We start from the raw sequence: 72,089 nt of genomic DNA, 5'->3' as shown, positions 1-72,089 counted from the left end.
GATGAAGAAGGATATAGTTGGGTTTGTGGCCAAGTATCTCAACTGTCAGCAGGTCATATATGAGCATGAGAGGCCGAGTGGATTAATTCAGAGGTTAGAGATCCCAGAGTGGAAGCTAGAGCGGATCACCATGGACTTTGTAGTTGGACTTCCACTAACTTTGAGAAAGTTCGATGTCATTTGGGTGATCGTGGATCGGTTGACCAAGTTAGCTCATTTTATTCCAGTGTTGACCACTTATTCTTCCAAGAGGTTGACTGAGATTTATATCAGAGAGATTGTCCGCCTTCATGGTGTTCCAGTATCCATCATTCCAGACAGAGGTACACAATTCACATCACGGTTTTGGAGAGCCGTACATCAGGAGTTGGGTACTAGGGTGGAGCTGAGCATAACCTTTCACCCTCAGACAGACGGGCAGTCTGAGCGCACGATTCAGATTCTTGAGGATATGCTCCGTGCTTGTGTGATGGAGTTCGAAGGGTAATGGGACCAATACTTTCCACTTGTAGAGTTTGCCTACAACAACAGTTACCCGTCCAGCATTCAGACGACACCGTATAAGGCTTTGTATGGTAGACGGTGCCGGTCCCCAGCGGGATGGTTTGAGCCGGGCGAGGCCCGATTATTGGGTACAGATTTGGTCTAGGATGCCCTGGATAAGGTAAAGGTGATTCAGTAGAGACTTCGCACAGCCCAGTCCAGGAAGAAGAGTTATGCGGACCGGAAGGTTTGTGATTTGGCATTTATGGTTAGTGAGCGAGTCTTGCTTTGGATATCGCTTATGAAGGGCGTCATGAGATTCGGGAAGAAGGGAAAGCTGAGCCTGAGGTTCATTGGTCCTTTTGAGATATTGCGGAGAGTTGGGGAGGTTGCTTATGAGCTTGCCTTGCCTCCCAGCCTAGCAGGAGTTCACCCGGTATTGCACGTGTCTATGCTCCAGAAGTATCACGGTGATCCGACTCATGTATTGGATTTCATCTCAGTCCAGCTGGACAAGGATCTATATTATGTTGAGAAACCACTAGCCATTTTGGACAGATAGGTCAGAAAGCTCAGGTCAAAGAATATTGCTTCAATAAAGGTCCAGTGGAGGGGTCAGCCGGTCGAGGAGGCGACTTGGGAGACCGAGCAGGATATGCGCAACCAGTACCCTCATCTATTCACAGTTTCAGGTATGTCTTTATACTCGTTCGAGGACGAACGATTGTTTTTAGATGGGGAGGATGTAACAACCAGGCCGATCATTTTGAGAATTAGAGCCACGATCCCCTAATAACTATTTTTTCCACGTTTTTTTCTGCTATTGGGACTTGCCAGAGTGATTGGTTATGGAATTCTGAGATTTTTGGGACACTTGGTCTCTAGTTGTGAGTTTAAGCCTTAGAGTTTGGACCGTAGTCGGAACTGTGTGAAGATGGGTCCGGAATAGAATTCCGTAGACTCCGTTAGCTCCGTTGAGTTATTTTGGGGTTAGGATCGCGTCCGAAATGTGTTTTGGAGGTGTGTAGTAGATTTAGGCTTGTATTGGCAAAAGTTAGTTTTTTGGCGATTTCGGTCGATAGTGAAAATTTTGATATTGAACTCGGAATGGAATTCTGAAAGTGGCTGTAGGTTCGTAGTGTCATTTGTGACCTGTGTGTAAAATTTCAGGTCATTCGGACTAGATTTGATGTGGTTCGGCGTCATTTGTAGAATTTGGAAAATTCTAAATTCTTAGGCTTGAATCTGTACTTAATTCATGATTTTGGTGTTGTTCTATGTGGTTTGAAGGATCGACTAAGTTTGTATGGTATTTTAGGATTGGTTGGTATGTTTGGTTGAGGTACCGGGGGCCTCGAGTGTGTTTCAGATGCTTAACGGAATGAAATTGGACTTAGAAAAAATCTGGTGCCTTTGCTTGTTCTGGTGGTTCGCACCTGCGGGAGGGAGGCCGCAGGTCCGAGAGTTGCAGGTGCGGAGGGAGTGCACAGATGCGAAACTGGTGGGGCTGGTGATAGAGCGCAGGTGAGCAATTTTGACCGCACCTGCGAGCCCGTATATGTGAAGCGTGGGCGCAAGTGCGGAGCCTGGCTGCTTTAATGAAATGCGCAAATACACCGTTTGGACCGCATGTGCGGTATCTGCTGGTGCGAGAAATGCCTGCAGATGTGGTCGCAGCCCGGATAAGTGACCTTCACACCTGCGATGATTTTACGCGGGTGCGGGACCGCAGATGTGGCCCCATGAGCACAGATGCGGATATCGCTGGCAGAAAAGAGAATTTCGAGGGTTTGAAATTTCATAACACAAAATTCGATTTAGTGCTCGGTGGGAGACGATTTCTCGAGGGATTTTGAAGGAGAACTGTTGGATAACTAATTCTAACTCTATTTTATTCATAATACATTAATCTATTATTGTTTTCCTCGTCTAATTAAGGAATTTGAGGGTAGAAGTTTGAAAATGGGGGGAAAGGTTCCTCGATTGAAAATCTGAGATTTGAATGGGAATTTGACGTCAGATTTAGATGATTTTTGTTCGAGTGAACTCGTGAGTGAATGGGTGTTCATAATTTATAATTTTTACCCGATTCTGAGACGTGGGCCCGGAGAGACGTTTTGGGCGTTTTCCCTAATTTCACGCTTTAGCTTCGAATTAATTAGCTAAATTAGTTACTTGTAGTTATATTTACATTATGCAATTAATTTGAATAGATTCAGGCCATTTGGAGTCGGATACTCGTGGCAAGAGCGTGATATCGAGTTGATTTGAGAGGTTCGAGTCAAGTGTCCTGCCTAACCTTGTGTTGGGGACTTTCCTCTTAGGATGTTTGATATTAATTGATGTGTGGGCGCCCTGTACGTGAGGTGACGAATACGTACACGGGCTATTATTGCAAAAATTCTGTTTTTCCTTTCTAATTCATAAATTGTTTTTCCTTATTAAATTACACTAATACGTTTAATTGTTTAGCTTAGATTAGAGAAGCATGCTTAAGTCCCTACTTTCCTTATCTGTGTTCAGTATAAACTGTATAACTCGATGGCATACCTGCCATCTCATCTTGCGTTGCATATTTAAATTGGGACTACGGACGCATTCTGGGAGATCCCCCTGTATTGCATATTTATTTTAGGACTACGGACGTATTCCGGGAGATTCTCCAGCACTGCATATTTACTTTGGGACTATGGACGTATTTCGGAAGATCCCTCAATACTGCATATTTACTTTGGGAGTACGGACGTATTCCGAGAGATTTTCCTGTAATGCATAATTATTCGGGACTACGAGACGGTATCCCGGGAGATTTCCCATTTTGTTTACCTTGTTCTGAGCCGAGGGCTCCCTTAACTATTAAAATTTCGAGAATTTCTTTAACTGTGTTACCGTAAATTTACTTATATCTTTCACTGTTTGATTTATTATATTTATTCCGGTAGGACCTTGACCTGACCTCGTCACTACTCGACCGAGGTTAGGCTTGGTACTTACTGGGTACCATTGTGGTGTACTCATGTCCTTTCCTGCACATGTTTTTGGTGCAGATCCAGATGCGAGCTATCAACCTCGGGGTTAGAGCTATCAACCGCAGATCTTCGGAGTCCCCTTCTACTTCCTCGTCTAGAGATTTTCTTTATTATCTTCAGACTTTTGTATAGAGCTACATAGATTATAACAGCTTGTGACTTAGTGATATTCCGGGTCTTGGAAAATTATTTTGTATATGCCGAGTGGTACTACTTTTGGCTATTCACAATATGCTGTTTATCTTTAAAATATTATATTTTCTTTACATTTTTCGTAATATTAGGCTTACCTAGTCGTAAAGACTAGGTGCCATCACGACACCTTACGAATGGTTAATTTGGGTCGTGATAGTTATAGGAATATACCATATTACTTAGGAGTATAATTTATTATATAGATTACGGATGAATACTTATTAGATATCACGATTACCTTTTAAACGATTTGTTTATATAAATATTTTCTACATTACGGTTATAGTACGTTGACTCATAATATTAATTGAGAATTAACCTAAATAACCGTCCACCTAACCGCTTGAACTAAAAATAGACGACGAATATTTATTTTACGGAAATGTCAAAAATAAGTCTAAACCTACCAACCTTTAGGCATTAATCACATACTTACCAAAACTAGCCAAGAGCATACAAGAATTAAAAACTCAGATAAATAAGGATTCTTTCTCTCCAAGAATCACATGCAAAGATCTCCTTTCATATTTTTAAGCGTGATTAACAATATTAGATACAAGACGGAAAGAAAATTTCATGGATGAGGTAGCAAAGATGAAACACAGAGAAAAAAAAATACAAGATTCTAAAAACGTAAGCAAAAAGAGACCTTTTTCAATGGGTATATTTTGAAAATATATATATGAGTCAATATACGAAATTTTAAGGAAGATTAGAGGTGATTTGGACAAGTTTTGAATCAAAATTCGTAGTTAAAATCGAGTTTAAAATTTTCTCCACGACATATGAATCTAACATGTATCTCACATACAGTTATACATGGATATACAGGAGATACACAAGTAATATATATTTGATACACAAATGATACACAGAAGATACACGAAGATACACGGTGAGATATCCATATCTTCTTCTTCTTCTTCTTCTATGTTCATCTTGTGTATTTCGAATTTCACTCAAATTTCAATTCAACACCTAAAATCTACACCAAATCGTCCAAACATTTAGATTCACACTTCTTAAGATAACCCAATCTATTCCACTAACATTCACTCGAAATAAATTCTAATTTTGAAAACCCAAATTTTTGATTTCAAGCTTAAACAAGCTTCAATGATTGTCCATTACATTTTCAATTTAATCCTTCGAGCCAATCCAACAAGCTAACATTTAATAGTGATTTCTAAATCGAATTAAGGTGCTAGATTCTCTTAAACTCACTTTACCTCACAGTATGCTTAAAAACTAACATTAATTGAAAATTATTTGGATTAAAATTATATTTGAGCCGTCTTTGGTAAATATTTTATTTTTTTACCCCTATAATAATGGTAGAGTCAGGGGTGGTGCGCTAGTTTTGGTTGAAATTATTTATGGACTGGCAGTTTGAGTAGTTTTTGTTAGAACCAAAACTTTAAAGATGAAGACTTTCATCTTTTACCCAATACCTGTCATGTCAAATCATCAAAAACAAATAATAGATATGGAAGCATACCTGAATCCATGAGTGCTACAGAGATTACTGGATCTTTTGATCTACAGTCTTCCAAACCAAGAAGCAAGCCGTTCTACTCTTTCCAGTGATGTAATGTTAGAAAGAAAACCCTACGTCTGATTTGGGGACCATAACCGATTTAATAGGTGCACAAATTTATGTATTTCTAATTTAGTCAATCATTAAATTAGAAATAATATCCTGGTATCTATATTTAAGACCCCATACTTTATAAGGTATCTTTTTGTCCCATTTAACTTCAAACCTTAGTATCACTTTAATTTAGGCCAAGCTTATTGTGATAGTAACCGACACACAATTATTCTTAATACATTATATGTGCGGTCCATAACTTCTAACAATCTCCCACTTGGACTATACATATATATGTATATATTACTTTATAATTGTATGTCACTTTATGAGTTCAAAATATTTGCTATCACAATATGAAATATCTCAAAACAATGTCGTCCATCAATCATGTCAATATTGGACCAAAGCAGCTTTTGTTATATTTATCGCAACTAAGCCTTCCTTGATCATGAATACTAACATAACCAAATGACATAGATCAAGTATGGATGTGTAGTGAATATAATTAATATTGTATAATCTATGTATGTATACTGATTTTAAAAAGTAAATAGTGAATGTATTCATCTATTCGAAGGGACCACAGAGAGTGAGAAGCTATATACGTTGGTGTAGTAATGGAACACCATAAACAGCGCATGTGTAACATGTTGCTTTCTATGTGCTCATGCATTAACTCATACCACAATTTTCTCCAGTCAAATAGTCCTTTTGGATTGACAACTCTTCTAATGGTGACAGGACTATTCAACTATCCTAGAGCTTTTGGTTTTTTCCCTTTTAGAATCTTTGCATCATTTGACGAGGTGTAGAATGGACATTTTATACCTTCGATAAGGAAACAAAGATAAACTGTATGTGTTGGGATAAAACATATACTACTGTTACAGTTTAAGTTGACATATAAGTGACTTGTGCCATTGTTACAAGTTTGGGCTGGGGTCTGCAAGTTCGTTTTAGTCAATTCACAAGGAGTAACTACTTGCGTTTAACTCGAGTAAAAAACAGTCAATACAACTGAACTTTGTACTAAGCATTTGCCTCTGCTCGGTACCATACCGTGCGGAGGCGGATCTAGAATTTTGAGTTTATAGATTCAAAATTTAAAAAATACAATTTATTAGGTTCTGTTATATTATTACATATTACGCGAATTTTTAATACAAATATAGAATTCGGGTCAAACCTACTATTATGCCGAACCAATAAGCAAAAGTGCATAACTGCAGTTCCGTCCTGATATTGTTGCACGTAATCTTTTGAAGTGATCTTCTTGAAGTGAAATGATGTACATAAATCATCATCAATCATGTAACCTTGGTTCGTTGATTTTATTGATATAATAACAAGACGTTTACGGTAACATGTGAAGCCATATCTTTAGTGGAAAAGGTAGCAAACAGGAAGAGAGTTTCTTTGTTATCAAGACAATGGTCAGAGATTTGAGAAGTAGGGTACTAATCCGACCAATTAAGCAGAATGGGTCTCATGATTCGATGTCTGCGGAATTTGTACTACGTAATTACAATAAACAATAACAACAATAATAATAATAATAATAATAATATATGTGGTAAGCTTGATGCTTGGTCCAGTTTCACATTCCAACAACTTGGACACTACTGTTTAATTTAGAACCATGTAATATTCTGATCTAGGAAAAAGTTATTAGCATTCTTATGGTTTGCTAAAGGATGGTATGGCATGGTGAGGACAAGTGATCTACTAAACTAATTAAATGATTTGAAGTCATTGGTAATTTCAACAGTCCTCATATGAATTTAAATGGAAAAACAAGATTAGTGAGGATTCATGTAATAACTGACCTCAACTTATTTGGCTCATATTAATTTAAATGGAAAAACAACGGTTCGCTTCTTAGTTGAGTTTCCACGCAGATCTTACCCTTACCCTGAGGTAGAGAGACTGTTTCCGATAGACCCTCGACTCCCTCCCTCCAAGAACTCCCCACCTTGCTCTTGAGGTGACTTGAACTCACAACCTCTTGGTTGAAAGTGGAGGGTGCTCACCACTAGAGCAACCCACTCTTAGAATCATACTTGTGTTGACAATATACTTGTGTTGATTCAAGAACTTTGAATCATTCTCTTGAAGCTCATCCTCTTCATCATAACTGATATGCTTGTCCCGAAATAACTTGGACCAATAGGAAAATCTCAATTCATTGGGCTTTTCGATACAAATTAGGTATTTTTTGAAGAAGTGTGTTCTCCAACCTATGTATGTTGACCCAATTTGAGATATTTTAAGCCCATTACACATTGTAAGGGAGCCTATATTTAATTTTAGAACTTCATAAATCTGTGTAAAATGTTCAGGTTTAGATATTCATTACTTGAGCATTTTATATAAACATTTTTTCATGATGAAGATATTTTGTTACTGAAAAGTGTTATTACTAAATACAGTAGCTGTTCCATTTTTATTTTTTCCTTTTGCTGATGGTTTAATGACTGAATGATGTCATGATGCTAATAAGAATTCATCTATATATTTGGGAAAATGTCCAAATTTACCCCTTTACTTTCGAATATTATTTACATCTAACCTTCATTATATTACTCGGCCAAATTTAGCTTTACCGTTATATTAACCGGTCAAATTTGTCCCTACCATCAGCAAACTTTTAAAAATTACCTCCCAATCAGTCAGGTGATCCAGAATTTCCCAAATTATTTTAGTTAAGTCACTTATTCTTTTTCTTGATCCACTATTTTTAAAATAGTGCGCATTTACCTGCTTTCTTAATTGAAAAAAAAGAATAAGATAAAGAGATACTAAAATAATATAGCGGTTAGTAAACAAAATATAGTAAATTGAAGAATCTAAATTAGGTAGCTTATCTAAATCCCAAATGTATTTACAACATCCCAACTTTAATGAATTCGTTATACCAAAGTTATGGAGACTTTGCAAGTATTAGTGATAGAAGTTGAAGTTCCTTGGAAACTTTGTATTCTCGAATTCAAATTTGCTTTAATCAAATGCCTACGCATTATGCACTCTTAAGCTAGTCGACCGAGCTCTATACTAATCGGATAATTACAAACTATATTCGAAAATACATATACATACATGATGGGCAGCCGCATACAATATACAACAAATACACCCATTGAATTTTGCGGTGTGAATATAGTTGAAAAATTATAAATTTTTTAAACCAATTCTAAACTCATTATCACAAGAAGAGATGTGGGTGCAATGGTAAGTAAAAATAACCATGAATAATTTATATTGTGTAGTGTCTTTAGCATTTACATCAATAGTAATTTCTGAAAATAGTGGATTAAGAAGAAGAAGAACAAATGGTTTAAATAAAGGAATTTGGGAGATTCCGAGTTATCTAACGGACTGAGATGATAGGGGTAATTTTAGCCGGATAGTATAATACTATGAAAAGATTTGGGCAAATATTATAATAGAGGTTAAATTTGGCCCCTTTCCCTTATATTTTGGAATACCAAATAAATAGGTTGTCAGATATTAAAAAAACAAAAACGAGCAAATTCAAGCTGTTCTAGAGACAACAGTACTGATGAATTAGGAGTAATATTATCACTCTTAATACCAAAGAAAACATAAAGGAGCACTTTTATTCTCACTATTACCAACTCCCCATGCAATTGTAAGAGCAAATGAAAAAAATAAACTACAATAAATATGGAGTTAATTAAGGTAAGCAGATGGATTGAGTTGTCCATTGGCATTAGCAACTCAATTCAGAATTACTTAAGTGTAGGATTGTACTTCCCTCTACCCAATATTAACAATCGACCCAGCCCAACAAATATTAATATGATACAATTCTAACACCTAAATTCCTCTGTGCAAAGTCGACAAGGCTGTTGAATTCATTCTCATCAATATATCCATTGCCGTTAGCATCTGCAGTTTTTATGCCACGGCTTCCCTTTAGCCTGCTAAACCAACCACCGTTGGTTCGGACGGCGTCTCGGAGTTCTTCTTTGCTTATTTTTCCATCATTATTTGTGTCAAATCTCTTTAGCCATCTCTTGAACTCCTGCAAACTCATTTCAAGTTTTCCATCACTTGCAACATTTCTTCTATAAGTATTCTTCAATGCCATTTCTGATTGAATAATAAGTTGCGTTTTCTTGTCCTTATTGGATCTCACAGAACACCAAAGAATTGTGTGGTATGTTTTGGTTTGTTTAACATTCTCAAGAGACATTCTAATTTATAGTAGTATGCTACTTGTGATTTCTTGGAAAGTACGCACTATAATAAAATAAGCGGACATAATTAAAACCGAAAGCTATGTAATTCGAATAAGAATCAACAATTATGGGTCCAAAACGTGTAAAGGCGAGAAGAAAGCCATTAAGGGGTCATCTTTTTCATTAAAAAACCGACGGTTCTCGGATCTAAGAAATTGCCTCTTTAAAGATTAAAAAATGTGTCGGTAAGCCAGCTCAAAGATACTTTTAACATGCTTTGTTTTAGATCGAGCTCGCTTTTTTTTTAAAAGACCTCACACTATTGAGAGCATCACTACACCATATTTGTATTTTTTTTTCCATCTTTTCAACTACCAATGCACAAGACTTAGTTCGCACACCTAGTACAATTGTACACATACTTTCATTATCTATATAACGACCTGGCCTTTCGTTTTGAGAATTAGCGTCTCGTTGGGTGGCTTAAGGTCTCAAGTAGCTTCGCGTTATGTATTATGACGTGCGTGTGTGGTCGAGTTCGATTTTCGAATGATTCGGGATTGATTTAGAAGGATGATTCTTGTTTTAGAAGCTTAAGTGGTAACGATTTTGTGAATTTTGTGGTTTCGAGGTGAATGTTGTGAACTTTTTGGTTTTCATTAAAGATAGAAGTTTTATTATCCGAAATTATTTCCTATGATTTTTAAGTATGTTATTAAGTAATTTTGGCTAGATTTGAACAGTTCGGAGGTTGTTCCACACGAGAAGGTCATTTTAGAGTATCAGTTTAGCTTCTTTGAGGTAAGTATTTTGCCTAATTTTGGGGAGGGGGGGACTACCCCTTAGAATTTGAGTCGTTTGTGCTATTTGTGCCATGTGAAAGCCGTGTACGCAAGGTGAGAAGTACGTACTCGACTTATATGTGGGAATTCGGTTTAGACTCTTAGGCCTCTTATATGTATTTATTTGGAATTTGTTAGCACATGTTGTATCTTCTTTTCGTCGTGTATGCTATCACATTCTTTATTTGAAGTTATTACCGCTTTTACCATTATGTGATTTCTTTTATTATTGAGTTATTTTTAGTTGAAATTATTGTACAAGATATCCTTCTTGTTGCCGAGTTATTCTCATGCATTTTGACATAGTTGCTAGTTCGTGCCATCTCTTTCATTGTTAGCCTAATTCATACATTAGAATCTGAAGTTTGTCATTTCATGAAAATACTTTCATTATCGAGGTTATCCTTAAATAATTAATTGAAATTGAGGTTATCGAATGTCATTAATCTATTTGAATTGAAGTTGTGTTTAAAAGGGGTATTGTTCTTTGTGAGTTACTTTCTCGTTCATTTTATGGTTATTGAGATTTTATACACATTGTGTTTGAGCCATGAGCTATTTGTTGTGAAAATATTGATATTGTTAGATCTTTGGAAAGGTTGTGGCCTATCACTACAAAGGAAACTGAAATTAGCTACGAACGTCGTCGCTAATATATCGCTAAAACACTCGTAGCTAGCAGAATTTCTTGATAATCCCTTGCTAATCCGTCACTAAATGAGATTAGCAACGGATTTTTCTGTTTAGCTACAGAATTTATCTGTCATTAAAACCTGATTTTTTAGTAGTGTATGGACAACTTATGTTATGAGTTGATACGTCGTGTTGTTGCGATGTTAGCATTTGTGAATTATTGTGTGGTTTGGTTGTTGTTATACAGAGTATAAAGGGTGGTATTTCATCATTTTTGTTATGCGGAGTATAAGAGTGTCATTTCACCATTGTTGTTATACGGGGCATAAGGATGGCATCTCACTGTTGTTGAATGTACAAAGTGATAAGGGTGACTATTGTGTTATTGTCCGCGCGGAGTGATAAGGTTGCCTATTATACGTAGTGATACAGGTGGCTAATAATATTGTCAGGACAGAGTGATACAGGTAGCTATCAGAGAGATAATGGTGGATAATGATATTGTCAAGGCGGAGTGATACAGGTGGCTATCGGAGAGATAAGGGTGGCTAGTGATATTGTCAGGGCAAAGTGATACGAGTGGCTATCAGAGAGATAAGGGTAACTAATGATATTGTCAGGGCGGAGTGATACAGGTGACTATCGGAGAGATAAGGGTGCCAATGTCAGGGATGATGTGTGATGACTTGGGGACTTTATGTTGGTAATTTTGTGTGATGGTGTGATTTTTCTTATGTATGTCATACACCTTGCGTGACTTGTTGTGTTGCTCCGATGAGCTACTCAATGTTTGTGATATTACTTGTTGACTTGGGCTGCAGTAGCACACTCACACAAGCATACACTGTAGCATGCCACTTATACTAGCTCAGGAGTATGAGACTTGGCATTTATTGATCATTCCCATGTGTTCTTGTATTATCTATTTTCATGTTGAAATTGAGCATGTGATCATGTCGAGCGGATGGAGATATTGGCACATGAGTTGTCTGTGCGGTTGTGATTTAAAATATGGACACAAGGTGCCGTGAGCATAGGATGGTGGGTTGAGACCCGTGGCTTGTGACTATGAGATGAGGTATCACCGAGTGATTTCGTTATGTAACTTGTGTTAGAAAGACTTAATTTAATTGGTTGTCATTTGTGTTCCTTATTTGGTTTCAACGATACTTCATGGAGTTCTTATTGCTTACTATTTATATCACTTGTTGATTGTTGTTGCCATTTACTAATTTCTGCTTTTCATTATTAGCTTTATACTTCTATATTGCACAAGTTATTCTGTCAAGTGAGTGTCTTGACTTGTATTTCGTCACTACCCCACCGAGGTTAGTCTTGATACTTACTGGGTACTGACCATGGTGTACTCATACTACACTTATGCATATTTTTGTGCATAGCAATGTATTGGAGATATCAAACTCACACAGAGTTAGCTTGTTGATCGCGAGGATTCAAGGTAGAGTTGCTTGGTTGTCGCAGTCCCTTGGAGTCCTTTCCTTATATTGTATTGTCAACTTGTCACTTGAACAGTATTGTATTTCGATCCTTGAGATCTTTTCATGTACTTAACTAGAGTTCGTGACTCTATATTACCAGTCTTGAAAGGTTGTTATAATTATTGCCGCGTAGGCTCATTTCTCTCTTATATCGGTATTCATATTAAACTATGTTTCAAATTATCATTGTTAATAACTAACTTAATTGTTATAGTAATTGGCTGTGCCATCACAACATACTATGGAGGGAGTTTGAGATCGTGACAATCTAACATAGATATGGGTATACTATCCTTTGCATGGTTGCTTTAGTTTTACAAAAAGAATGTTATACAACTATGAGTGGATAATAATAATACATCAAAAAATTAAAAAATACTAGCAAATTGTCTTTTTTTGATTGATTAATAACGAGGAAAACTAAAGTAATCATCAGTTCCTGTGGCTGCGGCTGTCTGCTGGTTAGTGGAAGGTTCCCTGTGAGTATACTCTTTTTTAGGTTAAATACATAGCTCCACCTAGTTGCTTTTGTTTCTTTTTTGAGAAGTGCATGCATGCATGTACTCCGTTGCGGTCCTAAAACGTGTAAAACAAGAAGAAAGCCATCAGAAGTCATCATTTTCTTCAAAAAATGCTGCTCTGAATCTGAACGAATAAGAAACTTTCGTGTTTTATAGAGTAAACAATAAACAGTTGTACATATATATATATAGTCCTATTATTTAATAGAGATACTAATATAGTAGTACTATCCCTATCCTTTGCATGGTTGCTTTAGTTTTACAAGAATTCTTTATACAGCTATATATGTATCTGGATAGTCTGAAGTAGCAATCTAGATCTCTTTAAGATTTATTAATAATAATGAGAGAAAAGTAAAGACCAGTTCCTGCGTGGCTGCAGCTGTCCTGGATACTGGAATGTATTATCTTTATCTTGCTTCTAATCGTAACCATTTATTCCACTACTCCATGGACAGTTTGAAGAAAAAGTTGAGTAGTATAATCGACATCTCTATGACAACACTTTTCTTTGAAACCAACTCTTTACGTTATGTTATAATATATCTTCTTTGTAACAACACTTCAATATAATAACAAAAAAGAAATTTGACTGTATTAGAGAAAAGGCTGATCATGCGATTTAATTAATCTCTCAGCTACTTTGCTAAGGCCGAGTGAACGTATTTCGTGCCTCATTTACTTTTCTAATGTTAATTGTTATTGATCAAATGCATTAAATTATAACCTATCAACCAGTCTCTGAAATTTTATTAGAATTCAAAAATAATTGACTATGAAAAATTTGAAATCATAAAGAACTCTGGAATCAGTAGTCTAAAAATTAATACATAAAATTATAATTTTGACCTACTACCTATAAAATTATATATATATATATATATATATATATATATATATATATATCATTATTAATCGATTGATTAATGTAACACCCAAACCCATAAACCTTGAGGTATTTGATCTGAAAGGGGTCAGACTAAAGCGGACAAAACATTGGCAGCTGGGGCCTTGATAGTGATGGTATCAGAGCTGACACTTCCCTTAATATGGTGGCAGAACAAACCACTATGAAAATTCAAAGTCCTTAAGAATGGTTGAGTGTCCTAGCCCACGGACAGTTGGCAATTGAACTCAAATATAATGGGGTTCAGTACGAAACTTTGTTTTAGGAAAATCCCATATCAGAATGAGGAAGGGAGAAATTAGGAATTATATAAGGGCAAGTTCAAGATTCAACTATGAATGCATCTTTTGGGCTAGCATAAAACCGTAAGGCCGAAAGCCTTGAGAGAGGATGGGTCAAAGCGGACAACACCTTGTTAGTTGGGCATGAACCATTATATTTGACAACTATTACCAAAGTGAAATGAGTATTTGAATACTCATTTCCTCCGAAGTAGAATTGCCATGTGAAACTTTTTTCTTTTTAGTTTGTACCAAAATAATGATATTTTTTTATATTTAGAGACAATCAACAAACTTCTAATTTTACTCTTAATATCAAAATTTTATAATCATACAAATATCACGACTTGTTTAAACTACAAATTCTAAATATCTTTTTCCCCCTTAAAACTCCATCATCCAGTCACCTAGTTCACATAAAATGAAAGAGGAAGGTAGGAGTCAAAAGGCCATTTAATGAGAATATCAGCATTCAAACATAAGCATGACCACTAGCTAGGCACTTGGCAGTGAATACGTATACATGCACACAGAAAAAATTAACCTTTAATTTGCTCTCAGAAAGGAAGAGGAAGATAGAACATATAATAAGGCTAGGATAGATAGAGCATACAACACACCATAATTTGCATACATATAGCTATATAGGAAGGAAGAAGTAGCGAAGTAGCGTACAAATAAGAATGATTTAGTATATCTAAGTATTTCTGTACCCACATACAACATTATATTAGTACTGTATTCCATATTAGAGTTGGAAGTTCATATATTATTCTTAGATAATTCTAACACCTAAATTCCTCTGTGCAAATTCAGTAAGGTTTCTGAATTCCTTCTCATCAATAAATCCATCGCCATTAGCGTCTGCAATTTTTATACCGTGGCTGCTTTTTAGCCTGCTGAACCAACCACCGTTGGCTCGAACGGCGTCTCGGAGTTCTTCTTTGCTTATCTTCCCATCTCTGTCTGTGTCAAATCTCTTTAGCCATTTCCTGAACTCCTGCAAACTCATTTCAAGTTTTCCATCACTTGAAATGTTTCTTTTGTAAGTGTTCTTCAATGCCATTTCTGATTAGGAGACAAGTTGCTGTCTTGTCCTATTGGAATATTTGCTTTGGTAGAAACATCTTCATGTGGTACTCTAATTTATAGTAGTAGTATGCTAGCGTATCCTCATGTTTTAATTAATTTTCTTTGAAAGTTTTCCAGTAACATTAGCTTATATAAAGCTGTATGCTATGTGATTGGAATAAGAATATCAGCCGTTGTGGTACTTCCCCAAACGTGCATGACGAAAAGATTGAAAGCCGTCAGAATTGATCTAAATAGAAATTGATGATCGATCGGCAAAAGAATTCTACATATATACTTAAAGGATGCGTATTACTATCACTTTAACCTATTTTTTTTGGTCCGTTCCAAAAAGAATAACCCCTTTCTAAATTTATAAACAATTTTGCTTAAACTTACAATTTTACTCTTGATGAGAAGTTTTTATAACCACACAAATACTCTGGCCCCTTTTTGAATCGTTTAGGACCAAAAGTCTTCATTTTTACTTAAACTCCGTACTCAATCAAATATGTTCACATAAATTGAAACGGATGGAGTAGTATTAATATACTAATCAGCTTACTTTACAAGAATTTTCTATACAAACTATGAATCTGGCAATGATACAACTAATTAATTAACAAAAACAGGAATCTCTCTTTGTAAGATTGGTTAAAAATGACAGAAAGGTTATCAGCCGTTCCTGTGGGTGTACAGCGTTGCTACCTTTAGTAAAGGGGTTCAATTGGATCTTCTTTGCGGAAAAATTATATTTTAAAATAGGTTTAAAACGTATTTTTTTGTATTTATGTATATGAATGAATCCCCTTAACATAGATCTCCGTATTAAATTTGACGTCTTTACATTTTTTAAATCCCTTTACTTAAATTCCTGGATCTAATCATGCAGCTACGGCGCTACCTGGAGGCTATCTCACCTCCACTTGCCTTTTGTGTTTTTGGTTATTGAGAAGTGGATGCATGCATCAATCCTACTGCCTATTTGTTATCACCTATTTTCCACTTTCCACATTTAAGTGGGTGCTTTCTGCGGACGGTCTATAAAAGAAAGAATATATATATATATATATATATATATATATATATATATATATATATATATATATATATATATATATATATATATATAATAAAGAAAAGAAAAGGCTGATAACTTGATTCAATTCATCTCACAAACACATTAATGCTTAGGATGAATCTATGAGTTTACACGTCTTTCCCATCTCATAATCAACTTTCTACTTTTGCTAATTCAACTGCATTGATAGCTGCAAATTTTGACCAATGACATATGAAACAAATGTTTAAGCTTTATTAGATTCAGAGGAAATGATTGTCGTAATGTACACGTACGTTTTACCGTATGAATGTTGACATGGTCCTTTCACCTTTTGATATATACAATTCAAGTGCCTCTGTATCTTTTGAACTATCTTTGACACAATACAATGCAGAAAATGACTACATTTGGGGTGTGTTTGGTATAACGGAAAATATTTTTCAAGAAAATATTTTCTTGGAAAACAAGTAGTAATCGTATTTATTTTTCGATGTTTGGTACGCAAATTAATTAAAATAATTTCTCAAGAGTATTCATAAATAATTTAGATATAATAAACATGAATTCATAAACTTTCGAACTAACAACCTTTCGAACCTACAAATTTCATAAACTTCCGAACCGCTAAACTTTTGAAACCGTGAAATTTCGAACCCGTAAACTTTATAATTTCTAAACCCGTAAACTTCCAAACACATAAACCTCTTTTTTGTGCAGAAAAAACGAAAAAACAAAAATTTGAAATTACAAAAAAAAAGTTTTAAAAAAAAACATTTTTTTGTGCGGGGTGGGGGGCAGTGAGGTGGGTGGTGCAGAAAAACGAAAAAATAAAATTTGAAATTAAAAAAAAAAAGGTAAATTTTTTTTGGGGGGGAGGGTTGTAAGGTGGGTGGTGACGGAAAAAAAAACCAAAATTTGAAAAACAAAAACCTTTTTGGAGAGAAGGGGTGAGGCTAGGTGGGTGGGCGTGAGGGTGTGGGGTGGGTGGGTAAGGGTGTGGAAGGTTGAGAAGGAGTTTTGAAAAATATTTTTCCTTCTCTTGATTGGAGAAGGGAAATAAGGAAAACATTTTCCTCTAATCGGAGAAAAATGAATTCATAAGGAAAAGCCAACTAAATATGAGAAAATTGAAAAATATTTTCATTCGTACCAAACACATCCTTGGTGTGGACATTTAGACTAGTCCAGGTGCTTTTAACCTTCTGTGATATTCCTTTAGGTTTATTTGAAATGACGAAATTAAAATGGTAATATGGTCCTTTGATATATAGTTAAACTGCCTAAAGAATATTTTAAGCTATTTTGTAACTCAATGTTATCATTGAGCATCACGAACTATTATACTTAATAGATTTGATATTTTAAGGATCTTAGTACTGAATTTATTGTACTTCAAAATTATATATATGTTCGGATTAAATATTTTAGTGGAATTATACATATGCACCCATTGAAAATAGTGAGTTCGGATAAACCTCAACCAAAAAGCACATCTGGCACCTACCATCACTACGTGGATGATTTACTAAAAGAAAAAATCAAAATACAAAGAACACGGGAGTAGACCAAACCCCTATCGATCAAGTTTGAAAGAATAAAATAAATCTCAATTCTCTAGACGTCGGTCTACTAGATAGAACTAACAACAACAAAAAAAAAAAATCAGTATAATCCCACGTAATAAAGTTAGATGATGGTAGTGTGTATGCAAACCTTACCCCTATCTCGTGGGTATAGAGAGGTTGTTTCCAATACACCCTCGACTCAATGAAACATAAGCACAACAGTAATGAAAGAAAGACAGCTAGACACAACAATGAAGAGCCATGGAAAAGCATGAAAAACAACAAGATAGTAAGATGATCAAAATAAAAGCAACAACAGGCAATAATAGAAACCTAAGACTGAAAACAATACGAGAGTACGTACTAATGCTACTATTAAGAACAAGAAAATCAACTCGGCCACCTAACATTCTACCCTAATCCTCGACCTCCACACCTTCCTATCAAGGGTTGCCCTCGGTAATCTAAAGCAGCGTCATATCTTACCTAATCACCTCACCTCGATAATTATTCGGCATACCCCTACCGCTCCTTAGGCCTTCCAAGACCAACCTCTCACACCTCCTTATTTGTGTGTCTGTGTCTCTCCTCTTCACATGTCCGAACCATCTAAGTCTAGTTTCCCACATCTTGTCCTCCATAGAGGCTACACCCATCTTATCCCGAATAGCTTAATTCCTAAATTTATCAATCCTAGTATGCCCACACATCTATCTCAACATCCTCATTTCAGCTACCTTCATCTTCTGGACATGTGAGCTCTTAACTGGCCAACACTCAGCCTCATACAACATAGCCGGTCAACTATCGCTATATAGAACTTACCTTTAAGTTTTGGTGGCACTTTCTTGTCATACAAAACACTGGAAGTAAGCCTCCATTTCAACCATCCCACCCCAATACGAGGTGTGACATCCTCATCAATCTCTCCATCTTCCTGTATAACTGACCCAAGATACTTGAAACTTTCTCTCGTAGGGATGACTTGTGAATTCAACCTTACAAGCCCGTCCGCTTCATGAGTCGCACCACTAAAGTTGTACTCCAAGTATTATGTCTTGGTTTTGCTCAACTTGAAACCTTTATATTCTAGTGTCTGCATTCAAATCTCTAACCTCGCGTTAATGCCGCCTCGAATCTCGTCAATCAACACAATGTCATCTACAAATAACATGCATTACGGTATCTCCCCTTGAATGTGGCACGCCAGTGCATCCATTGTCAGGGAAAATAAAAAAGGACTGAGGGCTGACCCCTGGTGCAATCCCATCGTAACTGGAAAGTGATCCGAGTCCCTCTTACTGTCCTCACTTAAGTCTTAGCTCCTTCATACATAACCTTAATCACCTTAATGTATACAACAGGTACCCCCTATACTCCAAACACCTCCACAGAACCTCCCGCAATACTTTATCGCAAGCCTTTTATAGGTTGATGAATAGAATATATAAGTCCCTCTTCCTCTCCCTATACTGCTCCATTAATATCCTAACATAGTAGATGGCTTCCGTAGTAGAATGCCCCAGCATAATTCATCGAGCTGGGTGCCGCTTCCTTCTCCTAGTTTTGTGTATTTTTTGGCGATAAATCTGAACTGGTTCTCGGAGATAGACACAATTCATCTCACCCTCAGCTCCATCATGCTCTCCCATACTTTCATAGTATGGCTAAGTAGCTTGATACCCTGGTAGTTATTATAATTTTGAATACCACCTTTGTTCTTGTACAATAGGATTATCGTACTCCACCTCCACTCCTCATGCATTTTATTCATCCTAAAAATAATATTAAATAACTTAGTGAGCCATTCCAAGCCTGCCTTAGCTCTTCTAAAATTTCACTAGGATTTCGTATGGCCCGGTTGCTCTGTCCCTGCTCATCTTACACATAGCCCCCTCAACCTCCTCAACTTTAATATGCCTACAATACCCCAAGTCTCGCCGACTCTCAAAGTGTTCCAAATTCCCCAACACAATGTTCATGTCCACCTCTTCATTCAGGAGTTGACGAGCTCGAAACACACACTTAAATTATGCTCGCTAGTCAAAGATAGTATAGTATAATATCGTACATGGATTGGAGTTAAACAATATTTTCGCAGTTTCTAGCTTGATTGCTATTCAGTAGAATCAACAATTGAGATTTATATGATTAATAACTACAATTTGCTAAGAGTCTAAAGGTATTGACTAATGACTATCGCAACAAAGGTAAGCAAGGAAGTTATCAGTGGGAGAAAATAGGGGTTGATAGGATATGTGCAAGATAATTCTTTGGGATCTAACTCTAGATAATTCACTTCTAATATTTAAGTAATTCTCTCAAATTCACTCAATTATTAGTTCAAACGTTCAGCAAAAACTCCTCTCTCGATTAAGTCTTAACCTCATGAGATGAACCAATTTAAGCACATGAAGATATGCAAGAATGCATAGTGGATTGGTCTTTAGGAGAACCTTTCTCAATTATCCTCCTAACTAGGTTTAATCAATGATTCAACTAGCCTCTTTCGATTACTAAGAAGAATTAATGAACTCAACCAACAATATAATGCAAAGATATCAAAATTTATGCATCTCTCGACTACGTGAACTAGTGAATATTGATGCAACAATTAAATCATCCAAAAATGCTTCAATACATAAAACTAAAGTTATAATCCACAAACAATCATCAATACACCAAATTCATCAAACCCGAAAGAGAACTACTCCATAGATATGGAGTAATTCATCAAAAATATAATAAAAGTATAGGAAAACATAAATTCAAACCAAAGTCGGGCCTTGAATGAGGAAGGAATGATGAAATCCTTGTGTTTTTGGTCCTCCAACTCCTCTTTAGCCTCCTTAGGTCGAATATGTGTCAAAAGTACAGAAAATAACATTTTTGCATGTATTTATACCAAGTAGTATTGGGCCTAGACAAAATCCACCTTTCCCAGCCGAAATAGAAAACTTGCAAACTTATTGCTTTTCTTGCGTCGCACTGTGCGTAGATCAGTGCATCGCATTAGTGCAATTTTCTCGGTCGTAAACTCTCTGAACTTATCTTATCTGAAAGAATTTTGTACTGATGCTACGTACTATGCCACACACTATGCCTAGAATTAGTGTATTTTTCTGTTAGACCCAAAAATTACAAGTCTCTGAACTTCTCAAATTTCTGGCGCACATTCGCACTGATGTGTCGCATAGTGCTACACATTATGCGTCACATTAGTGCATTTTCTCAAAGTGCTGCTTCTTCCTTGATTTTTGACGTCCAGAAGTGATCCTCGACCCCCGAACACAAACCCGGCTTAATCCTTTGGGCTTTTACTCATACTTCAATGCTCCAAATAGCTTGAATTAGTTCCAAAACATCTACATAGCTCGGAATCACTCCTACAATACATAAAACACACAATAATTGCAAAACACTATCAATTAAAGCTCAAACACAAGTAAAGTATAGTGAATTAGAGTGCAATAAGTGACTAAAATACGAGATCATAGCCTACCATCAACACCCCACACTTAAATCATTAACCGTCCTCGAGCAATCAAACTACACTTTATATAAACAAGACCCTTTTAAACAACTCCCATAACTCAACATACCAAGAATAATTAAAACAGATTAAGCACAATACTGTAACATCCGCCTCAAGATTTGACTCAAATGCACCACATATTTTTCAAAACCCGCTCACTTACTCTAACATATAGGTCAACGACATTACCTTTCCTTCATGAATCAAGTTCCCTCACACAACAATATAGAGTAGTCCACACACAATAAAATTTAAGAACAATTAGGAACTCAAGATAGAAAGAATTCACTCACTCTCAGAAGTAGTATTCATATGCCACAAAAGACGTACCATAGGCTTGCCCGTAGGGTACTACTCTACTAATTGAGCTCATTCCGTCAAGGATTAAGTAGGACTTTAACTAGTTGTCATGTAGGCTGTAAGATGGGTAGGATACATTTAGATATAAGAGTGACTACACCTCCCTAAGTATTTCCATACATACACTTAACTGTTCAAAACCCACACTTATGTCAAACAATAACTCCACCTTCACATCAAGAGTCACCACTATCAAGGAATATTTTTCACAATCATACACTTATTTTATTTTTATTTTCTTTTTTTCAATTCAAATGGCTCTTACTTTTTCAAAATATTGCACTTTTTCCCTTATTTCAATAGTTCCACCCAAAAGCTAAAACCACCCACCTCACACTTCAACTTTTACAGAGTTCATAACAAATTCAAGTGCTCACGAGAGGTACAACGTTCAACTAGATGGTCAATTCAAACAGATGGTTAAGTTGCCAAAGAAACAGGATTACAGGCTCAAAGGGGTTAACTACGATACATAATAATTAGGTGGGTAATAGCATATATCCGGCTCAACAAAGAAGTGCCTATATCACTTCCAAGATTGAATAAAACTACTATTTCGTTTTGCAAACACACAGGGCACGTTCTAGATATCAAATGCAATGCACAGAATACCGAAAACCTTACACACATATGACACATAACTCACTCAGGATCGGACTCATCAAGACACTCTAATCAAAGCATTTAAGCAACATTAAGATCATATAATTTAAGGTACTTATACAAGAGTCAAAAACCGAGCCTAAGCGTTACAACTAAAGCACTCACTATTCTTAAGGCATAATAAAGTTAAGATATATTGTCTTTAATTCAAATCATAGCACAAGGTTTCCTACTCATAACAAAAATAAAAACTAACTATACCCGGTTCAAACAAAACCCTTGAAAAAGAACCGCGACATAAAGAAAAACCAATGGGAAATTATTACACTACCTAAAAAAAATCTTTTTGTCTTTTTCTTTCGATTTTAATCCCTCAAGAAACCCATCGAATGATATCCATTGTCGGGAAAAATCGAAAATTTTAAATTTTTTATGATTTTTTTCAATCTCTAACAACTACAACTAACAAAAAGAAACACATATATAAACATACATACAAAGATCCCCCACCCTACACTTTAAGTTGTGGCATGTCCCCATGACATACAATTAAAAAGCATAAGGTAAAGGAAACTTCTCTGCATATCTAGCCGGGATCTGAGTCAAAATCGTGCTCCATTCCTCGCCTTCGGACTAATGCGCACATCCATGCCGGCAACTTCGTCTCGACCTTTTTGGGTTACATCCCACACTTATCTTTCTCACTCAGTGCAGCCTTCTCTTTTGAGCCCTTCACTTTCTACTCAACATACACATCTGATTTTTCTTTTTGCACCCCTTTTCTACATTCATATCAAAAGTCATAGTCTCCTCACCCACTCTAAGCATGAGTTTCCTCACGTGTATATCTAATATAGCTCTACCCGTCACTAAGAATGGTCTTTCTATGATGAAGGGGACATCCTTGTTTTTCTCCATATTCACCACTATAAAGTCTACAAGAAATACGAACTTATCCACCCGAACTAACACATCTTCCACTATCCCCTCGGGTATCCGAGTCATTTGGTCTGCCAACTGCAAGGATATTGGTGCAGACCTTATCTCTCTGATTTCTTTATCTAGTTTCCTATAAATAGATAGAGGTATTAAATTAATTGAGGTACCATAATCACATAAAGACTAATCAAAATTAATAGATCTTAAAGAGCAAGGTATAGTAAAACTCCCTGGATCTCCACACTTTTGTGGGAGTTTATTTTGCAATATCGCGATGCAATGCTCTGTGAGCTTCACCACCGAGGTCTCTTCTATTTTCCTTTTCTTTGTTAGGATATCCTTCAAGAATTTGGCATAGGCATGCATTTGTGAGAGAACTTCTGTGAATGGCAAATTTACATGAACCTATTTCAGCACATCCTGAAATCTCGCAAACTGATTGTCCAGTTTTTCTCTACATAGCTTTTGAGAGAAAGGTAAAGCAAGAATATGCTTGCTCTCTTCAGGTTCCTACCTTCTCGAAGTTTCTTCCTTCTTTTTCTTCTTAGTTTTCATCGGGCCCTTCTTCTTTTTATCAACATCATATTTCAGCTGCTTACCACTTTCGTTTTCAAGTATCACATCATCTTGGATCGGGATGGGATCTTTCAACACTTGCCCACTTCTCAAAGGTCACAATATTCACCGTTTCTTTGGGATTCTTTTCTGTATCAATGGGGAGAGTACCTGGAACCCTCTCAGTTAATATTGTTGCAATTTATCCCACTTGTCTCTCCAGGGATTCTTTGATAGATGTTCCATGAGCATCCAACTTCTCATTTGTCTTGATAATGAAAGCCTTCATTAAATCCTCTAGACCAGGCTGAATGGGCTGTTGAGGCTGAAATTGCTGCCTCTGCTGATTTTGGTATGCTGGAGCTCCTTGTCCCTGTGGTCTAGAGTTATTTTGCTGCCAAACATTCGCAGTACCTTCAGGTGAACTCCATGAAAACCCGGGGTGCCTCTGATCCATTGCATTGAAATTGTAATTTCCCATAGTATTTATTTCCTCAATTGAGGCTTGACACTCATGAGTAGGGTGTCCTCTTCCACATATATCACAGGCTGCATAAGGCTCACTTTGTATCGAGGCTAAGGTCAGCTTCCTTATTTCTTTGGCCATAGCATCAAGTTGTACCTGCATAGATATGTTAGCATCAACCTGGTGAACACCAATTAATCTCCTTCTTTCTGCACTCTCAGAGGGCCACTGATTTGCATCTTCAGATAACTCATCTAAAATTGTAACTATTTTCTCTGGAATCTTCTTCATCAACGGGCCTCCAGTTGTATTGTTCAATGTTCTACACGAGGCCGGTGTCAATCTATCACAAAAGTCCTGGAGTTGCATCCAGAGTTCAATTCCACTATGTTGACACTTTCGAACAATCTCTTTGAACCTCTCTCATGCTTCAAAAACAATTTTCGTATCTTTCTGGCAGAAGTTATGGATTTCCTTTCTAAACTTGCCCGTCTTAGCTGAGGAAAAATATTTATCAAGGAATTTTCTCGTCATCTCCTCCCAAGTTCTAATTGATCCCGTGGGCAAGCTTCGAAGCCACTGCATTGCATTGTCTTTGAGTGTGAAGGGGAATACCCTTAAGTACACTGCATCTCGTGACACACAATTGTATTGAAAGGTGTTCATAATCGCCTCGAAATCCATTAGATATGTGTTTGGATCTTCGTTTGGTTTCCCTTTGAAGACACATCAATTCTGAAGGGTTTGAAGCAACCCTTGCTTCAACTCGAAATATTTTGCTACAATTGGAGGTGGTCTCACATTTGATAAGCCTTGATTGTAGAACAGTCTAGCATAATCGCCAAGTGGTCTCCCAGGCATGGGAGCTATATTTTTGAACTGGTATGCAACCAAGGGTTGATTCGGAACAATTCTCCGATCCTATCTTCTTCATAAATAATCTGCGCATCTCTAATAGCTGCTTCCTCAGCATCCCGTACAGCTTATTCTCTTCGCTGGGCTGCTTCTCTCGTAGCCAAATCTACATTATCATCACCGATTCCAGCCATATCTTCAGTTGAGGATTGCCCAACCTTTTCTGATGTCTTGGTGAGACTTATTTCCTTCCTCAGCCGTCGCAGTTATTTTTTAATTTCTGACTCGTATGGTAGCACTTCCTTCGCAGAAGTTCGAGTCATACACCAATCTAACCTGTAACCTACGCACATTCAAAGAACACCAAACGTATAAAGAGAAAAATAAAAGAAAAATTTCTGAATTAGCACTACAAACTATTTCAAACACTATTGATTGTCAATCCCCAACAACAGTGCCAAAATTTCACGAGCTCGAAACACACACTTAAATTATGCTCGCTAGTCAAAGATAATAATGTATAATATCGTACAGGGATTGAAGTTAAACAATATTTTCATAGTTTCTAGCTCGATTGCTATTTAGGAGAATCAACAATCGAGATTTATATGATTAATAACTACAATTAACTAAGAGTCTAAAGCTATTGACTAATGACTATCGCAACGAACATAAGCAAAGAAGTTATCACAGGGAGAAAATAGGGGTTGATATGATAGGTGCAAGATAATTATTTGGGATCTAACTCTAGATAATTCATTTATAATGTTTAAGCGAGTCTCTCAAATTCACTCAATTATTAGTTCAAACGTTCAGCAAAAACTCCTCTCTCGATTAAGTCTTAACCTCACGAGATGAACCAATTTAAGCACGTGAAGATATGCAAGAATGCGTAGTGGATTGGTCTTTAGGAGAACCTCTATCGATTATCCTCCTAACTAGGTTTAATCAATGATTCAACTAGCCTCTTTCGATTACTAAGAAGAATTAATGAACTCAACCAACAATATAATGCAAAGATATCACAGGTTATGCCTCCCTCGACTACATAAACTAGTGAATATTGATGCAACAATTAAATCAACCAAAAACACTTCAATACATAAAACTAAAGTTATAATCCACAAACAATCATCAACACACCAAATCCATCAAACCCTTAAGAGAATTACACCATAGATATGGAGTAATCCATCACAAATATAATAAAAGTATAGGAAAACATAAATTCAAACCAAACTCGTGTCTTGAGTGAGGAAGGAATAATGAAATCCTTGTGCTTTTGCTCCTCCAACTCCTCCTTAGCCTCCTTAGGTTGAATATGTGTCAAAAGTGTAGAAAATATCATTTTTCTATATATTTATACCAAGTAGCGTCAGGCCTAGACGAAATCCCACTTCCTAGCCAAAATAGGAAAACTTGCCAACTTATTGCTTTTCATGCGTCGCACTATGCGTAAACCAGTGCGTCGCATTCGTGCAATTTTCTCGGTCGTAAACTCTCTGAACTTAGCTTGTCTGAAAAAATTTTGTACTGATGCTACGCACTATGCCACGCACTATGCCTATCATTAGTGTATTTTTCTGTCAGACCCAAAAATTACAAATCTCCGAACTTCTCAATTTTTTGACGCACAATTGCACTGATGTGTCGTATAGTGCTACGCATGGTGCGTCACATTAGTGAATTTCCTAAGAGTGTTGCTTCTTCCTTGATTTTTGACATCCAGAAGTGATCCTCGACCCCCGAACACGATCCCAACTTAATCCTTTGAACGTTTACTCTTGCTTCAAAGCTCCAAATAGCTCGAATTAGTTTCACAATATCTACATATCTCGGAATCACTCCGAGAAGGCATAAAACACACAATAAGTGCAAAACACTATCAATTGAAGCTCAAACACTAGTAAAGTGTAGTGAATTAGAGTATAATAAGCGACTAAAACATGAGATGATAGACATTCAAAAATAGCCACAGTTTCAAAAGTCATCGAAATTTAGCCACTCTTCATGTAAAGATAAATTTGAACGAAAACACTATTTAAAATCGGGAAAATACTCCAGCATAATATGCTGGAATTCCAGTATAATATACTGAAACTCCAGTATAATATATTGGAGTTCCATTATACTTTGCTGGAACTCCAGTATACTATACTGGAGTTCGGAGTTCCAGTATATTATACTGGAGCCAGCAAAGTATATCGGTCCAGCATAATATGCTGAAAGTTCATACACAGGTGCACCGAACTCCAGTATATTATGCTAGATTGGTCTCTGTTACAGTAAAATAGTGGCTATTTTTTAATGACTTGGCAAACGCCGACTATTTTTGAATGACTAGTCCGAAAACTGGCTAGCCCGTGCTATTTTAATAATTTCTAGGGGTGGCAATAGTGGCCCAAACTGACCTGCCTAATTAATCTGCTCATATTTTAGTGGGTTGAGCTACTTTAGTGATGGGTTAAGTTTGGGAGAAATTAAAAAATAGTTAGATTTACAAGTGGTAATTGAAAAATAACCACAGTTTCAAAAGCAATCGAAATTTAGTCACTTTTCATGTAAAGATAAATCTGAACGAAAACATTATTCAAAATCCGGAAAATATTCCAGTATAATATTATACTGGAGTTCCAGTATAATATACCGGTCCAGCATAAAATGCTGGAAGTTCATACACAAGTGCTCCAATCTCCAGTATATTATGGTGGAACTTTCCGCGTATTGGAGTTTCAGCATAATATGCTGGAAGTTCATACAGAGGTGCACCAATCTCCTTGAACATATTGTTGCATTATATTTTTTTCCCTTTTTGATTTATTAATTGATAAACTTCATTTGGTGCTAGGTCATGTGCAAATTAAATTCTGAAAATAGAAAAAAACAAAAGTGGAGGCATCGGATATGACCTATTAATTTTGCAAGAGTGCGCGTGGTATTGGTAATATTTATTCGACGCTTTGTGAAAAATATGGCTTTCGTTTCTTTACATACTTTTTTGAATACATTGATGTTTGTTATTTATTTTTCTGATATAATTTGTAGCGTGTAAGTAAAGAGAGCAACGAGGAACCATCTAAGTCTGAAATGTTTATTGCAACTCGTACAAAACAGGGGAAGCAATAGTAAGTGATCTTGCAACTAATATATTATCTGGGACTTATATTCTTTATATGGTTCTCATACTATTTTTTTGGAAGTCTGACCTTCATAACCGTCAAAGCTCTGGGAAAACATCGGATGAAGCATTTAGGGCAGTGTTTGGAAAGGAGCAGCCTAGTCGAATATGATGCTATGGTTGATCAGTGACAACAAGTTCTCTGAAAAAAGATGAGGAAATCAATAAGCTCCAACAAAAGCATAACAATGAAGTCTTTACTTTGAAAGCAGAAATGCAAGAAATGAGAGAAGAAATGCGAGAATTGAGGCAAATGTGTCATTGCTTTAATCTACTGGTGAAAAATAATTTTGAACATTTTAGTTCAGATATACAAGGATTTGTCAGATCTAACCAACCTTCTCCAGTTGATGCAAGTAGCGCACAGGCTGTAAGGGGGCAAAATCTTCCATATTCTTCTGGATCAACCCATGGTCCAATTGAAAAGGTAGTTAGACTCCAACTTGTCTTGCAAACTGTTATAATAGATATTAAGTTCATTAAATTGATCAAATCTTTATTTAACCTCAAGTTTTATGGATCATTCATTGGTTATGAAAAGATATGGGGTCTACATATATGTTATAAAGGGGGCTGTTTTCCGACGCCAACGAACTCAACTTTTGGAGCTGCTATTTTTGTGTGAAAAAATAGGGCTGTTTTCATGTTTTAGATGGTGTTTTTCGGCTAGTTTTTGGGGGTGTTAAAGGGTCGTTTTTGGGGCTGCTTTTCCCTGGTATATTGGGGTCATTTTGGGGCTGATTTAGAGCTGAAGTTTGGAGGTGCTTCACTGGATTTTGTGGCCAGTTTTCATGGTGTTTAGGCTGCGTTTTAGCATAATTTTTGGCTGGAGTTAAGCAGTAATTTTGGTGGTTGTTTGGAGTTGTATTTGCAATTGTTTTATACTTTTTTTTGTTGGTGAGAATCAAAGAGGAAGAAGATAAATTTGTCTTCTTTGGGTTGAGCCAAAGCTGCAGCTATTTTATCCTCTAACTCTTAAGGGTCCCCCCCCCCCCAAATTATCCTCTATGTTAGCTCTCTATCTCTTTATAAAGGAAAATTTGGTGGTTACTTAATAATGTGCAAAGGAGGAGTTGGTCTCGGGGGTGACATGAGATTCAGGTAAGGAAATATGTGATGGTGTGTCACGATCCAAAATCTAACCACGATCGTGATGACGTCTATCGAGTTACAAGGCAAGCCTATTTCCCAAAATATTATTACTAAATCAATTATAAGAATTTAATAAAATATTTCCAACATTTGAATTTTTCATAAACTAAATCAACTCTAAATATAATTATAGAAAATACGGAAACGAGCCCCAAACATCGGGGTGTCACTAAGTCATGAGCGTCTAAATCTATGGACTAAGAAATAAAACTATCTAACTGTCAATACAATCCAAAAGAAGAAATGATAAAAAGAGTAACAAGGTCCTGCGGACGCTACCAGCTACCTTGCAGTCACCAACAATAGTCGGCCTGAACTCAACGATCGCAGCGCTCTAACTTACCTAGATCTGCACATAAAGTGCAGGGTGTATTATGAGTACAATCGACTCAGTAGTAACAGAAATAACTAAGGAACTAAGTAGTAGTGACGAGCTAAGTAGAATAATTCAATTATTTCTTTATCATAATTTAAAATAAATAGAAATAAACAGTTAAATTCCATCAACTCAATAAATGCTACAAAGAAATTAACAGGTAAAATGCAGCAACAACAAAAGCAATGAATCATCACAGCAATGTCACTCCATCACTCAGCACTCAACACTCAACCCTAATAGGTACCTGCACTCACTAGGGGTGTGTACAGACTCTGGAGGGACTCCCAAAGCCCAAGCGCTAAGCACAGATAACTCACGTGCTGCATGGACAACTCACGTGCCATAATATCAATCCCTGGATCCGCACGGTCAACTCACGTGCTACGCGGACAACTCACGCGCTATGGTATCAATATCTGGATCCGCACGGATAAATCACATGCCTCAATCAAATACCTCATAATAGGCCCTCAACCTCACTCATTTATGTACCTCTCTTGCCTCACCATCATCAATAAATAAGGGAAACACAACCCCCGTCAAGTATCATAACATATCAGCAAAATAATAGGGACTGAGATAAACATGTACAATAATATCTATGTCTGAGTGCAAATAATGTGAGCATGAATAAAGCCTAAGTATGATCTCTAACATGAAGGCAAACAAGTTCAACAACAAATAAATACATAACCACAGATAATAACCATTAGGCCTCACAGCCTCACGAGACGGACCAAGTCTCAATCCCTCGCGGTGCACACCCACACTCCCGTCACCTAGCATGGGTGTCACTTTCAAACAATCACGTGATGTCAAATATCCGGGTTTATACCCTCAAAGCCAGAGTTAAAACTGTTACTTACCTTAACAGTGTAAAATCCTACTGCGGGATGCCCTCGTCTCTCGACTCGGTCTCCAAAATCTCCGAATCTAACCAAAAATCATAATACTACTATCAACATAGGCTAAAGAATCGAATTCCATAATAAAAGCTACATAAATAAGCCAAAATTCTGAAATCGGCCAAAACCCGGTCCCCATGCCCACGACTCGAAACCAGTCAAAAATGGCAGAATAACAAACCTCGTCCTCACCCGAGTCTAACCATATAAAATTTGTCAAAATCGTACTCCGTTTGATCCCTCAAATCCTCACTTAAAACTCTCTAAAACTCAAACCCTAACCCCCTCAATTTGACCCTAAACCCCTACTAATTTCATAGCTAATCAGTGGAAAAATATATAAACGCGTGTAATTAAACCCAAGCGACTTACCTCACTTATGTCTCATGATTCTCCCTTGAAAAACACTGCCCAAAGCTTAAAACCGTTCAACAATGGTGGAATAAGGGCAAACATTCACGAAGGGTTACTTTTATAGGTTCTGCCCCAGGGGTTCCGCACCTGCGACCCTCTTCTTCGCACCTGTACGGCGCACCTGCGGTCCCAGGTGCGCACCTGCGCATTCCACTTAACCGACCAGGCTTCGCACATACGGCAGCCTCCTCGCATCTGCGGGCTCGCAGGTGCGATCCTCTCTTCACATCTGCGACCAAGCCCCAGGCCTCCATCTCCGCATCTGCGAGCCTCCCACGCACCTGCGATCATTGCACTTGTGGCTTCCCATCAGCAGGTGCGACCACACCAGTAACATTACACCAGCAGCTTCCGCTGCATTTTCCAACTTCCAAACTCCCCGATACCCATCCGAAATCATTCCGAGCCCCTCGGGACCTCAACCAATAATTCCAACAAGTGATATATCACTACCCGAACTTAGTCAAACCTTCGGAACGCCCAAAACAACACTAAAATACCAATCCAATTTCGGATTTAAGCCTAAGAACTTTTAAACTTCCAAAATTGGCTAACGACGCCGAAATTTATCAAACCATGTCCGAATGACCTCAAATTTTGCACACACGTCACAAATGACACTACGAACCTACTCCAACTTCTGAAATTCCATTCCGACCTCGATACCTAATTTTTCATTGCCGACCAAAATCGCCAAATTTTTAACTTTCGCCAATTCAAGCCTAATTACGGACCTCCAAATTACATTCCGAACATACTCCTAAGTCTAAAATCACTCAACGAAGCTAACCGAATCATAAAAATCCAAGTCCGAACTTGTTTACTCATAAGTCAACTTCCGGTTGACGTTTCTAATTTAGCTTTCTAACTAAGAGACTAAGTGTCTCATTTCACTCCAAAACTACTCCGAACCCAAACCTACCAATTCGATACAACTCAACACAGCTGAACAATATATAAATAAGCAGACATGGGGAAAATGGGGCTATAACTCTCAGAACGACTGACTGGTTCGTTACATCCTCCCCCTCTTAAACAAACGTTCGTCCTCGAATGAGTCTAACAAAAGAACATACTTGAAATCACATCATCTAAAGCAATAGCATCTGGTCTGGCTGAGAGGTCATAGAAACGGGCCTGACCACCCCCTGATTTGCCTCCCCCTTTCGGGCGACCCATAGCTGACTGGGCTCCGCCCCTAGCTGGCTGAACTCCACCCCTAGCTGGCTGGGCGGGTTGTGAAGGAACTGGTGCTGGTGCAGTCGGCCGAGTACTCCGCTGTGGAGTCCCACCCAACAGCCTAGGGAAATATCTCGCAATATGACCAAAATCCCTGCACTCAAAACAACCCCTCCTTTGACGAAACTGCTGCTCTTGATGCCCAAAAGAATTACCTGATGATACCTGAGCGAGCGGGATATAATGAGAATCCTGCGCTGGCAATGCACTGAATGATGATTGACTCTGCTGAAACTGGCCCTGCTGAAACTAACCTCCCTGAGGAGCACCACTAAAACCACCCTGACCATGAGGCCTCTTATCCTCTCTCTCAGCCCTCTCCTGACCTCGAACTATCTCAATCTGTCGAGCAATGTCAACAACCTCATCAAAGGTAGCCCCAGATACTCTCTCCCTAGTCATAAGCAATCGAGGCTGAAAATCGAGACTATCTATAAACCTCATGATCCTCTCTCGGTCTGTGGGAACCAACCAAACTGCATGACGAGCTAACTCGGAGAACCACATCTCATACTGTGTAACAGACATATCCCCCTTGCGAAGCTGCTCAAACTGCCTGCGTAGCTCCTCTCTGCGGGACTCAGGTACAAACTTCTCCAGAAAGAGAATAGAAAACTGCTGCCAAGAAAGGGGTGCTGCGCCAACCGGCCTACGCCTCTCGTAACCCTCCCACCAATTAAGTGCAGCCCCAGAAAACAGGAAAGTAGTGAATGAGACCCCACTGGTCTCCAGAATACCCATGGTATGAAGCATCCTCTGACACTTGTCCAAGAAACCCTGTGCATCCTCACCCTCAACACTACTAAATAACGGATGCTGGAGTCTCATAAACCTCTCCAATCAGCGCTACTTATCCTCTGGCATCACAAGAGCTACATAGTCCTGAGAAGCTGCAATCGGATTGGCTGGAGGTACCCCCGATGTCTGTAGTCCCTGAACAACCTACTCGGGTGTGCGAGCGACGGGAGTCTCAGTGCCTCCCCCAGCCTGAGAAGTGGCTGCGGCCGTTGAGATAGAAACCGCTTGAGCAAGGCCGGTACATGCTGTCAGAATCTGAGCTAGGGCCTCCTGAAGGACTTGAATCATAATAGGAACAAGTGGTGCCTGAGCTGGTGCATCAACAAATGGAACCTAGTCCTGATCTGGGGTAACTAGTGGATCTGCATGTACTTCCCCAACTGTTGTACGGGCTGCACCTCTGCCACTACCTCGGCCTCGGCCTCTCACGGCCCTGGCTGGTGGTACTGGTGGCTGGCCCTCCTGACCGGTAGCACGAGTCATCACTATCTGTGAGAGAATGAAACAACAGATGTTTAGTTACTAGAATTAACAGATTTGGATGACAAGAATTCAAGGAGGTGGAGTTTCGTAAAGGTTCTGCAGCCTCTCGAAGATAAGTACAGACGTCTCCATACCGATTCGCAAGACTCTACTAAACCCACTCATTACTTGTGAGACCTATATAACCTAGGCTCTAATACCAACTTGTCACGACCCAAAATCTAACCATGGTCGTGAAGGCGCCTATCGTGTTACAAGGCAAGCTTATTTCCTAAAATATTACTACTAAATCGATTATAAGAATTTAATAAAATATTTCCAACATTTGAATTTTTCATAAACTAAATCAACTCTAAATATAATTATAAAAAATATAAAAATAAGCCCCAAACATCGTGGTGTCACTAAGTCATGAGCGTCTAAATCTATTAACTAAGAAATAAAACTGTCTAACTGTCAATACAGTCTAAAAGAAGAAATGATAAAATGAGTAACAAGGTCCTGCGGACGCTAGCAGCTACCTTACAGTCTCCAACGATAGCCGGCCCGAACTCAACGATCACCGCGCTCTAACTCACCTAAATCTGCACATAAAGTGCATGGTGTAGTATGAGTACAACCGACTCAGTAGTAATAGAAATAACTAAGGAACTGAGTAGTAGTGACGAGCTAAGTAGAACAATTTAATTATTTCTTTATCACAATTTAAAATAAACAGAAATAAACAGGTAAATTCTATCAACTCAATAAATGCTACAAAGATATTAACGGGTAAAATACAGCAACGACAAAAGCAATGAATCCTAACAGCAATGTCACTCCATCACTCAACACTCAACACTCAACCTAATAGGTACCTGCGCTCACTAGGGGTGTGTACAGACTCCGGAGGGGCTCCCAAAGCCCAAGCGTTAAGCACAAATAACTCACGTGCTGCATGGACAACTCACGGGCCATAATATCAATCCTTGGATCCGCACGGTCAACTCACGTGCTATGCGGACAACTCACGCGCTATGGTATCAATACCTGGATCCGCACGGACAACTTATGTGCTGCACGGATAACTCACGTGCCTTAATCAAATACCTCACAATAGGCCCTCAGCCTCACTTAGTTATGTACTTCTCTAGCCTCACCATCATCAACAAAGGGAAACACAACCCCCGTGAAGTATCAGAGCATATCAGCAAAATAATAGGGGCTGAGGTAAACATGTACAATAATATCTATGTCTGAGTGCAAATAATGTGAGCATGAATAAAGCCTAAGCATGATCTCTAACATGAAGGCAAACAAGTATAACAGCAAATAAACACATAACCACAGATAATAGCCATTAGGCCTCACAACCTCATGGGACGGACCAAGTCTCAATTCCTCGCGGTGCACACCCACACACTCGTCACCTAGCGTGGGTGTCACTTCCAAACAATCACGTGATGTCAAATCTCCAGGTTTATACCGTCAAAGCTACAGTTAAAACTGTTACTTACCTTAACAGCGTAAAATCCTACTGCGGGATGCCCTCGTCTCTGGACTCGGTCTCCAAACCTCCGAATCTAACCAAAAATTATAATACTACTATCAACATAGGCTAAAGAATCGAATTCCATAATAAAAACTATATAAATAGACCAAAAATTCGAAATCGGCCAAAACTCGGTCCCCAGGCCCATGACTCGAAACTAGTCAAAAATGGTAGAATAACAAACCTCGTCCTCACCCGAGTCTAACCATATAAAATTCATCAAAATCGGACTCCGTTTGATCCCTCAAATCATCACTTAAAACTCTCCAAAACTCAAACCATAACTCCCTCAGTTTGACCCTTAACCCCTACTAATTTCATAGCTAATCAGTGAAAAAATATCATAAACGCGTGTAATTAAACCCAAGTGACTTACCTCACTGATGTCTCGTGATTCTCCCATGAAAAACACTGCCCAAAGCTCAAAACCGTTCAATAATGGTGGAAAAAGGGCAAACTTTCGCGAAGGGTTACTTTTATAGGTTCTGCACCAGGGGTTCCGCACCTGCGACCCTCTTCTTCGCACCTGCACGGCCGCACCTGCGGTCCCAGGTGCGCACCTGCGCATTCCACTTAACCGACCAGGCTTCGCACCTGCGGCAGCCTCCTCGCACCTGCGGGCTAGTAGTGTGATCCTCTCTTCGCATCTACGACCAAGCCCCAGGCCTCCATCTCTGCATCTGCGAGCCTCCCACGCACCTGCGATCATCGCACCTGCGGCTCCCCATCCGTAGGTGCGGCCACACCAGTAACATTACACCAGCAGCTTTAATTGCATTTTCCAACTTTCAAACTCCCTGATACCCATCTGAAATCATCCCGAGCCCCTCGGGATCTCAACCAATAATTCTAACAAGTCATATATAACTACCCGAACTTAGTCGAACCTTCGGAACGCCCAAAACAACACCCAAACACCAATTCGACCTCGGATTCAAGCCTAAGAACTTCTAAACTTCCAAAATTCGCCAACGACGCCGAAACCTATCAAACCACGTCCGAATGACCTCAAATTTTGCACACACGTCACAAATGACACTACGAACCTACTCCAACTTCCGAAATTCCATTCCGACCCCGATACCTAATTTTTCACTGCCGATCAAAATCGCCAAATTTCTAACTTTCGCCAATTCAAGTCTAATTCTACCACGGACATCCAAATTACATTTCGGACAAACTCCTAAGTCTAAAATCACTCAACGAAACTAACCGAATCATAAAAATCCAAGTCCGAACTCGTTTACTCATAAGTCAACTTTCGGTTGACTTTTCTAATTTCGCTTTCTAACTAAGAGACTAAGTGTCTCATTTCACTCCAAAACTACTATGAACCCAAACCTACCAACTCGATACAACTCAACACAGCTGAACAACACATAAATAAGCAAAAATGGGGAAAACAGGATTATAACTCTCAGAACGATTGACCGAATCGTTACAGGGTGTATGCTAGTGACATGAGGGAGTGGGAGTCATGGAGTGAGTGTTTAGGTGAGTGTAATGGGACTACTATATTTTGTTTATTGTACTCATTAGTCAATTTTTATTTATATATGACTGAAAAATATGCATAACATGGTGCTACTATATGCTATTCTAGTCTTTGTTCTTCTAGACAAACGATTAAAGTTTAGTTTCTATCTAATTATTAATTTCTTTTTATGTGTAGGAAAAAGCGAGTGATGCAATTGAAAATGGTGTCAGAAAGTCAATTTGATCTTAATGTAAATGCGGATAATTAAGATGTCTAATATTTATGATACTATATGAATATACTCACTTTTGAAAAGTTTATTGTTAACGGGCATTTTGACATATTATTTTATTAGTATGTGTATTCATTTGAATTATTATTTTTGGTATTTATTAGCTAATTTAGTTCTTTATATCATCAAAATATATGATTATAATGCATATGCTTGAAATCATTGTAATTACGTGCTATATGTAAAATGCAATTTTTTTTAAAAAAAATAAATAAATTATATAGCCTAGCCAAAATTGCCACGCTTTAAAAGTGTGGTTATATGTCTGTATGTCTACCATGTATATAAGCAAAGACCACATTTTCTAGGGGTTCCTTTTGAAGCCACGGTTAACAAGTGTAGCCTATAAGGTAACAAATGCCACGCTTTTTGTGTGTAGTTGTAGGGTATAAAAGCGTTGTCATATGGGGTGTAACAAGCATTGTCTTTGTTAACTAATAGGCCACGCTTTTAAGCGTGGATTGTAAGGTAACCTTTGAAAAGTGTGCCCTTAGGTCAAAGGTTACGCTTCTTGACCAAAGGCCACACCTTTTGCTAGTTTAGGCCACACTTTTTTAGGGTAGTCAAAGGCCTAAAATGTTGTAGTATAAACTCATTTATTTTCAGTAGCCCAAATCAGCTCGTAATTTCACCCCAAACTAACCCATAAATAACAATGAACAATTAACTGGACTACCAGTCCATTTAGGATATAATTTTAAATAACCTCATTTTACTTATTTTACCGTTTCTAGCCAATTAACTGTAATACACATTGATCATTCGGATTAGGATACAATTTAGGGATTTCCTATCCAGTTACCTATATAAAAATATTATCTTTCATTCTCTTTCTTCTCTTTTCAGTTACCCAAATTATATTAAAAAGTTCTGTTCTCTCTTTCTTCTTCAACTTTCTATACCAAATGTCCAGGTCTCATTTTGAAGAGTTTAGCAGTGCCATTTCTGCTGTAGGTAAACATGTACTACATACATTTTCATTCACTGAAATAACGCGGTGCTGGAAAATTCCTCCATTGCACAAATGTATACGTAATTTGACGCATACAAAGGAATACCTCTTGATTTCATATCAGTCAGTTTATAATCCATATACTTAATTTATACATATAAATCAAAATACCTCTAGAACTTTATTCAAATATATAACAGTAGCATTTATACATGAGATATATATATTTATACACATATTATACATGACATAAAAATTATTTATTTTAAATATAAAATATTGGTACACAACAATACAATCATTATACCATGATAAATGAAAATCAGATCTGCAACTTTTGCCACATATACAATGACAACATTTATACATATATTATAAATATTATACACACCCTATACATGCAATGAAAAACACCAATAAGACACATACAAAAATTCTACATAGGTATGTATATATATATATATATATATATATATATATATATATATATATATATATATATATATATATATATATATATATATTCAAATTAGGTTGAAAAATAAACTGTTTAGCTTTCTAAAAGAATTTACTAACATTTAATTTTGTATCACTAACATTCAATCGAATAATTATTTTCTAAAAAATATGCTTTTTGAATTGCAGATTTGCAAGTCCCTCTTGTGCCTTTGTGTTTTTCCTTTTATTTGTGTTATATTCTGTTGATCTATTGATTTTCCATAAATTGATTGAATGCAGCGAGGTTTTTGCCCATTTTCCCGCTGAAAAGTATCTATCCGAATTTCCCTAAGTGATATGGCTAGTAAATTTAGGGCTATTTACTGTAAATCAACTTTTCCAGCCATCAACTGTTGTAAACTCTAATGGGCTGGCCATTTGTGTTTTTTCCCGATAGCAATTGCCCTTTAAAGCTTCTAAGGGTCGGTTTTGTACGAAGGAAAATGTTTTCCTGAAATATATTTTCCTAGAAAATGAGTGATTTTATCTCTTATTTTTTTTATGTTTGGTTGGTCAATAAAAACAAATTCGAAAAATATTTTCTAGTATTTAGTTAAAAAGTCGAAAATAATTTTTAGGAAAATAATTTTCTATGCTACTGACTTCAATCTCTCTCCACCCAAATCCCCATGTTTCTTGCCACCCCTCCCCCTCTTCAAATACCCAATATTTTTATGACTCTATTTTCTTGAAGAATTCAATTATTCTATTAAAAATTCACACAAACCAAAGGAAAAATGTGCTATTTTACTTTTTCACACAAATGTTGAAATTTGAGCTTCACAATTGAAAAGAAAATACAACAAAACAAGAGTACTCTTTCTACAACATAAAAAGAAAGTACTCATTTTATTGAAATGAAAGAAAATATTTTTTCTACAACACGAAAAGAAAGTACTCATTTTGTAAAAAAGAAAATACTTTTCTACATCATGAAAAGAAAGTACTTATTTTTGTTGAAATGAAAGAAAGAAATACTTTTTCTACGTCATAAAAAAAAATATTCATTTTATTTAAATGAAAAAAAAAAATACTCTATCCACAATATGAAAAGAAAGTACTCTAAATAATATATCTATTTAGGGTGGGGATGAGGGGTTTGGGGGTAGGGTGGGGGTGGTGGGATGTGGGCTGGGGGTGGGTGGAAAGTTTTAATTTTACTACTTTTTTTATTATTTTGATATTTGTTAGTATTATAAGATAAAGAGCTATCAAATAAAATTCTAAATCCAAATTTTGGAAAGAAATTATTAGGCATGATTGACATTTATTCCTAAATATAAGACAAGAAGCAATAGGAAAAGAAGGGGAAGACATTTTTATCATCATAAACCATTCCACAATGATATTTACGAAAAATAAAAATAAAAGTCATTGTTATATAGGTGAGAATAATTTATATATGCTTTGTTTAAAAGTTGAAAATATTGTAAAGATTTGGATCAATTTGGGCGGGTTGGACTACAATCCTTTGTTTAGCCTATTTTAACCCAAGTGAATTTTGGGTAAGGTTGGGCAATGACCCAATTAATGAGTCAGCCCATATCGACCAACCCAAATACAGCCCAAACATCTCATTTGTCATACCAATTAGTAACTGTCACTACTAGCCAGATGAACATTTTTTACACTCTTGTTAACTACTGTTACAAAATTTGTTTCTGGAGCAAAGTGGATGATCAGGTTATGCAGGCAAAAGTGTGTGTTGATGAACTGTTCTTGAAAAATTAGATTTTTACCTTAAATCTCACAATGAATTCTGTTATCTACATAAAAGTTAGTGAATGATAATTAATGATGACTATCTTGATTACCACATGAGTACATGACCGATGACGCTTTAGTACATACATACTGTAGTGATGAAACAAATATCTCTTTCTTTCGTGCTATAACATACCCATCGGCAGCATATTTAAGTTTTATAGTTTTGGTGATCAAGACACACACACACACATATATATCTTAATCATCAAACTAGTAATTATGTTTGAAGCAAATTGTTATAACATCGTTGTCACATGACATTCTATTTTGGGATATTGAAGGATAAACGATGGAAGAAACTATAGAAACAAACTACACAGAGTTCCGCTACTGCATTTATTCCTAAAGTCTAATTAGATCAGATTACATAGGCAATTGGTACCAGAGGTCTCGGGTATTCGAGCAGGAGAACCTTTTTGTTAGGGAGTGGTTTACCTCCTTAATTACAGGATCTACACGACGCGCGAATCCGGACAAGACAAATCAGTACTCTACACTTATACAAGTGTAAAGCCCCATTTGAGAGCAAATTCGACAAGAGCATCCATCTCATCTTCAAATATTAAACCATCATGGTTAATATCAGCATGATGCATTGCTTGATAGGCTCTCAAACCACAAAACCATATCCCCATGTCTTTGAACGCAACTTTCAGTTCTTGCCTGTTCAATTTCCCATCGCCGTTCTTGTCGTACCTTTTCACGAGACATTTTAGCTCCTCTTCGGACAGTGGTTTCTCGAGGTTTTTGGTTTTGAATGACATGTTTGATTGGTTACAAATCTAAGGTTTGTGTGAGATGGTTGTGTTAAAGTTGCTTCCAGGAACCACATGTAAGGGGATTCTTATAGGGCTAATAAGTGGTGAATAATGTTCGTAAACAATGGACTAGGTTGTTTTCAGGAATTGGATTCTTCTAAAATGGTAAAGAGTTTTCTCTTTATGTATAGAATCTAGTTCTTCTTGTCTTGGGTAACTTTTAACTTACCCCCTCAGTTGAATTTATGCATGTGATAGTGTGTATAATGTAGTTTAATGGTAATTATGAAAGAAAATATTAGTAAATTCTCAAAAATAATTTAATAATCGCACTAAAGGATGTGACCTACTGATCAATAAAATGAGTTGAGAACTATGAGATCTCAAGTTTAAATCTAATCGGAAGCAAACGCTACGTAATTTCTCCCATATGTATAAGCCTTAGTGGACAACAGTAAATCATCGTGAATTCTTAAAAGCTATGGAAGTTGTCCAATACTTAAGAAACATAAGGAAACGAGTGGTTTTATAAATTGAGATAAAGAAAATATGAAAGTCCTATATATATATATATATATATATATATGTATATATATATTTTGGTGCTAGGATTACATAAGGGCGAAATATCATTCGGCTCTCATATGATGTACTGCAAATTGGTGATAAGAAAGCGAATCCTAAGAAAGGTGAAAAGAAGCATTTGTTCAATTTTCCTTGGGTTGTTGACGCAAGCTGCTGATAGTCACCTTTTATGACATCAGTTAAATTAAACTGATGATAATTTCACGAACTCAACGTTTTCATTTTCTTTATACATGGTGTAAAATGTTTTTGCTTGATTGAGAAATTATTTTATGATAATTTTTAGTGTTTGAGTGATATATAGTCAATATTTTCTAGGTACTAAAGATTTATAATAATATCTATTAATTAGTTTTATAGAGAAACCCTGAAATATTTGGAAATGAAACTGACTTCCATCCATACGTGCGAGAGAAGTCATTTTTTGCTTTTTGCAGGAAAATATTTTCCTAAAAAACAATAATATTTTTTAGAATTCAAAGTAAACAAAAATACTGAAAATTATTTCCAAGAAAAAGATTTTTGCCACGATCTGCTTCTGGTAATGGTTCTTAGCCTATTCCAAATATTTAAGAAAAAACACATGCAATATACTGAAACATTTTGCCGAGAAGACATCTTTTGCTTTATCAACGGTCTCTTCAACAGAATCTTATCTATTCAAAAGATATGTCGTGATTCTTTTATATTTGATATTTTATCCACAACTTCAACTTTTTGAAGATCCATTAGAACATTTGAACACAGAATAAATTATTATCTTTTGTAATACCCGTAAAAGTTTTCCTAAAAATCGGGATTTTCGTGATGCCGAAATAGGCGTAGAGGTTAATAGTAGTAGACGCGTTTCGGACTTTTTGGATTGAACATCGCGCTGGGAAATTGAAAAAAATGTTGGGCAGAAGTAGGCATTTCTGCGGCCTATTCTGCGACATCAGAATCACTCTGCAGACCGTAGAATAGTCACAGAGTGGGTCAGATTTCTGGGTCATTTTGATGTCAAATTTTGCGACCATTATGCAACTGCATAACCATTTCGTAGGCCACACTCTTGTCGCATATCCCGCTTTGGGATTTTTCGGAGAGAGGTTCTGCGGTGCACTATGCGACCGCAGAACCGTTCTGCGGTGCATTATGCGACCGCTAAACAGGTCTGTGGGCCGCATAATGACCGCAGACCGGGTCAGTCACGCCTAGTTTTGGAGGCCAAATTATGCGGCCGATATGCGGACCGCATATCAATTATGTGATCGCATATGCGATCGCAAAACCTGTTCCGGAGCTTCATTTAAGTTTTTTTTAACCCGGCCCTATTCCATTAAAACACCTATCTTGGGCCATTTTGAACTTATTTTCTGATAGTTTTAGAGTGAGAGAGAGGGCCCTAGAGGGAGAAAGTGATCTTCATCAAATTGCTCTTCAATTCTCACTTAAAACCTTGAAGATTATCAAGAGAGGCACCTAGGTATTCTTCCTAAGAGGTAAGATTCTATCACCCAAACTCTTAATTTCAAAATATAACTAGAATGGGCCATTAGTAAAGTAATTCATGGGGATGAGAATGCTTACCTTACATGCATGTGTTCCTAAAGTATGTAGGGAGGTTGTGAATTAAAGATAGAAAGGAATGGGGTGTGGGTTAGTGGAGTCTTTCATAAAAAGGGACATGAAACCTGATCGTTTTCCTAATTTTGGGTTCAATTTTTGCCATATTGCTAAAATAGATTGAAGTTGCTAATATTACGGAACGTCTTAGAGTTTTAAGAGGCTCAATTGAGGTATGTTGTCTAAACTCCCCTCTTCTTAGAATTGAATCCCACGATATTCATGCATTCGACGTAAGTCTCAAATTGAACGTCCTCGAAATTGCTATCCCGAATGTGCTTGCTTGGCAAATATATGTGTGTAATATGTATTCCCATGCTTTCATCATGTTATCTCGTCATCTGAGGAAATGTTCAAGACTTAGAATATGTGCTAATATGCTTAGACTTCAAGTCAAATTCGATTAAGGACTGTTATGCCAAATTGTGTGAAAAGCCTCTATGTGCCTTGAATTCTAAATTGCTCACATGTGAAATCAAGAGTCTTGAATGAAAACCGTTTTGTTATTGATGATAATAATAATGTTGGATTGTGGAAAAGAACTTGAATTATGAAATAAGGCCACTTGTGCCAATGTGCTGAAAAGATGGTAAAGAAATATGAAGTAAGATGATCGATTGAAATGGTTGATGTCTCGAATGAGATGGCTTAGCCGATCGGGCCAATATCGGACTCCGTGTAATAACACGGTGGTATTGTGAATGAAATAGTGAATATAGTTGATGTCTCAAATGAGATGGCTTAGCCGATCGGGCCGAGATCGGACTCCGTGTATGAATACGGTGGTATTGTGGACTGTGGTATATTGGCACTAAAAACCATCCAACCTAATAATGCGGGAATTGACTTAAAAAGCTATGTGATCCTTAACTTGATGTTTTAATATTATTTGAAGCTCTTATTAAATTCTTGATTGTTTCTCTTGTATTATTATTCATTCTATTGAGATGGTGTTTAGCTATACATACTAGTACTATTCGACAGTACTAACGTCCCTTTTACCGGGGGCACTGCATCTTTAAATGGATGTAGGTGGTTCCCTAGCAGACAATATTGATCACAGATAGGTGCTGCAACCTCTTCTCAGCGGACTCGGTGAGCCCCATTTCATTCCGGGGTCATGTAATATATATTTTATTTATATTGTTATACTTTTGAGATATAGCTAGGGCCTTATTGCCGGTACCTTCTTTACACTCTTTTGTATCTTTAGAGGCTCCGTAGACACTATATGGGTTGTATATGAGTGTTGGGAATGTTAAATAAATTATGTTGTATTTGATCACTTGTTCCACTCAAACTATAAGGATATGTGTATTTTGAGACTTAAAGGCGAAATAGCTAATGAAACGGTCTAATATTGTATGTATGAACTTCCCAATGTTTAATTAATGAAATCATGTCCTTTTTATTTCTTGACTATGAGAGTGAGGGGTGGAAAGTATTTAACAGGCTTGCTCGACCGGGATCACTCGGTTGAGCGCCGGTCACGCTTTCCGAGGTTGGGATGTGACAAACTTGGTATTAGAGCCTAATGTTTTAAAGTGTCCTAGGATGTCTCGGAGCCGTATCTGGTAGAGTCCTTCTTATCGGTGTGTTGTCGACCACATCTATAAGTTGGAGGCTACTTGACATTTAGGAACAATACCCTTCTTTGATATTCTGGATCGTGCGATGAAACTAATTGTTCAACTGTTCCTCCTCTAACTCGTGCATTCCTTTAAATTTCAGTATATGGCACCTAAGAAGAGAGAAAGAACTGGAAAAGGGGCCAACACTTCTTCAGGAGTGGAAGTTGACCCTCTATTTGATGATGCAGGTGAATACCCGAGGGGTGAAGATAATCCCCCGACTACTTCACTTCCTGATTCCACTACACCTGACCAGGCCACACCACTCCCTACACCTGCTGAAGGTGCGACAATTCCTCCATCTGATATTCTGGTTCCACCTCCAGGCCCAGCTTCCGGTTCTGGTATTTCTAATGGGGATCTTAGGGGAGCTATTAAAATGTTGACTCAGATAGTGGCTTCTCAGGCCTAAAGGTCGAATGTTTCACCCACATCTTCTAGCCAACTAGGGGATTCCACTAGTTCTAGGGTGAACAAGTTTCTGCAGTTGGATCCTCCACTATTCATAGGTGCTAATCCCAAGGAGAACCCACATGACTTCATTGATGAGATGCATAAGACTCTCCGAGTTATGCGCGCTATTGAGACAGAGGGAATGGAGTTGGCCTCCTACCGCCTGAAAGGGGTGGCATATTTTTGGTTTGAGCTATGAGAGGAATCTCGGGAGGAGGGGAGCCCTCCAGTGAGGTGGAGTGAGTTTGTTGATGCCTTTATAGACCATTTCTTGCCTACCGAGACTAGGGCAGCCCATTCCGCAGAGTTTGAGAATCTTAAGTAAGGGAATAAGAGCGTGTGGGAGTATCACATGGAGTTCGCACGCCTATCAAAATATGCTATTCACATGATGGCCACCATGGAGGCCAGAGTGCATCAATTTGTGCTAGGACTTAGCCCTTTGGTTATTAATGAGGTTGCCACAGCTACCTTAAATTCTGATATGAACTATGGTAAGATAGTGGCATTTGCTCAAGCTACAGAGGCCCGCAAGTTAAAGAACAAGATGGAGCGAGAGGGTAGCAGTAGGGCCCGATCCACGGGCAACCCTGGGGATTCATTTGGTGGTGGGAGATCAGCTTTTAGGGGAGGGTCATCAGGTCCATCCTAGTATTATGCTCAGTCTTCAGCCAGTGCACCGCCAGCGGGGCATAGTCAGCAGCAAGGGAGTTGCTTCAGGCCCAATGAGGGCAGCAGGGGATCCCACCATCAGGGCCGATCAGGAGGGAGATTCCAGCAGTAGCGGAGGCCCCATGCCCCAGGTGCGGGAGGATACATATAAGGATATGCTACCAAGACCTGCCGGTATGTTACAGGTGCGGAATGAGGGGTAATATTCATAGGGAGTGTCATTTATCCCGCCAGGGTGCGGGCAGGGGCACATCACAACCATCCAGTTCTGCAGCTGCTACATCTTTAGCACCCCCTCCAGCTCGAGGCACTCCGACACCAGCAGGGCGTGGTGCAGCTATGGGTGGTGTATAGAGTTCAGGAGGACCCAGACGTTTCTATGCTATGAGTGGTCGCCAGAGTGCAGAGGCTTCTCCAGATATTGTCACAGGTATATTAACTGTCCAATCTCATGATGTATATTCTCTTATTGATCCCGGTTCACCTTGTCCTATGTTACCCCTTATGTTGCTATGGAATTTGGGATAGAACCGGAACAACTTCATGAACTGCTCTCTATATCTACTCCGGTTGGCGAGTCTATTGTGGCCGCAAGGGTGTATAGGGGTTGTGTTGTCAGGGTACGTAGTTGGGACACCGTGGCCAATCTCGTTTAATTGGGGATGGTCAATTTTGATATAATTATGGGGATGGATTGGCTTTATTCATGTTTTTCTAAGCTCGACTGACGAACTAGAACTGTGAGGTTTGAATTTCCAAATGAGCCGGTTGTTGAGTGGAAGATGGATAATGTGGTGTCGAAGGGTAGGTTTATTTCTTGCCTTAAGGCCACGAAGATGATTAACAAGGGATTTATCTATCACTTGGTCTGGGTTACTGACACCAATCTTGAGGCACCTACACTCGAATTTGTGCTAGTTGTGAATGAATTTCCAGAGGTCTTTCCTGATAATCTCCCTGGGATTCCGCCAGACAGGGAGATTGATTTTGGGATTGATGTGATGCCAAACACGCAACCTCTATCTATTCGGCCCTATAGGATGGCACCAATAGAATTGAAGGAACTAAAGGAGCAATTGAAGGATTTGTTAGAGAAGGGTTTCATCCGACCGAGTGTGTCACCATGGGGCACATCAGTTCTCTTTGTAAGGAAGAAAGATGGAGGATGTGTATTGACTACCGGCAACTCAACAAAGTAACAATAAAAAATAAGTACCCGTTACCAAGAATAGATGATTTGTTTGATCAGTTATAGGGTGCTAAATACTTCTCCAAAATTGATTTACGATCCGGGTATCACTAATTGAAGATCAGGGAGCAGGATATTTCGAAAATAGCTTTCAGAACCCGGTATGGGCACTTTGAATTTTTGGTAATGTCTTTCGGGCTAACAAATGCCCCGGCAGCTTTCATAGACCTTATAATCGGGTTTTCAAGCCTTTCCTCGACTCCTTTATGATAGTGTTCATATTTGATATTCTTGTGTATTCACGAGGTCGGGAGGACCATGCCGATCATCTCAGGGCAGTGTTGCAGACTCTTCATCAGCACCAATTGTACGCGAAATTTTAAAGTATGAATTTAGGCTCGAATCTGTCACATTCTTGGGTCATGTTGTCTCCAGAGAAGTAATTAAAGTGGATCCTCAAAAGATTTCAGCAGTGAAGAATTGGCCTAGACCTACAACGCCAACCGAGATTCTTGGGTTTAGCAGGGTATTATCGGAAATTTGTGGAGGGGTTCTCTACTCTTGCCTCTCCATTGACTAGATTGACTCAGAAAGCGATTAAGTTCCAATGGTCCGATGCTTGTGAAAGGAGCTTCCAGGAATTGAAATCGAGATTGACTATGGCGCTGGTGTTGACCCTTCCATAAAGTACAGATGGGTTTGTGGTATATTGTGATGCTTCAAGGATCAGGCTTGGGTGTGTGTTAATGCAACATGGCAAGGATATAGCTTATGCTTCTAGGCAACTCAAGAATCATGAAAAGAACTATCCAACACATGACTTAGAACTTGCGGCAATGGTTTTTGCATTGAAGATTTGGCGTCATTATTTGTATGGGGTCCATGTGGATGTATTCAGGACCACAAAAGTCTTCAATATATTTTCAAACAAAAGGAGCTGAATCTGAGGGAGAGAAGATGGCTTGAATTACTCAAGGATTACGACATCGATATTCTGTACCACCCAGGGAAAGCCAATATTATGGCGGATGCTCTTAGCCGGAAATCTATGGGTAGTTTGGCTCACTTGGAGGCATGTCAAAGGTCGTTGGCCGGGGAGGTTCATCAACTAGCTAGTTTGGGAGTTCGTCTTGCGAACTCTAGTGAAGGAAGGGTAATTGTGCAAAATAGGGCTGAATCATCACTTGTTGTGGAAGTCAAAGAGAAGAAATACAACGATCCATTATTGGTACAACTGAAGGAGGGGATTCATAAACATAAGACTATGGATTTTGCTCTTGGCATGGATGATGGTACACTCAAGTACCAAGGGCGACTATGTGTTCCAAATATAGATGGTCTCCGAAAAAGAATCATGACCGAGGCTCACGCTTCTAGGTATTCTGTGCATCCAGGTTATACAAAGACGTATCATGACCTCAAGGAAATCTATTGGTGGAATGATATGAAAAGGAATGTGGCGGACTTTGTGGCAAAGTGTTCGAATTGTCAGCAAGTGAAGGCCGAACATCAACGGCCTGGTGGGTTGGCATAAAATATAGAAATTCCAATGTGGAAGTGGGAAATGATTAATATGGATCTTGGGGATTACCGCGCACTCCTCGTAAGTTTGACTCAATTTGGGTGATCGTGGATCGACTCACGAAATCAGCACACTTCTTGCCAGTTAAATCTGCCGGCATAGCGGAACAATATGCTCAGTTGTATATCAAGGAAATAGTCAAGGCTGCATGGAACTCCAGTTTCCATCATTTCTGATCAAGGGGCTCAGTTCACGGCCAAGTTTTGGAAGAAATTTCAGCACGGTTTGGGTACTCAGGTAAATCTTAGTACATCCTTCCATCCACAAACCGACGGGCAAGCAGAGTGGACTATTCAGACGCTTGAGGACATGTTGCGTGCTTGTGTTCTTGATTTCAAAGGTAGCCGGGATGATCATTTTTTACTCATAGAGTTTGTTTATAACAACAGCTTTCATGCGAGTATTCAGATGGCACTATTTGAGGCATTGTATGGTAGGAGATGTAGATCTTCCATTGGGTGGTTCAAGATTGGGGAAGCTGAGCTGATAAGACCGGACCTCGTGCATCAGGCTATGTATAAAGTTAAGATCATAAAGGAGCGGTTGAAAACTGCCTATAGTCATCAAAAATCCTATTCGGATGTCCGTCGTAGAGACTTAGAGTTCAAAGAAGAGGATTGAGTATTCTTGAAGGTTTCCCCCATGAAGGGTATTATGCGGTTTGGGAAAAAGGGGAAATTGAGTCCGAGGTATGTTAGGCCATACAAATTCATTCAGAGAATTGGCCAGGTGGCGTACAAGCTTGAGCTACCACCTTAAATGTCATTAGTCCACCCGATATTCCATATGTCTATGTTGAAGAAGGTAGTTGGGGATGAGGTTAATGAAGAATTGTCATATAAAGAAATTCCAGTTGCCATTCTTGATAGACAAGTCCGAAAGTTGATGAATAAAGAAATAGCCTCCGTGAAAGTGTTATGGCGAAACCAGCAGGTTGAAGAGGCCATGTAGGAGGCCGAGGAAGAAATGAAGAATAAGTATTCTCACTTGTTTGAATAGCTGTGTAATCCTTTCTTTTTATGAGCTTGTTGCCTATGAATTTTGTATCACTTGTTCAGTTAATGTAAAGGTGTTCCTTTTGATTATATATTTCTTATGAGGCCACGATTGGTATTGTTATGAGTTTTGTTACGTCATTGGGTTGTGCATATGTTTGTAAGATGTGTTTCTAATGCTCTATGACAGGTGGATAGGCATAGTTACAAAGGAAACTCTAGCGAAAGTTTTGGAAATTTAGGGAGTTAGTCAACTTTGGGGTTGCTGGTGTGTGGTATGATAATCGAGCTGCATAAGTTACTAATAATGGACCTTGATCCTTATTCAAGGACGGATGATCTTAAGTGGGGGAGGATGTAAGGCCCTGTAAAATATTTTCTAAAAACCGAGATTTCCGTGATGCCGAAATAGGCGTAGAGGTTAATAGTAATAGACGCGTTTCGGACTTTTTGGATTGAAAAGTTCGCTGGGGAGTTGAAAAAAATATTGGGCATAAGTAGGCATTTTTGCGGCCTATTCTGCGATCGCAGAACCACTCTGCGACCATTTATTTTTGGGTCATTTTGATATCAAATTTCGCGGCCATTATACGACCGCATAACCACTTCGTGGGCCACACTCTTGTCGCATATTCCGCTTTGGGATTTTTCGGATGGAAGTTTTACGGTGTATTATGTGACCGCAGAACATGTTTACGGGACACGTAGTGATCGCAGACCGGGTCAGTCATGCCTAGTTTTGGAGGCCAAATTATGCTTCCGATATGCGGACCGCATATCAATTATGCGATCGCAGAACCTATTCCGAAGCTTATTTTTCAGATTACTAAATCCGACCCTATTCCGTTTAAACACCTACCTTGGGCCATTTTGAACATAATTTCTAATAATATTAGAGTGAGAGAGAGGGTCCTAGATGGAGAAAGTTATCTTCATCAAATTGCTCTTCAATTCTCACTTAAAACCTTGAAGATTATCAAGAGAGGCACCTAGGTCTTCTTCCTAAGAGGTAAGATTTTATCACCCAAACTCTTAATTTCAAAATGTAACTAGAATGGGCCATTAGTAAGGTAATTCATAGGGATGGGAGTGCTTACCTTGCATGCATGTGTTCCTAAGGTGTGTGGGGAGGTTGTGAGTTGAAGATAGAAAATAATGGGATGTGGGTTAGTGGAGTCTTTCATAAAAAGGGGCATGAAACCTTAATACACACATAGTGTTTGATGGAATGCTCAAGTGAGCTAGAATTATGATCGTTTTCCTAATTTTGGGTTCAATATTTGCCATATTGCTAAAATAGATTGAAGTTGCTAATATTCCTGAATGTCTTAGAGTTTTAAGAGGCTCAATTGAGGTATGTTGTCTAAACCCCCTCTTCTTAGAATTGAATCCCACGGTATTCATGCATTCGACGTAAGTCTCAAATTGAACGTCCTAGAAATTGCTACCCCGAATGTGCTTGATTTGCAAATATATGTGTAATATGTATTCCCATGCTTTCATCATGTTATCTCGTCACCTGAGGAAATGTTCAAGACCTAGAATATGTGCTAATATGCCTAGACTTCAAGTCAAATTCGATTAAGGACTGTTATGCCAAATTGTGTGTAAAGCCTCTATGTGCCTTGAATTCTAAATTGATCACATGTGAAATCAAGAGTCTTGAATGTAAACCGTGTTGTTATTGATGGCAAGAATAATGTTGGATTGTGGAAAAGAACTTGAATTATGAAATAAGGCCACTTGTGCCAATGTGCTAAAAAGATGGGAAAGAAATATGAAGTAAGATGATCGATTGAAATGGTTGATGTCTCGAATGAGATGACTTAGCCGATCGGGCCGCGATCGGACTCCGTGTAATAACACGGTGATATTGTGAATAAAATAGTGAATATGGTTGATGTCTCAAATGAGATGGCTTAGCCGATCGGGCCGAGATCGGACTCCGTGTAAGAATACGGTGATATTGTGGACTGTGGTATATTGGCACTAAAAACCATCCAACCTAATAATGCGGGAATTGACTTAAAAAGCTATGTGATCGTTAACTTGATATTTTAATATTATTTGAAGCTCTTATTGAATTCTTGGTTGTTCCTCTTGTATTATTATTCATTATATTGAGATGGTGTTTAGCTATACATACTAGTACTATTCGACAGTACTAACGTCCCTTTTGCCGGGGGCGCTGCATTTTTAAATGGATGCAGGTGGTTCCATAGCAGACAATGTTGATCACAGATAGGTGCTGCATCCTCTTCTCAACGGACTCGGTTAGCCCATTTCATTCCGGGGTCATGTAATATATCTTTTGTCTATATTGTTGTACTTTTGACATATAACCGGGGCCTTGTTGCCCACACCTTCTTTACACTCTTTTGTATCTTTAGAGGCTCCGTAGACACTCTATGGGTTGTATATGAGTGTTGGAAATGTTAAACAAGTTATTTTATGTTTGATCACTTGTTCCACTCAGACTATAAGGATATGTGTATTTTGAGACTTAAAGGCGAAATAGCTAATGAAATGGTTTAATATTGTATGTATGAACTTCCCACTGTTTAATTAATGAAATCATGTATTTTTTATCTTGACTATGGATGTGAGGAGTGGAAAATATTTAACAGGCTTGCTCGATCGGGTTCACTCGGTTGAGCGTCAGTCGCGCTTCCCGAAGTTGGGGCGTGACATCTTTTTACGTTCTTTTTCTTTTTGCGGGAGAGGGATAAATAAACTTGTACGTTAACGAAGATAAAAAGTTAGTGCCATGTGGCAATTCTTTATGGGTAAAGGGTCAGATTAGTCCTTTTACTTTCAAAAATACCCAAATGTACTATGTGAACAAATATACCTCTACGTTAGCAAAGTTTTAATTTTTACCCCTAGCTCCTAACAGAAACCCCCAATCCACTAAATCAAAATTTTATTTATTTTCTATATTTATCATAATATCAAAGAACTAAGTAAATCAATTAAATTGGAGTTCAAAATCTGCATAGTTAAATTGAAGTCTTTTGTTATATTGGAGTCTTTTATTGAAAGTACAATTTCTCCAAACCTATTTTTACCTAGATATACTATAAGAGAAATTTATTTACCACCTTTATTTAAGTTTCTTATTAATTACTTTGTATATCTATATTTACAGGTTATATACAAAATCATAAAAAAGAAAAAAATTCAAGATATCTTAATTTTAGCATATCAGTTACACGACACCCATCCCCCATTTCTAATAACCCTCCCCTATATTTAAGATTCTATTTTTTTTTTCTCTTTCTTAATAATTACCCAAAATCTCTCTTTTATTTTATACCCCCTCCCCCCTAAATTTCCGATTCTTGTCCTTTTCCAAAGAGTTTCAAAACCAATTTCTCTCTTTCTTACTAATCACCCAAAATTTCTATTTCTTATTGATACAATGCATGTGAAATTCAGAATATTGCTCTAGAATCAAGTTGTGGGTAAGTTTTGAATCTTGTTTTCTTTCTTCTAAAATCTTTATCGTATGTGACTTGTATATGATACATCAACACCCAAAACAATACTCGATACAATACGAATACAATTATATTACATTTTTAGTGTAGAGTTGTGACTGAAACTTGAGGAAGATGAAGATCATAATTGTATCACATATTTTCATAAATGTATCGCGATTGTATTATAATTGTATATGTATCATAATTATTGCATGAATTGTATTATAAATGTATGATAATTATATATACATTGTATATTGTTACGAGAAGTTGTGAATTCATGACGAATTTCATAATTTGTATCACAAATATATAATAATTGTATATTAATTTATTAGTATTGTATCAGGTATTATTTTGGATTAATGTACCAGATACAAGTTAGACATGTATTATTTTGGATTAATGTACCAGATACAAGTTAGATATAATTGTGATACAAGTATGATACAATTATGTTTTAGGATTGATGCAATTATGATACAGTTACCATACAATTCTTGAATATTTCTTCATTTTTAGTCTCCCAACAAAAGAATGATATAATTGACGCTTTTATAATAATATAAAGTTGTCAGCAATGGTGGGAAGAGAGAAGATGGAGATTCTTGGCTTAGATTAAGAAATTTTGATGTTAAAGAAAAGGAAGGAGAAGAGGAAAGGGGGTGGGAGGGATAAGGAAAGGATTTAATTGAATCTTTTAATTGAATGAACTAATAATGGGATGAGAGCCTTTTAAGGAGCAATGCATACAATTTGTAGGAAAAACCTAGATACTTATTAAATACTACAAAATATAGAGAATATAGGTAAAATTATTTCTAATATAGTATAGCTAGGTGAAAATCCCTTTTTAATTGACAATTAATTTTGCTATTAAGCATCAAAAGAGAGAATATTATTTTTCCAATGTTAAAAAGCTTTGTATTACCACTTCAAATTTGCCGAGTGTCATTAAAATAATGGTATATGAAATATTAGATACTTAAAATTTGAGGTAAGTTTTCTAAGTTAAGAATAAAAACTTCAATTTAAAAAATATAGATTTGGCTTAAACTCAAGAATAGGAAGGATAAGAAAACTGCCTTCATATAAGTTTGATTGAAACAGGAGTGAAACTGCACTATCCATGTAGAAGCATTTTAATATTGAAAGGAACCTGTTCTGGTATGCTTCAGCTGAATATTTAGTAGTTTAAAATTTCTTCAACCACGGAATTAGAATAAATGTAAAAATGCAGATTTGGAATTTAATATTATATTTAACTATGGGAACAAATATACCCATTAGCAAAGTCTTAATATTTTCCCCTAACCCTTATGGGAACCCTAGTCCATCAAATCAATATTTTATTTATTTTTTTATTTATCACAATATCAAATAAATAAGAAAACCCATTAAATTGGAGTCTACCCATTAAATTGGAGTCTTTTCTTTTTAGGAAAAAGGTCCAAAATTACCCCTTTACTGAACTCAAAATCTCCCAAATCTCTTTTATTTAAATAACTTGTTCTCCTTCTTGATCCATTATTCTCAAAAATTATATTAATGTGAATGTTAAAGGTACTAAACTATACAAATTATTCATGGATATTTTTAATTACCATTGCACATACTTCTCTTCTTGTGATAATGAATTTGGAATTGGTTTAAATTTTTTATAATTTTTTCAACCATATACACACCGTAGAATTCAGTGAGGCTATTAGTAATTATGTATTATATGCGGTTGCTCATCATGTATGTACATATATATATATTCGAATATATTTCGTAATTGTCTAATTAGTATAGAGTTGGATTGACTAACTTAAGAGTGCACAATGCGTAGGCATTGATTAATGCAAAGTTAAATTCGACAATGCAAAATCTCCAAGGAACTTCAATTTCTATCACTAATACTTGCAAAGTCTCCATATCTTTGGTGCAACAAATTCATTAAAGTTGGGGTGTTGTAAATACTTTTAGAATTTAGGCAAGCTACTAATTTAGATTCTTCAATTTACTATACTTTGTTTACTAACCGTTGTATTATATTAATATTTATTTCTCTTATTTTTTTTTTTCAATTAAGAAAGCAGGTAATGCCAACTCTTTTGAAAATAGTGGATCAAGAAAAGAATAAGTGATTTAACTAAAATAATTTGGGAGATTCTAGGTTACCTGACGAACTGAGGGGTAATTTTTAAAAGTTTGTTGATGATATGAGTAAATTTGACCGGATTATATAACTTAGGGTAAATTTGACCGAATAATATAACGGAGGTCGGATATAGATAATATTAAAAAATAGAGGGATAAATTTGAATCTTTTCCCATAAATTTTGAAAGTAGAGAAGTAAATTTAATCCTTTTCATACAGTTCTATCAGATATTTATGATTTGATCCCCCTCCCCCGTTGTATCTTATCTTACAGCTCATATATTGGAAACTTAAAGCACTACGAGATATCAAATGCAATAATTATATGTTACATCAGTATATATACTTGTAGTTTTTTTCCTTCTCGCCACATAATCCATATTTACGGTAAAACTTCATCCACACCACCTTTACGAACTTGGTTGCATGACTACATCCTTTGACACTGTAGAAGTTGTTAAAGATTAGATACTATATTGATTAGTGTCTTTTCAGGAATCCGATTCTTCTAGTCCTGGATAAGTTTCATGTTACAATCCTTTTGAGCAGAATTTTGCCTAAATCCAGTATATAGGGATATTAATTGGATAACCCGGATTTTCCTTATAAAATGTCTATCAGTTGCGCACATCAATGGAGCTAACAGAAGTCAGGAGTGGATCTAGTAGTATAGTGTTGTAATTCAAGAGTAAATAAGGAAAATTACAGAGAATTAGTAAGAGAGGGAAATAGCAGAAATCATTCTTCATAAATCTCATTGAACTCCATTCCGATACATATACCACCTCACTAGGAAGATAAACTCCAGTGTAAAGTAATGCAACTAATAGACGTAAGTGTAATTAAGTAAGGGGTCGAACTATCAATATCCCAAAACTATACAACTAGTTTAACCACTTATTTGTTACTATTACTAAAGCGTAAAGTATTACTTCCCGCAGCTGTGCACAACTCACATATGATAACCCTCCCCCCCCCCCCCCCCCAAAAAAAAAAAACGTTCCTTGATCTCAAAAAATGAAGGTTGGAAATCTGACTTTCAATACATTAGAATCTTCCCATGTTGCTTGATCTTCATGTAAATGCTCCTACTAAATTAAAAACTGGACCACTGCCTTTTTTCCTTTTTGTATCATACGTCGTTCTAACACCTTTGCTGGATATGGACACTAAGGACTTGACAAATCTAGGACAGGGGGGTGATTTATGGAGTTTGAAATTTCATAGTAAGGCTTAAGGAGAGAAACAGGAAGGTTAGATGTAAGGGTAAATGGTATGGTAAAGCTAGTTTGTAAGCGACATTACCAACCTTTTGGAGGATTTGGTAGGGACCATAATATTTAGAAGAGAGCTTAGTAAACTGCCTGCTTGACAGAGATAATTGTTTGTAGGGTTGTATCTTCTAGTAGACCCAGTCTCCTACCTGAAACTGTCTATCAGTTCTGCTTTTGTTAGCTTGATCGACCATCCTCTGTTGAGACCTCTCCAAGTGAAATTTCAGCAATTGTAGTTTCAACTCCCTTGTTGTCAAGCTCCTATCCACCTCTACTACATCTGAATCACCCTGGATATATGGTAAGTGCAAAGGTAGAGGTTGTCCATACAAAGCTTCATATGGAGTTGTTTGGATGGAGGTGTGGAAGGTGGTTTTGTACCACCATTCTGCGAGAGCTAAGTGCTAAACCCAATTCTTGGGAGAATCAGAACAATAGCACCTCAGATATGTCTCTAGACACATGTTGATGACCTCAGTTTAACCATCAGATGGAGGATAATAAGCAGTAGATGTATTTAAGATCACCCATTGCATTGCAAACAGTTCTTGCCATAATTTACTCGTAAAGATTGGACCCCTGTCACTAACAATGTCTTCCGGTATGCCATGTAACTTAAATATATGATCCATGAAGATTTTGGCAATATCCACAACAAAATAGGGGTGTGACTGTCATGACCCAAAATCCCACCACAAGCGTCGTGATGATATTTAGTCTCTAAGATTACGTAAGCCGATTATAACTACAATTTAAGCCATTTTTTTAAACATATAATTTAATACACGTGTCGAAACCAACAACGGAAATAATTACAAACAACCTCCCAAGACTGGTAATACTGAGTCACGAACTCTAACTGAATACATGAAATGATCTCAAGGATCGAATACTCAATACTATTTGATTAATAATTAACAGTACAATAAAATGGAAAGACTCCAAGGGACTGTGACGACCAAGCAGCTCTACCTTGAATACTTGCAATCACACTCTAACTCTATCCGAGTCCGATATCTCCAATACCTTATTCTGCAAACAAATGTTCTTAAGTGTAGTATGAGTATGTCACAGTCGATACCCAGTAGGTATCAAGACTAACCTCAGTGGAATAGTGACGAGGTACAGTCCAAACACTCACTAGTCTAATAACCTATGCAATATAGTATACAAAAATAATATAAAACAAATAACAATGATGACAACAATAATCAACTTGTGATATAAATAATAAGGCAATAAGAACACCATAAATATTACTCAAACGAGTAATAAACACAAGTACAACCAATACTCAAGTCCTTCAAAATATACGTCTTTCATCTTTACGTTTTTCAATAGAAATCTCTAGAATATACTCCTTTCCAATAAATATATTTCGAATATACTTTTTTCAAACGAATATCCTTCAAATATAATTCTTTCAAATAAATATCTTTCCAATACAATTCTTTCAAATAATATTTTTGAATAAAATCCTTCCAAATAAATATTTTGAATATAATTCTTTCAATTAAAAGTCACCATGTGACACCTCATTTCATAATCATAAATTACGGGTCTCAGCCCACTTTCATATTTTTTTCGTAAACACGGGTCTCAACCCACTTTCATATTTCCACGGCACTTCGTGCCCATAATTTAATCATCATATTTCCTCTGCACCTCGTGCCCACTTTTCATATCACATCTGCACGGACAGTTCACGTGCCGATAATAAAACCATCATATTTTCCCTGCCACCTCGTGCCCACGTTTCATATTTGTTGCGGCGTGCAACCCGATCCCATATAACATTATCTGCCCGGCAATAGCCACATGCTCATAATTTCAACATAGATCAAGTTGTTATCAAGTTTACTGAAACAACAAGACAAGTTGCACAAGATATAAAAATAAATACAAGAAAAATCCCAACACCACATGCAAATTACCAACACAATAATTCCACATCATCACATATCATCCCTGATAATAGCCACTTTTATCTCTCCTATAGCCACCCTTATCACTCCTATAATAGCCTCCCTTATCCCTCCGCCCTGACAATACCAATAGCCACCCTTATCGCTCCTATAGCCACCATTATCGCTTCTATAGTCACCCTTATCGCTCCGTATAATAGTCACCCTTATCACTCCGCCCAGACGATATCCCAACGTACATAACCACAGTGAAATGCCACCCTTATACCCACATAATATCAACAGTGAAATGTCACCCTTATATCCTCATAATAGTAACTCAAATCACACAACAATTTACACAGAATATTATCGCGATAACACAACACAATCAATTCCTATCGCAATTTGCCCAACGATCACAACCAATTCCAATGATATAGAAAAATCAATAAATTTCTCAAAAATAGTCCAAGGATCCATACAACGTATATATAAAATCTCAAAACGATCAACAGAGATGAAAAATACTCAGCATAGGGCAACGCCTTCATTAATTCAAATTCTTGATAATTATATTAACGCCTCAGTTTATACTTATTTAATTAATTATTGCAGATAAAAAATCCATAATATAATTATTTTTAGAAAATATCAAATCAACAAACTCACGGAATTCACATAAATATTCAAGTGACAATCATATCAAATTGTCATATAAAAAAAAATTCAACAAACAAGAATTGAGGCATGACAAATAGAGGATTTAATAAATGCCAACAATTATCCAATTTATTACACAATAATTCCTAAGACTTTAACCCAATATATTTTGCACATATAAGCCCGAGTACATACTCGTCACTTCGCGTATACAGCATTCCACATTTCACAAATGGCACATAAGACTCGATGCCTAAGGGGTAATTTCCCAACTCAAGGTTAGGCAAGATACTTACCTTTTTGAAGTTATGCCGATATTCCAAAATCGCCTTCTTGCTTGAATTGACCTCCGGACAGCTCACATCTATCCAAATTAATTGTATAACTTCATTATAATTCATCGAAAATAATTTCGAATAATAAAACGTCGACTTAAAATTTTATTCTAAAAAGTCAAACAAAGTCAACACAGGACTTGCCTCTCGGAACCCGACAGAATTTTTACGGAATCCGAATACCCATTCAGATACGAGTTTAACCATATCAATTTTATCGAATTCCAATAACAAATCGTCCTCCAAATCTTGAATTTTCGTTTTTGAAAAGTTTTACAAAATTCCCAATTTCCTCCATTAAAACTTGAATTAAATGATGAATATAACCATAGATTCATGAAATATAATTACTTTGGGATATAGAACGCACTTACACCAGTCGAAGTCGTGAAAAAATCCTCAAAATCGCCCCAAAAACGAGCTCCAAAAATCCCAATCGAAAATGAAGAAATGACAGATTTTCAATCCTTAAGTTTCTGCTCAGGTTCGCATTTGCAGACAAGAACTTCGCATTAGTGAATGAACAGTAACCTCCCATGAACAGTGTTCGCAATTGCGAACTGCACTAAAATTCAAAAATCATCGCAATTGTGATTATTTGTTCGCAATTGCGAATGAACAGTGTTCGCTACTGCGATAAATTATTCGCAATTGCGAATGAACAGTACCTCACGAGAAACCAGCAAACTCAAACTTCTCCGAAATGATCTGAAACCACCCCGAAACTCATCCATAACCTCCCGGACATAAACCATATATGAATTTTAATCATAAAATATGCTACGAACCTGCTCGCGCACTCAAAACACTAAAAAGAGATCGTCCTGACCCGATATTGACCATGGTCAAACTCCCAAATTTCTTATCTTTACTAGTCTCTCAACCAATGATCCAAAAATACACCCAAGTCCCTCGGGACCTCGTCAAATCATACCAACAAGTTTCAAAACATGATACGAACTTAGTCGAGGCCTCAAATCATATCAAACAATGCTGAAACTATGAATCGCGCCTCGAATCGAATTATGAGTTATGAAATTTCCAAATTCTATAATTTGCGCCGAAACATAGTAAATCAATCCGGAATGACTTCAAATTTTGCACGCGAGTCATAAATGACGTAATGGAGTTGTTGCAATTTACGGAATCAAAATCCTACCTTGTTATCAAAAATTCAACCTTCGGTCGAACTTTCCAAAATCTTCTATTTTCCAACTTTCGCCAAAATGCGTCGAATTATCCTACGGACTTCCAAATCCAAATTCGAACATACGCCTAAGTCCTAAATCATCATACGAAGCTATTGACACCATCAAAATTCCATTCCGGGGTCGTTTGCTCAAAAGTCAACTCTCTGATTAACTCTTTCCATTTAATCTTCAAAATGAGAATTGTTCTTTAAATTTAATTCCGAATCTTCCGAAAACTAAACTCGACTACACACGCGGGTCATAATACATATTACAAAGTTTCTCGAAACCTTACGTCGTTAAATGGGACGTTAATTCTTAAAACGACAAGTCGGGTCGTTACAATGACAAAGCAACAAAATGGGCATACTTAGTCAATCTATCTACTACTACCCATATGGCTTCTTTTACCTTGGACCTAAAAAAATCTTCAATGAAGTCCATGCTAATGCTACTTCAATCTAAAGATGGAATTTGGAGAGGTTGTAACAAACTGCGATATGCTGATTTGTCATACTTGCTTCTTTGACAAACATCACACCTTTTAACATAGTCCTCCACATCTGCCTTCATCCCTTTCTAGTAAAAAAGAAAGGCCATTCTCCTATAAGTGTGATCAATACCAGAGTAACCCCAACATGCAGAGTCATGCCAAAGTTGAAGATTTTCCTCCTCAGAGAAAAATCGGCCCCTACAACTAATCTCCTATTTTTCCTCAATTGTTGGTTAATATATGAGTACCCTTTCACCTCATCTACTGTCACGACCCAAAATTCCCACCTTCGGACCGTGATGGCGCCTAACATTTCACTTGCTAGGCAAGCCAACGTTAGAATAATAATAACCCTTTTAAAAATAATTTTAAATTTATTACTAACAAGGAAACAAATGCGGAAGCAAAGTTTGAAATATAGTGAATAATCCATAAAAACAACGGTGTCTAAATACCATCCCAGAATTGGTGTCACAAGTGCACGAGCTTCTAGAATAATACAAATAAAGGTCTGAATAAAATGAAGTTGTCTGAAAATAAATGAACAACTAAAGTAAAATAGTCGGGGACTTCAGAATTGCGAACGCCATGCAATTATACCTCAATTCTCCTCTGAGTAGCTGAAATCCAAGCAAGTCTATGGCACGCCGCTGGGACCAACTCTGAAATCTGCACAAGAAGTGCAAAGTATAGTATCAGTATAACCGACCCTATGTACTAGTAAGTGTTGAGCCTAACCTCGACGAAGTAGTGACGAGGCTAAGGCGGATCACTTACATTAACCTGTACGCAGTATTAGTAACAACAACAATAATAAAAATAAATCATGTAACTCATAATGATTGAAGCCAACTCAACAGTTATAACCAATTATCATTTCCATCAATTCTGTTGTAGCGTGCAACCCGCTCTCACAATATATTCACATTCAATTCCGTTGCAGCGTGCAACCCGCTCTCACAATATATTCATATTCAGTTCTGTTGCAGCGTGCAACCCGCTCTCACAATATATTCATTTTAATCAAGTCTGTTGCGGCGTGCAACCCGATCCTCCAATATGGACTTTTAATAAGTCTATTGCAGCGTGCAACCCGATCCTCCAATATGGACTTTTAATAAGTCTATTGCGGCGTGCAACCCGATTATCCAATATGAACTTTTAATAAGTATGTTACGGCGTGCAACCCGATCCTCCAATATGGACTTTTAATAAGTTTGTTGCGGTGTGCAACCCGATCCTCCAATATATTCATATTCAGTTCTGTTGCGGCGTGTAACCTGCTCCTCCAACATATTCATTTACCAATTCTTATAGAAGAATTTCCCTAATAAATACAATAATTAATATAAAATTATAAGACAACAAGCATACAATAATTATTATTTAATTACAAAACAAACAAAGGAAAATAGTAAATTATTATAGAAATCAGAGAGAAAATATGCAGTTTAATAATTAATATGCTAAATGTCAAATGACAATTAAGGCACATAATTCAAATAGCATGTAATAATTAATGCAGGAATTCAAGAATTAATATTTGACAAGGAATAGGAGAGAAACAATTATTACAATAATTAATTCACGATTTAAAATAATTTATGATTTTTTTTCAAGTAAGCAGGCAAATAATTAATTTGACGACGTATAAACACTCGTCACCTCGCCTAAACGTCGTTCACATGCAATTCACATAACAAATAATTTAAGGGTTCTATTCCCTCAAGTCAAGGTTAACCATGACACTTACCTCGCTTTGCAAATTCCAATTAATTATTCAACCACAACTTTTTCTTTTAAATTTGCCTCCGAAAGCTTCAAATCCATTCACAAACAATTCGATATATTCAATACGAATCATAAAAATTAATTCCATATGAATTTATAAATTTTCCGAAAAAAATCCAAAATTTATTATTATATTCGACAGTGGGACCCACATCTCAAATCCCGAAAAAACTCATAAAATTCGGACATCCGTTCCGATACGAGTTCAACCATACCAAATTTGTCCAATTCCGATATTAAATGGACCTTCAAATCTTAAATGTTTGTTTTTGGAAGATTTTATAAAAATCAGATTTTTCTTTCATAAATTCACGGATTCATGATATAAATGAGTATGAAATCATGAAATATAATCAATATAGGATAATGAACACTTACCCCAATATTTTCCCGTGAAAATCGCCTTACCTGAGCTCAAAAATGGAAAAGAGTTAAAAAATGGGTTGAAACCCCATTTCTAGAACTTAAGTTCTGTTTCTGGGATTTTTACCCTTCGCGAACGCGGTCAGTGCCTCGCGTTCGCGAAGCACAAATTTGTGCTGTCCAATTTTACTCTTCGCGAACGCGAGGGCTACCTCGCGAACGCGATGCTTGCCTGACTTGGCCTTCGCGAACGCGAGATGCCCTTCGCGAACGCAAAGGCTAATTTTCCTGGCCAGCCTCTTTCCCTTCGCGAACGCAGGGGTTCGATCGCGAACGCGAAGCTTTGCACCTCGACCATTCGCGACCGCATTCCATTAGTTGCGAACGCGAAGCACAAAAAGTGCCAGTTCAAATTTCCTCTTCGTGAACGCGAAACTCCCCTCGCGAATGCGAAGAAAGAAACCAGAAGCAGATTTCTGCAGTTTTCTTAAGTCCAACAATGATCCGTTAACCACCCGAAATCAACCCGAGCCCTCGGGGCTCCAAATCAGACATGCACCCAAGTCTTAAAACATCATACAAACTTGCTCGCGCGATCAAATCGGCAAAATAACACCTGGAACTACGAATCGGACACCAAATCAAAGGAAGTTTTCAAGAAAATTTTAAAACTTATATTTTTACAACAGGACGTCCGAATCACGTCTAATCAACTCCGATTCTCACCAAATTCGGCAGACACGTCATAAATATTATAGGGGACCTATACCGGGCTCTGGAACCAAAATACGTACCCGAGGTCAATAAACCCAACATCAGTAATTTCTTAGAAATCATTAAGCTTTCAAGATTTTAATTTGTTTTTAATAAAAATTTCATATCTCGGGCTAGGGACCTCGGAATTCAATTCCGGGCATATGCCCAAGTCCCAAATCACGATATGGACCTACCAAAATTGTCAAAATATTGATCCGGGTCTGTTTACTCAAAATATTAACCAAAGTCAACTTAGTTGAGTTTTAAAGCTCTATTTCACATTTTAATTCTTTTTCACATGAAAACTTTCTGAAAAATTTTACGGACTGTGCACGCAAGTCGAGAAATGATAAATGGTACTTTTCGAGGTCTTAGAACACAAAATTAGTTATTAAATTTAAAAATAACTTTTTGGGTCATCACATTCTCCACCTCTAAAACAATCGTTCGTCCTCGAACGAAGTTAGAAAAAAACATACCTGAGCTGCTGAATAAGTGTGAATATTTATTCCGCATGTCCGACTCGGACTCCTAGGTAGATGCCTCTACCGGCTGACCTCTCCATTATACCCGAACTGAAGGATAACTCTTTGACCTCAACTATCGGACCTTCCGGGCTAGAATAACCACCGGCTCCTCCTCGTAAGTCAAATCTTTGTCCAATTGGACTGAGCTGAAATATAACACATGGGACGGATCACCATGATATTTTCGAAGCATAGACACATGGTACACCAGATGAACCGATGATAAACTAGGTGGTAATGCAAGCCTGTAGGCTACTTCACCCACCCTTTCAAGAATTTCAAAGGGTCTGATATACCTAGGGCTTTAACTTGACCTTCTTTCCGGACCTCATTACACCTTTCATAGGTGAAACCCGGAGCAATATTCTTTCTCCAACCATGAATGAAATATCACGAACTTTACGGTCGGCATAACTCTTTTGCCTAGAATGAGCTATGCGAAGTCGATCCTAAATAATCTTTACCTTATCCAAGGCATCCTGTACCAAATCGGTACCCAACAATCAAGCCTCTCCCGGTTCAAACCAACCAACTGGCGATCGGCATCGCCTTCCGTATAATGCCTCATATGGAGCCATCTGAATGCTCGATTGGTAGCTATTATTATAAGCAAACTCCGTAAGTGGAAAGAAATAATCCCAAGAAACTCCAAAGTTTATAACACAAGCGCAGAGCATATCTTCCAATATCTGAATAGTGCGCTCTAACTGTTCATCTGTCTGTGGATGAAATGTTGTACTCAACTCCACCCGCATGCCTAACACACGTTGTACAGCCCTCCAGAAATGTGAGGTAAACTGCGTACCTCGATCTGAAATAATAGACACGGGCACACCGTAAAGGCGGACAATCTCACGAATGTAAATTTCAGCTAACCTCTCTGAAGAATAGGTAACTTCCACTGGAATGAAATGGGCTGACTTGGTCAACCTGTCCACAATGACCCAAACTGCGTCAAATTTTCTCTGAGTCCGTGGGAGCCCAACAACAAAATCCATAGTGATACGCTCCCACTTCCACTCAGGAATTTCTAACTTCTGAAGCAAACCACCAGGTCTCTGATGCTCGTACTTAACTTGCTAACAATTCAGACACCGAGCTACATGTGCAACTATATCCTTTTTCATTCTCCTCCACCAATAATGTTGCCGCAAATCTTGATATATTTTGGCGATACCTGGATGAATAGAATACCTGGAACTGTGTGCTTCTTCAAGAATTAATTCACGAAGCCCATCCACATTAGGCATACAAATACGCCCTGCATTTGCAGAACCCCATCTTCCCCCACAGCAACCTGTTTGGCATCACCGTGCTGCACCGTGTCCTTAAGGACAAGTAAATGAGGACCATCATACTGCCTCTCTCTGATGCGCTCATATAAAGAAGACCGAGCGACTATGCAAGCTAGAACCCGACTGGGTTCTGAAACATCTAACCTCAAGAACTGATTAGCCAAAGTATGAACATCTGTAGCTAATGACCTTTCACCAATTGGAATATACGCAAGACTGCCCATACTCATAGCCTTTCTACTCAAAGCATCGGCCACCATATTGGCCTTTCCGGGGCGATACAAAATGGTAATATCATAGTCTCTCAACAACTTCAACCATCTTCTCTGCCTCGAATTAAGATCTTTTTGTTTGAACAGGTACTGAAGGCTACGATGATCAGTAAATACCTCACACGAGACACCGTAGAGGTAATGCCTCCAAATCTTCAGCGCATAAACAATGGCTGCCAATTCTAAGTCATGAACATGATAATTCTTCTCGTGAAATTTCAATTGCCACGATGCATATGCAATTACCTTGCCATCTTGCATTAATACTGCACCAAGCCCAATATGAGATGCGTCACAATATACCGTATACGATCCTGAACCTGTGGGTAATACCAACACTAGCATTGTAGTCAAAGCGGTCTTGAGCTTCTGAAAGTTCAACTCACACCCGTCTGACAATCTAAATGGGGCACCCTCCTGGGTCAATCTGGTCTTCATAGTTGTTCATTATCAATTACAGAATCGTCAATTAACTTCATGTTAACAAAAATCTCATTTCAAACCTTCACAATACTAATAACGAGATGCGAGGCATGAAGACCTCATAATTATTTACCCGAATTAACGAGTCACATTTAACGCCACCTGGGCGGGCACCTATCTCATGGGTTACAACTCAATATTACAACGCGAATTTGGCAAGTATGCACAGAGAATTTCATACAAAAAATTTTCAAATAAGCCTAGCAGGCATGACTCCCTATTAGTACTATAGTACAAATTTAATTTTCACAAGGGAGAATTTAAACACAAGAATTTTTATCACAAGGATATCGTCCTTATATAACTTCCACCGCAGCTCATAGCCCGGTTTAAACGTATCAATTTATTTTAAAATACGAGGACCTCGGCCTCAGTTCTGAATCACAAGTAATATGCACATCTTGCCAATCGAAACTTTCCATTTTCTCCTTTTAAATAACTTTCGTTAAACAAAATCACAAGACATAATGAACCCCACACCGGTAGGGCATATAATTCAAAATCAATTATCCGGAAATACATCAAAACATACCGAAATAAGTACCAGAAATGCACCTTTAGCCTCACAGATCTTATTAAAGTCCATCATGGAATGATATGTGAAGTTATCTCCATAAAACCTCCCAACAGAAGTGGACACATAAGTAGATTATAGAATTACGAAGCCCACTCATAAGTGGAGCACAATAGGAGGACTCGTCTTGATACTCAGGACCGAATCAAGTTAAGGAAATTATTCCTTTATTTTAAATCGAGGTCATACCTATAACGACACCATATGAAGTATCGACCTCCACCATACCATAAAGCAAATATAACAACGGCTGGATCTTCACCTCTAGGACGCCTTCTACCTGCCTGTCCTCCACCCTTAACTGGTCATGTGGGTGGTGTAGTAACTGCAATGGGGCATGTAGCCTGAGTGCTTTGGAGAAATATGCCTCTCCCAAGTTTGGAACAATTTTCTCATGATGTGCATAGTATCTCCGTATTCATAACAACCCTTTTGCGGGTTTGGCTGCTCATATTGAGTCTATGCCAGATGACTGGAATAACCATTGTAGGAAACTCATGCCGGTGGTGCATTAAAAGTACTTACTGGAGCACCCCGGGTAATCCGATGTGCGGACTGGGCTGGCCGACTGCCCGAGCCCCTGCCATAATGATTTTTACCTGCAGATTAGAATCCACTGAATCCCCCAGAACTTCAAAGCATCTTGATCTCCTTATCTTGGCAATTTCTACCACTAGCAGAAATGAAGTATTAGTCTGTAGCTTCTGAGTCATACACAATTTTTCGATTATAATTAAGTCTTTTAATGAGTCTGTGGACTCACTCTCTGGCTGTAGGAAGAAAAGTAGGAATATGACGGGCTAACTTATTGAACCCGATGGCATATTATGACACCGTCATGGTGACCTGGCGCAATCGTTCAAACTCTATACGCCATGCATTACGGAGAGTCCGGGAAACAAACTCTTTCAAAAGCATTTCTGAGAACCGAGCCAAGTGGGCGGTGTTGTATTGACTGGTCTGCCCTCTTCATATGCTTGCCACGGACACCTGTGGAGAATTATCTCTCCCAAGGCCAATTTCTTCTTTTGTTATGCTGACTCAACATTGTTGAGCTGACCCATTTCTTAACATACTCTTCGATTCTTCTCAGAGGTAACCCTTACCCCTATTTATACACAACGATCACAAAAGTAGAGCTCCATACAGACAAATCTTGGCACAAACCACAGAGTCCAGAATCTCGTCAACCACTTTACTTCCTCCGAAGCATCCCCAAATCTGCAACCGTGACGTCCACGCTGAGTAGACGTTCTGTAAATTTAATGTTGTTTCTCTAACTCCTTTGGTACTAAAGTATAAGATTATTACGGAGGCGGACATACCGCAAGTCCCAACCTTATTCTCTACAAGATCTCAGGCCTTAAACACATGTAAATTTTGGAAGAACCTTTCAGTACCACATATATACATTTCAGGACAAAACTGATATAACACATGACTCGCAATCCATTCATTGATAGTGGACTCCCCCACTCGGCGCGAAGTCATAGTTCACCACGTCCGATGGTCCACAATATTAACCTTCACAACTCGTATAAATCAACCAGATGCCAAGGTACGTTGCACCCCCCACATCCACACATTATTTACTTGGTGATCTCTTTATACGTTCGCATCTTTAGTCGGAATCACACGTTGAGGCAATGGTTGAGCATCTCTGGCTCCCTCATAGTTCATCTGCGGCATCACGAACCGTCGATGCACAACTGATATCGAGTGCGCAATGTCATACAAGAGTAGATACAAAGGAATGTGAGATATAGGTTTCAAGCAAAATCAATGTCGCACGATAAGGAATAAAATAGGTGATATTGTTCCTAACTTCATAGCCCCTGAGAGATAAGTACAGACGTCTTTGTACCGATCCTTCAGACTCTACTAAGCTTGCTCGTGACTCGTGAGACCCATGTAACCTAGTGCTCTGATACCAACTGTCACGACCCGAAATTCCCACCTTCGGACCGTGATGGCGCCTAACATTTCACTTGCTAGGCAAGCCAACGTTAGAATAATATTAACCCTTTTTAAAATAATTTTAAATTTATTACTAACAAGGAAACAAATGCGGAAACAAAGTTTGAAATATAGTGAATAATCCATAAAAACAACGATGTCTAAATACCATCCCAGAATTGGTGTCACAAGTGCACGAGCTTCTAGAATAATACAAATAACGGTCTGAATAAAATGAAGCTGTCTAAAAATAAACGAACAACTAAAGTAAAATAGACGGGGACTTCAGAACTCCGAACGCCATGCAGTTATACCTCAAGTCTCCTCCGAGTAGCTGAAATCCGAGCAAGTCTATGGCACGCCGCTTGGACCAACTCTGAAATCTGCACAAGAAGTGCAGAGTGTAGTATCGGTACAACCGATCCCATGTACTGGTAAGTGCTGAGCCTAACCTCTACGAAGGAGTGATGAGGCTAAGGCGGTTCACTTACATTAACCTGTATGCAGCATTAGTAACAACAACAATAACAGAAATAAATCATGTAACTCATTTATAATGATTGAAGCCAATTTAACAGTTATAACCAATTATCTTTTCCATCAATTCTGTTGCAGCGTGCAACCCGCTCTCACAATATATTCACATTCAATTCCGTTGCAGCGTGTAACCCGCTCTCACAATATATTCACATTCAGTTCTGTTGCAGCGTGCAACCTGCTCTCATAATATATTCATTTTAATCTAGTCTGTTGCGGCTTGCAACCCGATCCTCCTATATGGACTTTTAATAAGTCTGTTGCGGCGTGCAACCTGATCCTCCAATATGGACTTTTAATAAGTCTGTTACGGCGTGCAACCCGATTCTCCAATATGGACTTTTAATAAGTATGTTGCGGCGTGCAACCCGATCCTCCAATATGGACTTTTAATAAGTTTGTTGCGGCGTGCAACCCGATCCTCCAATATATTCATTATAATTAATTCTGTTGCGGCGTGTAACCCGATCCTCCAATATATTCATATTCAGTTCTGTTGTGGCGTGCAACCCGCTCCTCCAACATATTCATTTACCAATTCTTATAGAAGAATTTCCCCAATAAATACAATAATTAATATAAAATTATAAGACAACAGGCATACAATAATTATTATTTAATTACGAAATAAACATAGGCAAATAGCAAATTATTATAGAAATCAGAGAGAAAATATGCAGTTTAATATTTAATATGCTAAATGTCAAATGACAATTAAGGCACATAATTCAAATAGCATGTAACAATTAATGCAGGAATTCAAGAATTAATATTTGACAAGGAATAGGAGAGAAACAATTATTACAATAATTAATTCACGATTTAAAATAATTTATGATTTTTTTAAGTAAGCAGGCAAAAAATTAATTTGACGATATATAAACACTCGTCACCTCGCCTATACGTCGTTCACATGCAATTTACATAACAAATAATTTAAGGGTTTTATTCCCTCAAGTCAAGGTTAACCACGACTCTTATCTCGCTTTGCAAATTCCAATCAATTATTCAACCACAGCTTTTTCTTTTAAATTTGCCTCCAAAAGCTTCAAATCTATTCACAAACAATTCGATATATTCAATACGAATCATAGGAATTAATTCCATATGAATTTACAAATTTTCCGGATAAAAATCCGAAATTCATTATTATATTCGATAGTGGGACCCACATGTCAAATCCCGGAAAAAATTGCAAAATCCAAACACCCATTCCGATACGAGTTCAACCATACCAAATTTGTCCAATTCTGATATCAAATGGAATTTCAAATCTTAAATTTTCGTTTTTGGAAGATTTTATAAAACTCAGATTTTTCTTCCATAAATTCACGGATTCATGATATAAATGAGTATGAAATCATGAAACAAAATCAATATAGGATAAGGAATACTTACCCCAACGTTTTTCCATGAAAAGCTCCCAAACATTGCCTTACCCGAGCTCAAAAATGAAAAAGAGTTAAAAAAGGGTCGAAACTCCATTTCCAGAACTTAAGTTCTGTTTCTTGGATTTTTACCCTTCGCGAACGCGGTCAGTGCCTCACGTTCACGAAGCACAAATTTGTGCTGTACAATTTTACTCTTCGTGAACGCGAGGGCTACCTCGCGAATGCGATGCTTGCCTGACTTGGCCTTCGAGAACGCGAGATGCCCTTCGCGAACACGAGATGCCCTTCGCGAACGCGAAGGCTAATTTTCTTGGCCAGCCTCTTTCCCTTCGCGAACGCGGGGGTTCGATCGCGAACGCGAAGCTTTGCACCTCGACCCTTCGTGAACACGTTCCATTAGTCGCGAACGCGAAGCACAAAAAGTGGTAGTCCAAATTTCCTCTTCGCGAACGTGAAACTCCCCTCGCGAACGTGAAGAAGGAAACCAGAAGCAGATTTCTGCAGTTTTTTTAAGTCTAACAATGATCCGTTAACCACCTGAAATCAACCCGAGCCCTCGGAGATCCAAACCAAACATGCACCCAAGTCTTTAAACATCATACGAACTTGCTCGCGCGATCAAATCGCCAAAATAACACCTGAAACTACGAATCGGACACCAAATCAAAGGAAGTTTTCAAGAAAACTTTAAAACTTATATTTTTACAACCGGACGTCCGAATCACGTCTAATCAACTCCGATTCTTACCAAATTCGGCAGACACGTCATAAATATTATAGGGGGCCTATACCAGGCTCTGGAACCAAAATACAGACCCGAGGTCAATAAATCCAACATCACTAATTTCTTAGAAATCATTAAGCTTTCAAGCTTTTAATTGTTTTTTTTTTAATCAAAATTCCATATCTCGGGCTAGGGACCTCAGA

At 37.6% G+C, this 72,089-nt stretch overlaps 1 protein-coding gene and 1 non-coding gene across 2 annotated transcripts; one reads left to right on the top strand and one right to left on the bottom strand.

Annotated features, from left to right (window-relative positions):
- Window positions 1-24,722: 24,722 nt before the first annotated feature.
- Window positions 24,723-24,829, top strand: LOC117279685 (small nucleolar RNA R71). Its single transcript, XR_004510090.1, has one exon. It is a non-coding gene; the product is annotated as a small nucleolar RNA R71 (small nucleolar RNA).
- Window positions 24,830-28,474: 3,645 nt separating this feature from the next.
- Window positions 28,475-33,206, bottom strand: LOC138903075 (uncharacterized). Its single transcript, XM_070190989.1, has 4 exons — window positions 32,720-33,206; window positions 32,303-32,620; window positions 28,715-28,831; window positions 28,475-28,518 (listed from the first exon to the last, which is right to left on the bottom strand). Exons 1-4 carry the CDS (start codon window positions 33,204-33,206, stop codon window positions 28,475-28,477), a joined length of 966 nt encoding a protein of 321 aa, XP_070047090.1.
- Window positions 33,207-72,089: the final 38,883 nt, after the last annotated feature.

The sequence above is a fragment of the Nicotiana tomentosiformis genome, chromosome 12 (genome assembly GCF_000390325.3).
Source record: "Nicotiana tomentosiformis chromosome 12, ASM39032v3, whole genome shotgun sequence".
In the NCBI taxonomy this organism is placed as follows: Eukaryota; Viridiplantae; Streptophyta; class Magnoliopsida; order Solanales; family Solanaceae; genus Nicotiana; species Nicotiana tomentosiformis.
The sequence above is the reverse complement of the archived record's forward strand: the minus strand, read 5'-3'. Positions and strand labels throughout refer to the sequence as shown.

Coding starts and splice junctions, on each gene's coding strand:
- LOC138903075 (XM_070190989.1), bottom strand. CDS start 33,206: ATGGGTATTCTGGAGACCAGTGGGGTCTCATTCACTACTTTCCTGTTT. Junction 32,621..32,719: donor TAGTGGTGCTCCTCAGGGAG/GTTAGTTTCAGC, acceptor AGGTATCATCAG/GTAATTCTTTTGGGCATCAA. Junction 28,519..28,714: donor ACTTGCATCAACTGGAGAAG/GTTGGTTAGATC, acceptor ATCTTTTTTCAG/AGAACTTGTTGTCACTGATC.